Source organism: Papio anubis, chromosome 5 (assembly GCF_008728515.1).
Source record: "Papio anubis isolate 15944 chromosome 5, Panubis1.0, whole genome shotgun sequence".
Taxonomy (NCBI): Eukaryota; Metazoa; Chordata; class Mammalia; order Primates; family Cercopithecidae; genus Papio; species Papio anubis.
Genome location: NC_044980.1, coordinates 89,267,320 through 89,339,408, shown reverse-complemented (window position 1 = coordinate 89,339,408; position 72,089 = coordinate 89,267,320). Strand labels below are relative to the sequence as shown.

Sequence of the window (72,089 nt, the reverse complement as noted above, 5' to 3'; positions counted from 1 at the left end):
ATTGCCTTGATGTGTGTGGCCAAGACTGCACCCCTGCCTCTAGCAGACAGCCACAAAAGTGTTTATTTTTATTGCAAATATTAGGGCGCCATGAGATGACTGAACAGCTGGAAAATAAAATCATAGGGCTGGGACTATTGCCAGTCAATACCAGCACCTCTTTTGTGTTATAATAACATAAAAGTAGCAATGAGCATTTTAAAGGGGTTCAAATATAGGCTTAGGAACTCATTAATTTCAGACCTTGGACTGGTTATTTTATCTCTTTGGCTTCAGTTTTCTTGTCTGTAGTATGGGTCTGATGACACCTTTCAAAGGAATGTTATCAGAATTAATGAGGTAACATAGATTATATGGCTGCCACGTAGTAGGGTTCATTAATTTGGAGCTAGTTTTAAGAACAACACATAGACAGGCTACAATAGCTCTAAGATCTCGTCTTATAAAACAGTTGAAAAAGAAAAAGATATATTTGGAGAATGAGTCAAAACAAAAAATTCTTATCTATGGATATAAGTTAGAAATAAATCCTGAGGAAATTATGCAGGTCTTGCAGGTCAAAAATCCTGCACAATGGAACTAACCAAGGCCAGTTTCTATTGTTGTTTGTTTTAATCTTGATGCATGTAGATCATTTTCTAAATTCTTCTCTTTTTTTTTTCTTCCAATGTGACTAGAGCTTTAATATGGAGTGACAAATACGCTACTTTTTCTATCTTTGTCTTAAGGATGTTTTGTATATTGGAGAATTACTTTTAGATTTAGAATTACTTTTAGAATGCCAAAGCATTCATTATGACTAGATCAATATGTCAACATTTTTTATTGAGTCTAGTTACCTGAAAAAGTCAATGAATTATATTCCATGCATGCTTTGGAAACAGTTATGGCACACAGACTGAGCTGAGCTAAACATTGCCACTGAGAGTAGTGCAGCAGTCACGGTCAATTGATAGGTCAATAGGAAAACTACACTAGATTTCTTCTATCAGTGCTTGATGGTGATGCCTGACACACTGCCTGTAGCTACAGTGACATATTATTGTGATATACTCAAGACTGCACATTTCTTTTTTATATTAGTCCACTCTCGATTTTGTAAAGAAATTTTATTGCCTTAAGATTCAGTTTGCAATACTTACAGTCTTCTCTAGAAGTATTATATTAAATTTCACTACACACAGGTGAAATAAAGTTAATCTGGAAAATAATTTTGTGGACCAGTTGTAAATCTTATTGCTTACATACTTTCCTTAAATAACATTAATAACTCTGCCTAAGTCAATGCCAATAGAGTTCAAAATTCACTGCATTATACATACAGTGGTGAAAATTAACAGAAAAACAAGTATTCAATTGGCATTTTCAAGTAGCTGTTTCTGCTGTGTTTTGAGACTCAGAAACATGACTCGAGGATTTACTTTTCATCACACCTTGCAGGTCCATTTTTGTATAAACATTCTTCCTTAATTGAAATAAACAGATTTCTTTTTTCTTTTTAACTGTAGGGATCATGTTTGTTCATTAGCTGAAGTCATTCCTTAGTTACTCGGAATTTCTGTGACAGGATTTTTTCTTTTCTTTCTTCTCTTTATTATACTTTAAGCTGTTGGATACATGTGCAGAACGTGCAAGTTTGTTACCTAGGTATACACTTGCCATGGTGCTTTGCTGCACCCATCAACATGTCATCTACATTAGGTATTTCTCCTAATGCTATCCCTCCTCTAGCCTCCCACCCCCCAACAGGCCCTGGTGTGTGATATTCCCCTCCTTGTGTCTATGTGTTCTCATCGTTTAACTCCCACTTATGAGTGAGAACATGCAGTGTTTGGTTTTCTGTTCCTGTGTTAGTTTGCTGAGAATGATGGTTTCCAGCTTCATCCATGTCCGTGAAAAGGACATGAACTTATCCTCTTTAATGGCTGCATAGTATTTCATGGTGTATATGTGCCACATTTTCTTTATCCTATCTATCATTGATGGACATGTGGGTTGATTCCAAGTCTCTGCTATTGTGAACAGTGCTGCAATAAACATCCATGTGCATAATGTCATTATAGTAGAATGATTTATAATCTTTTGGGTACATACTCAGTAATGGGATTGCTGTGTCAAATGGTATTTCTGGTTCTAGATCCTTGAGGAATCACCACACTGTCTCCACAATGGTTGAACTAATTTACACTCCCACCAACAGTGTAAAAGCGTTCCTATTTCTCCACATCCTCTCCAGCATCTGTTGTTTCCTGACTTTTTGATGATCGTCATCCTAACTGGTATGAGATGGTATCTCATTATGGGTTTGATTTGTATTTCTCTAATGACCAGTGATGATGAGTCTTTTTTCGTATGTTTGTTGGCCGCATAAATGTCTTCTTTTGAGAAGTGTCTGTTTACATCCTTTGCCCACTTTTTGATGGGGTTGTTGCTTTTTTCTTGTAAATTTGTTTAAATTCTTTGTAGAATCTGGATATTAGCCCTTTGTCAAATGGATAGATTGCAATACTTTTCTCCCATTCTGTATGTTACCTGTTCACTCTGATGGTAGTTTCTTTTCCTGTGCAGAAGCTCTTTAGTTGAATTAGATCCCATTTGTCAATTTTGGCTTTTGTTGCCATTGCTTTTGGTGTTTTGGTCATGAAGTCTTTGCCCATGCCTATGTCCTGAATGGCATTGCCTAGGATTTCTTCTAGGGTTTTTATGATTTTAGGTCTTAAGTTTAAGTCTTTAATCCTTCTTGAGTTAATTTTTGTATGAGATGTAAGGAAGGGGTCCAGTTTCAGTTTTCTGCATTTGGCTAGCCAGTTTTCCCAACACCGTTTATTAAATAGTGAATCCTTTCCTCATTCCTTGTTTTTGTCAGGCTTGTGTGACAGGATTTTTTCTGAAAGGCAATAGTTTTCTAATTTCTTTTATGTATTCCTTATGTATTTATTAATTCATTCAACAGATATTTATTAAGAACTGCATAGTGCTAAGTGCTGAGTTAGATTCTTGGGGGTGGTATGGAGGTGGTAGATAGTACACAAAGATGTATAAGACTAGGTATCTGCCCTCCAGGAGTGTACAGTCTAAGATTACATAGAATTAATATAGCGATTAAGCAGATACCACAAGAGCAAATGGTAGGTGCAATTAAGTGCTGCAAGCAAAGACTGGAAGAATCGAAGAGGGCATAGGTCAGATCTTGGTGGATGGGCAGAATGTCACTTTATGAAGATGCTGTAGAAGCAGGGCATCCCAGGAGGAGGGAATTTTCTTTATATGAACTCTTACTCGGTTTAGTCTGATTCAATCATCATTTATTGAGTGACTGCTAAGATTAGCTACCTGGGACTCAGAGATAAAAATGAGCTTCTAGATTGAAAGATACCCTAAATGTCCAGCACAGAGGATGAAAATAGACCTGTGCTGAGGCTCATCATTGTGAAATTTCAGAACGCTAGGGGAGCATTTTTTAATTATTAAAAAACCTTCAGAAAGAAAATACAGTAGATAGTTATGAACTTCTCAACAACAAAAAAAAATTGTCAGCAGTAAGACATTGGAGCAATGTTTGCAATTATTCAGGGAAAATTATATTTCTCATGTGGAATTGTATATCTAGCTGAGCCCTTAAGTAACTATGAGGTTTTATATGGGTTTAGGGGGACAAGTGCAGTTGTATTACATAGATATATTGCCTAGTAGCAAAGACTGGGCTTTTAGAATATCCATCACCTGAATAACGTACATTGCACCCAATAGGTAGTACTTCAACCTTCACCTCCTTCTCACTCTCCCACCTTTTGGAGTCCCCGATGTCTGTCATTTCATTCTGTATGTCTGTGTGTACTCATCATTTAGTTCCCACTTGTGAGAACATGAGGTTTTGAACTTTCTGCTTCTGAGCCATTTCACTAAGAATAGTGATGTCCAGTTCTATGTATGTTGCTGCAAAAGACATAATTTTATTTTTTTGGCTGAGTAGTGTTCCATGATCTATATATCTATCTCCAGATACAGATATATAGATAGATAGATATCACGTTTTTAAAATTCAGTCGCCATCTCTTGATGGGCACTTAGGTGGAATCCATGACTTTGCTGTTGTAAATAGCTCTGTGATGAACAAACAAGTGCATTTGATAAAAATGATTTATTTTCCTTTGGGGAGATACCCAGTAGTGGATTACTGGATCAAAGGGTAATTCTACTTTTAGTTCTTTGAGAAATCAAATATGGGGGTATATTTCAGGCATTTTCAGACATACACTGTTTCTCAGGAATCTGCTAAAAACAGTACTGCATAAAAACAAGTGAAAATACCAAGATGGCAGGAGATATGGGGTCCAGAATATTGGCTCCATCTTAAGAGAGTGGTAAGAGAATCCATGATGATGATGAAGGGTTCTCCCACCAAGGTGCACCAGACATAAAGAGAGTCCTGTCCAGAGAGTCCAGGCCAGCAGGCTCTGGAAAATGTTCCCAGGAAGATGGCATTGATAGATTACCTAATGCATTTGAACATAGTGAGAGAAGATTGGACAAATGGGTGAGAATTTAGGGATGAATTGGTGAGAAATACATAGAAAACTAAGCAAAAATACACATGGCAAAGTATTTTAGAAGAAAAAAGCAATCATAATAGATTATATACCTCAAGAGTGAATAGGCTTTGCATACCTAATCATGTAAACCAGCGGTTCCCAACCTTTTTGGCACCAGGGACTGATTTCATGGAAGACAGTTTTTCCATGGATGGTGTGCAGGGTTGGGGGTTGGTTTCAGGATGAAATTGTTCCACCTCAGATCATCAGACATTAGATTCTCGTAGGAGCATGAAACCCAGATTCCTCGCATGTACAGTAGGAGGCAGAGTTCAGGCGGTCATGCTTGCTTACTGGCGGCTCACCTGCTGCTGTGCAGCCCGGTTCCTAACAGGTCACGGACCTTTACTGTTCCATGGCCTTGGGGTTGGGGACCCCTGATGTGAACACTGAGTATGTGTCTATACAGAGTTGTGACATAACTATGAAGTGGAAGAAGTTACTGTGTATGGCAAGATTGCATTGATGGTTAAGGAGAGAGATGATTTTAGACTACATAATGCCTAAAACTAAAAGTTATCAAGAAAAAAGAGAATGGCATTATTTAGAGATATGGAGGCAAAGTACTGAAAGCTATGAAAGTGGGAAGATTGTCTTGGAGAAGCTGGAAATGGGGCAGACGGGAGGGCAGAGGATTGTTGTTTTTCGTAATAAGCCTAGCAGAAGTAATTGATCTAACTAGGTGTATAAAGTAAATAAATAAAACACTAAGTATTTTTAAAGATACTATTTTTCTTCACAATTTATCCGGGGAGTTTAAGTCTGGGGAATGGTTGCATTTTTAAAATGGCATATGATCCAGTTAGGTAGCAAATAGAAATGCCTTTGAAGAGCTCTGCTTGACTACATTTTTTGATCAGTGATACGATATTTATGGTCCAGTATATTAGACCGGACTCCTCCCTTATGTGAATATGGTAAACCTGGGCATGCTCTAGCTATTCAGAGTTTCTGTACTGATCTTCCTGAAAGTGACTAAACCCACCAAGAACTTCAAGAGTTTGCACACTAGCGGAAATGCATTCAAGCATTCAGTTTGCTCTGTTCTGAAAAGGCAGCAAGTAGCAGAAACATTATAGTTCAAAGAATTCATGTAAAGCTATAACAGTCAATAGGGGGCAGGGAAACTGTTTCCATTGCAGCTAGCACAGTGCCTACTACTTGATAAAAGCACAATATACATTTGTTGAGTGAATAAATGAATGAAATACAGCAAGTTGGTTTTTGGATAGCTGACAGGATGGTCTTCATACGCCAGAGCAAAACATTTGGTCACTTGCTTTCACTTATCCTTTAAATCCAGCATTGCAAACACTTAGCCTCAAAACCCCAAGGGACATAATTAGAAACATTTTATGCATAGATTTCCTGTTCCATTTGGAGTCAAACCTAAGACTTTAAGATTTATAGCCCCCACACACGTTAATACGCTTTCTGGAATTCACCTAGGACAGCAATGAGTACGGCAGTAGCTTTCAAAATGCCTTTCTTTGTAAGGGCATTTCAGTGCATAAAAATATTTCAGACAGATGCCCTGAGCTGGTTCTTGTCCCTCATCTCTGCGCAGCCAGAATGGTCCTGGCTTTATCTTTTTTTTTTTTTTTTTTAAACATATGAGAGTTCCATCCAGAATGATGTCTCTAGCACTTAAAATGTTTGAAAATCACTGATGTAGGACAGAGTTATTCTAGCAGGGCAGGTTTTTACTTCTTGTTTTATGTTTTCCAGAAAGATCAGAGCGGACATGGGGTTTCAACACACAGTGGACAGCATTAGAGCCAATTTAATTAGAATGTCACTGGCAGGGCACCTCAGCTGATATCACATATATTAAAAATATTTCACACACACACAACTCCTATATGCTTGAGAAGGCATCCAAGGGGTAACGTATACTTTACTTCTCTATAAATAAATGTAATTTTTATTGTAACTCATGTTTCCTTCTAAAATCAGAACCTTTGACCAAGTGTTCCCAAGTAAACCCAGTCAAATTATTCCTCAGTCATTTTCGTTTTAAACTCAGGCAATTTTAAGGTTCTGCCGTTGTCTATTTTCTGCCCATGACTAACATTTAAATTCCACAGAGGGCTCATGCAGGCATGTATGTGGATGTGTGTGAATGTGTGGATGGGTGTGTGAGCGTGTGGATGAGTGTGTGGGTGTGTGTGCACATGTGTATGTGCTGGTATATGTAGTCAGTGGCTATTCCGTGCCTTCTGCTGGCACCAGCTGCTATTTAACTTCCTAGCCTTTGGAAATCAGTTCTTATGCCCACGACTTCTGCTACTGCCTGAGGTCCTAACATGGGTTTAAGCTTCCTCAAGTCCACTGGTGCTCTCTCAGCCACATCCAAGGCCCCAAGGGCCTGCACTTTCAGCTGTCACTATATCACTTGCAAGTCTGAGAGAAACTCAAAGCTGTGTCTCATGGCTTCTCACGCCTGGGCTCATTTTGTTTAATTCCTGCTTTGCCACCATGCTGTGCAGCACCTATCCAAGAGTGCTGCCACACTGAATTCTCCGATGGGAGCCAGGCATTCATGCCCTCTCCAGGTCTGTAATTTAACCAACATGCACCAGAATAATCATTTGGATTAATTGGGCACCTCTTCTAATTGGCCAATGCTTGTGATTTTCTGTTTGTTGAGTACTTAGGATCCTACCTTTCCTCCCAAATCCCCCAAATGACAGGAAGCTCAGTCACCCTCTTTCTTCTCTAGATGTTGGTCTGAAGAGGAGAGAAACTGAAGTGGCATGCTCATCTTCCACAGATGCTTTTTCTTCAAGGTAACTCTTTTTTTCTAGCCCAGGCAACCTTTATCTAGTCTCTAGGATACGGCAGCCTGACTCTTCATCTATTCTCTTTCCATTCCATTGTTTATGGCACAAACCTTATGCCTGACGTCCTTTGGGCTTGGCTTCTTGCTGCTCAAAAGAAACTGGATCTTGAATATCAATGACCTTGACTTTATAGATTTCCGTCTCCACAGTGAGGTTTAAATTTTATTTTTAGAGATTCAAAAGCTGAGCACTGACTGCTTATTTTCTTTTTGTGTTCTTGGCTTAAAACCCTGCATCCTCTCTGAAGCAATTCCTGCTGCTGACTGAATAGGAAAGGAGCTTGGGGAACCCTGGTTAATATCTCAAAATATCATCCTGCCACAAACATACGAGTGATGGGGCTGTCCAGTTCCTCCTTTCTGCAAACACAGAAAAAAAGGCCTAAAATTACAGAGACACAATTGGCCATGATATCCTTTAAAGCCATGTTAATGGTAGAGCAGTTTGCAATGTAATACAGGGTTATGAACAAATAGTTCTTGTACCACAGTAAAGTCAAGTTATATTAACAATAAGAATATAGGATTCTTATGTAGACCAAATGAGGGGTTTTCTCAGAAAGGTAATCTATGGAGTTCTCTGATTTTTTTTTTTTTGTACACTAAAAATTATTTTGCAGCTGTGCATGGTGGCTCATGCCTGTAATCACAGCACTTTAAAGAGAGTCACTGTATCATTTGGAAGTCTGAGCTTGAGCTGAGGAGTTTGAGACCAGCCTGGGCAACGTAGTGAGACCTTGTCTCTACAAAAAATAAACAAAATTAGCCAGGAGTGGTGGCACATGCCTGTGGTTCCAGCTACTCAGCAGGCTGAAGTGCGAGGATTGCTTGAGCCCTGGAGGTTGAGGCTGCAGTGAGCCCATATCCACCACTGCAGTCCAGCCTGGGCTCCAGAGTAAGACCCTGCCTCAAAAGAAAAAGATTATTTTGCAGTTCTAAGTAGAACACTTCACCCCCACTACCCCCAGCCTTACCTAGATTCACACATACCATAGGATGGACATTGGGCTTCTTTTTGTTCAGAACTCAGCCTCAAAAAAGGCAGAAAAGAGAATGCCAGCGATCTGCCAAAAATGCACAAGACTGAGGAAATTTACAGGACAAGACCTGACTGGGAACTTAAGAATTCCAGAGTGGCGTGCTCCCGAAATAGAAGAGTGGAACATTGAGAGAAAAGATAAGATTTTAAAAAATATATGAGGAAACTGCGTGAAGAAGAAAAGACAGGTAAAGTTAGAAAAATAGGAACCATTTCAGATGACAGCCCATGGAGGTCTAGAGTACATTCAAAAGCGACTCATTATGTGTCTGGGCAATGAATCCAGTTCTTTTCTGCATAGCAAGAAGATAAAGTCGCTACATAAAGCCTTTCTTTTACTTTCTTTCATAGCTCACTACTGCCTTGAACTCCTGGCCTTAATGCCATCCTCCCTCAGCCTGTGTAGTAGCTGGGACCACAGGTGCACACCATCATGCCCAGCTAAATTTCACATTTTGTGTAGAGATGGGATTTCACCACATTGCCTTTATTTTTTAATCTTCAACCAACCTCACTCTGCATGTTTTGAATTTACCATTGTAAGTCTGTATACATGCTCAATTTGGGGACCAACGGCCAAGGTACTTCTTTAGAAAGAAAAGGAAGAGTTTCCTTCCTTCGTGGGCATTGGTAAATGTTTTCATCGTGGATATTAGGCTGTAAAGGACAGACCTCAAGAACAGTGAAACCAATAACAGTGTCCGCTACTCTAACACACATCCTAAGGACAGCTGGAGGCACATTTTTTGAAATTTCAAAAAGAATTTTATATGGGTTACAGAAATATGTTTCCTTTTATTTTACATGAATTGAATGATATTCTTCAAACTTTGCTTATTATGTACAAAACAAACTGTGGCAGACCTGTCTGTAGAGAACCACTAAATGCATATAAATGGAAAATTCCCAAAATTCAGGTTCACAATAAAGTTAAATCACATCAGTGTGCCACAATAAGAATCTCCAGACCCAGAACCCAGACAAAGACCTGGATGTCAGAATTACTGACTAGGAGAATTATTACCTTACATGGTAGAATAAGTTATCTTTGGGCAATGAAACAGCCCGAAAAACAGGAAAGAAGGTAAGCCTGACCACTCTTATGGGCCTCTAAAACCTGTCAGATATCTCACTTGCACAAGCTGCTGACCGCCATCTCATCCCTGCGAAGAAGTAGGAGAACAACAGAGCCCGTTCTTGGTCAAATGCATCCTTGTTAATGTTGCTCTCTTACCCGTTTGATGCTTGATACAGCTTATGAACAGAATTCATTGCTACCTGTAAGTTCTATTTCTTTTATTTAGAGTCCAGTGATAGTCTTCTAAAATCTGGGCCACAACACTGTGACCTTGGGCAAATTGCTTAATCTCTAAACTCCAGTTTCCCTGTCTATAAAATGGACAACAACAGTAGCTTCTTTATAGAGTTTTTCTGTGAGATTAAGTGAAATAATCCATTTAAGGTACTTAGCAGAAGGGTGAGGACAGAGACGTTGCTTAGTTTGCTACTATTATTAATGCTATTAACCTATCACTTTCCACTTAATGCATCAATATATTTCCATGTCATTAACTATTCACTGGCATAATTTATAATGGTTGCATAATTTTCCATTAAATGGGTTAAATATACTTTAACTTACTAAATACTGGGAGTCACTTAGAGTATATCTATTTGTTTGGCTACTATACTTTCAGGTAAAGTTGGTTGGTTAAATATATGTGTCTCCTTTCATGCCCCACTAAAATCCCTCAAAAACTACAGAGAAGGGATTTTGTTAAGGACATAAACTCATGAAATGGGGAGAACAGGAGTGGAAGCAATCACAAAAATTATGAAAGCAAAAAAGCAAATAATTTAGCAGACCCAAGAAAATGAAATGTTAATCCAGCAGCAGGGAAAGCCAATAATTAACCCTTTCTATGCCTCAGAATTTCCCCTGACTTAGGAATTGGCAGGCTCACCAAATAGCTTGAAATTGGGATGAAAATAGATGGGAAAATAAAAAAGATTGCTTAAAGGTCTATTTCAGAAGCAATCTTCCCCAGCTTCTCTCATCACTTTTTATTGCCAGAAAACCATCCCTTTGTCACCCAGCAAAGAGACTGAAGGTGTTTTCCCCAAAGACCAGGCACAGTTAAGTGTGGAGGCTTCACACCGAAACATGGAACGAAGTGAGGCACAGTGAATGCGGTCTTCAGGGTTCTTGTCCTTTTCTTCTGGTGGCTGGCCCTTTTTACTGAAGATGCAGGTCAGGGAGTCTTCTCTCTGGAATCCAGCTAACCTAAGAGGAAACATGTAAAGACTCTGGCATTGAGGTTTTCTCAACTCTACCTGGCCAGGCCATTCTGCAGCAAAACTCACAGTTGCCAGTTCCCATTTAAATGATTACAGCTTTTCTTTTCTCGCTCTCAAATGCGATCTACCAACATGGATAACTGGAAATTTGAGGAATGTCTTTACCATGAGAAAAGGGACTGAACTATACAGGAAAAAACATTATAGTGGTCTCCTTATTTTTGCCAAAAAAAAGCAAAAAATAATAAAAAACAAAATAAGCAAACAAATAAAACCCCCTAGCATTAATATTATCAGACATGAGAAGATATTGTAACCATGAGAGAAGAACAGGAAGAAATTAAAAGGAACATTTCTAAAATAAAAATGATATTTTAGAAATGAACAATATGATGGAGAAAATAATTCCAATTGAGAGAAAAATTTCAGAAATTTTGGCATAAAGAAAAAATGTAAATAAGAGAAAGGATAATTTTTATCTGTTATAGACCATGATTTGGTGGTAATATTTGAAGGCAAGAGGATATTTAAAATTATAGAAACCAGCAGATTGTACAGCTTGAGATAAAAAGAGAGAATAATTCAATTTGTAAAGTTCTTTAAACACCAAAACATAGAAAACAGTAAAACTTTAAGTACCAGAACATCAAGGCAGGTAGCAAGTTCTCAAACACTAAATTAAATGAGTCTTACTTCCATCATCAATACAGTGAAAAATCTGTTACATGAGGCTTATTAGCAAGTCATGATCTCAATGCACCTATTTTCGATGAGAAGTGAAGGCATAACCTAGACTCAGAGACTAGTGCAAAGAATGCCCCTTTATGTGAATTGGTCTAGTTAGTCTTTACAAGCTCCATAAGGGACAAGGTGGGGTGGACTCTCAACCCCTGTGGCTGCTTTTATGACAACTCTGATTCAACCGAAAGAAATTGTTGACCAAACTTAATTTGCTTTTACCTTCGTTTCTTATATTGCTGTGATTCATTTGGAATGCCCTTGAGGTTCTACATGTTATTAGATGCAGGAAATATTTTGACAAGATCAAGTATACCCTAGCAACATGAAATAGAGAATTGAGATAGTTAAGAAGAAATGCTAGACTAATATTTCACTTTCCCTAAAATATGCATGTAGTTGAGACTGAAGTAATCTTAAAATTCTCTGCTTCGTTTTACTTCTAGGCTTAATCTCTGTCCATGAATTGCAGAAGGATATAGAGAGCAGACAATTGTTAAACAAATTTGATTCATGTATATCTGCCCAGTAGAATCACCCGGCGTGACCCATGCCACACCAATTAAATAACAATCTGTGGACTTAGGGCCAGGGCATCAGTGCTGTTTTCAAGACACTAAGTGCAGCAATAATTGATAACCACTGATAAAGTGACTTCAATGCCCATTCTTACTTTCTAAAGTCGGTGATTACAAAATATCTACTTTCTTTGAAGCTATACAGATATGGTATCTAAATTGGTGATCACAATTGGTTAGTTTAACTAGCTTCATAACTGGCACTTGGCTTTCTTGACTAGGTTCCCAGAATTTAGATGCAATAGGTTGGGTGTTGGGACAGGATGTAGAAACTGTTAACATTGTTCTTGGAGTGCCTGGCTGGCTTGAAACAAAAGATTGACATACATAATTTTTATTGGATTATAAGAATAATGATCCTGTATCCAGTTATACATCTTGATAAGAAAGACTTTAAAATGTACTTTCAGGGCATTATATTTGAATCCAGCATTAATAAGCTCTGGAAAGAAGAATGGGCTATTTTACTCTTGGTGAGAGGGCCAGAGCCTTACGGTGATGTGTGAGCAAACGATCACCTGAACCTAATTATTATCTTCCTAATTGGCTCCTGGGAAGTTATGTATAAACATATTTTCTTTGAGTCATTACTCTGTTTTTTTTTCCCCAGGTTCAGCAGCATTTTCTCTGAAGAGATAAAAATAGAGCTACCTTAATAGTGGAAAATAACCTCAAGTAGTCTATTTGAAATGGTTACAAAAAGGAGAAGAAAAAAGAATGAGAAGAAATTGGATGGGAACACAAAGAGAATGAAGAGAATGATGGTGATGACAATAATAAAGAAGGAAGAGGAAACGGAGAAAAAGAAGCGGGAGGTAGATCAGGAGGAAGAACAGGAGGAGAAGAAAGTGAAGCAGCAGCAACAGCAGCAGCAGTGGTAGGATAAGGGCCAATGCCAGTTAAGGCTTTTCACAGTGCTCCTTATGACCTCCAAGGGTATCTGTAGAAGTTTGTAGATTCCTGGGCCTCAGGCCATTCCAGAATCAGAATAGGAGGAGCAATGCTTAGGAAGCTGCATTTTAAACTACCTTGATACTTACTCCACGTAAGCATTATGCATAGTAAACCATTTGAAAATGATTGTCCTACAATACGTTGGGCATTAATGCCAGGGATACTGTCCATTTAACTCACTTAGTTTCCAAGTTCCTACTCTTACCAAAGCAACAAATGGTAATAATATTTTAGAATAACATAAACTTAGAAACATAGGGCTTCTGAGTGTAATCTAAAATCTTAGACAGTTCTCTTCAATGCAAAGCAAAGAAAACGGCAGAAGACAGACCAATCATAATGACAGCTAGATTTTGTTGAGTACTTACTATGGGCTAAGCCATGTTCTCAGCGCTTTACATAATTTAGTCCATTCAAATCTTATAAATTGTAAGCAGTATTATGTCTTGTTTCATGAGGAAGCTGAAAATTCAGGAGCTATTCCAGGCAACAGTACTGGTAAGGGGTAGACAGTACTCAAATACTTACCTGCTTAAAATATTAAACATCAAACTACTCCACATAAGTGGAAGGTAGAAGCACTGCAGACCTGAGTTAGCTCTGTGAGATTATCTATGCAAACTCTGGTAGCCTTATCCCTCAGTGGCACCTGCTAGAAAGCAACCCCGAGGTGACCAGATTATCTATGAAAACTCTGGTAGCTTTGCTTCCCTGTGACTCAGTTTACTTGTCTGTGAAGTGGGAATGGTAATAATGGTGTAGTGAGAAGCCAATACATGGAAATCTTTGTGAAAATTGTAAAGTACTATATGAACATCAGTTGTCATTATACCCCTACAATCATGGCTCTTGTAGGCTGGATCCAAAACTTCCCACAGGAGGTTGGGAAATGAAATGAAGTCATTGTGTTACTAATCAAACACCAATAGGCATAATCACAGGAAAAAATTGTTTCTAATATCAGGAGGCAGGCAAGGTGGAGGAGCAAGCACATTATTAAAGAGTGCCCCTTTTGACCGTTTTCTTGGTGTGCCTCGTGATCTGACCTCTACTACGTTGAATGTCAAACATACTAATGCCTGCTTTCATACTTTATACATTTCCAGCATACTTAATAAGTTTACATAGTCCCTTTTTTCCTAAGGTGCCACTTTCAAGAAACGTGTTTAGAGAGGGCAACTTTCTAGTCTTCCCAGAGCCCTTAACCCCATCGTTACTGATACTCCACCAAGAAATCAGATGCAAAGTGCTCCAAGAGGAAGGATCAGGTCCTCAAGTCAGACATGTGAAGTTCACTCTGTGAGACATGGTAAACCGCTTCACTTGTCTGCATTTTAGTGAACTGGGGTTAATAAAACCTGCTCTGGCTCTCTCAATGGGCTTATGGGAAAAGCCAATTGGGAATGTATAGAATTATGAGAGAAAGAAAAAAAGAAGAAGAAGGGTAACACACTAAAAATTAGTGAGTAGGAAAAAAGGGAGAAAGAGATGAGAATTGAGTGCCAGAGCTAGTCGGTTTTACACTTTGAAATCATGTATCTGTCCAAGATGCCTCCCCACTCCAGAATTTGACAAACTTGTGTAACAAACTAGTATGTAACTAGGGTGCTATTTAATCAATAATAATAACTATGATTTACTTGCACCAGACAATGTTGTAAGTATGTTATGCATAATAACCTCAATAGGTAAATTACTATTATACCCTCATTCTGTAAATGAGGAAACCAAAGCAAAGACATGTTCAAAATGTGTCTGGATGTTCCCAGTCAATAAGTGGCAGAGCTGAGAATCAAATCCAGGTGGTCTGTTTTGAGTCTGCTCTTATATCTGTGTTTAATGCTTTTTGAAATAGTGTTCACCTAGAGTTTGGGCACAGTTTATCAAATAGTGCCAGTTCTTCCATCGACTCTTAACTAGCCTTGCAAATAGAATTAAAGCCATTGCCTCTGCTTTTTCCAGTTGTAGAGCACTAGGAAAGTAAATGCTGGATCATCAACCATTGCACTCATGAAATACTTTCCCATACCTATTTCTTTCCTAGCTTTCTTAACTCTAAACCCTGACATTTCCCCCATGTGTATGTATGGCCCTACCCTGAATTACTGAGTAATTCTGACTGGAGAGTCAGAAGAACTCGAGTAGCCTTAAACTGACCCCCCTCACCCTGCTGCCATTTATCCTACCCACCTCCCCCACTCACAAGTCCATCACTTTCTCAAGTCCATGGGCTTAGAATAAACTTTTGCTACCTGCTCCTCGCCTTGGCATGTAACAACTCAGACCTGGCCAATACATGTTTGCTTGAGATGGGGAACCCACCAGGCTTGCTGGTCTTAGCTTCTCTCTCTTGCTGTGAGTAAACAGCTACAGCTGCAGCGTGGCCAGGTCTGAACAGCAGAGGGACAAGTCTACAGCAGGGTCTAAGGAAAGAGCTAGAGACACGGATGCTCACAGGAGGCATGCAGATACCATAACTGAATGGAATAAGGCAGGCATAAGAGAAAAGCTACAAACCCTCAATTGTCTCTGCTATTTTCCCCTTAGAGAGTTAAGGATTTCTGAACTCCATTGGAAAAAAAAAAAAGGTGGGGTAAACATAATTGCAGAAATTCATACTTTGTCTCAGTGTCTGAGAATTGTAGGGGTCACAGTTTCCAGACTAACATTTTCTAGTTTATAAAGATAAGCCAAAAAACCAGATTTTTGTCAGGCATTTCCTGAGTTTCAGTATCAGAAGCTTACTTAGAACTTTTAAAGTAACGTGCTGTGGGCCAGCTCTGCTTTAGTAGCTTTGTTTTCTCTTTCAGTTTTACTGATTGTACAAATCTTTTGCCTGTCATAATTGCCTGTCATAACTGAAATCAAGATTGGTCCCTCTTCTAACCATAATTAAAGACAATTGTTGAAGGTCTGCTTTCCTCCACTTGTTTACAACAGCTTCAAGATTATATTATTTTAAACGACAAGCAGATTAATCCTTGTGTTCACTGGAGGGAGGTGAGAAACAAAGGGGAAGTTAGGGTCAGTCCATTATTATTTATCCCTCAGTAGCACCTGCTAGCAAGCAACCCCGAGGTGACCAGTCTCTTACAGTTGGTTCGGGGGTGTGAAGCCTCCACCTTTAACTGTGTCTGATGTCTCTGGGGAAAACACCCTCAGTCTCTTTGCTGGGTGACAAAGGGATGGTTTTCAGCAATAAAGAGTGATGAGGGAAGCTGGGGAAGATTGCTTGTGAAACAGACTTTAAAGCAATCTTTTTTTTATTTTCCAACCTACTTTCATCCTAATGTCAAGCTATTTGGTGCCTGCAAATTCCTAAGTCATGGGGAATTCTGAAGCATAGAAAGGGTTAGTTCTTGACTTTCCTTGCTGCTGGATTGACATTTTATTTTCTTGGGTCTGCTAAATTATTTGCTTTTTTGTTTTCGTAATTTTTTGTGATTGCTTCCACTCCTGTTCTCCCCATTTCATGAGTTTATGTGCTTAACAAAATCCCTTCTCTGTAGCTTTCGAAGGGATTTAGTGTGAAGTAAAATAAGGCACATATATTTAATCAACCAAATTTACCTGGAAGTATAGTAGCCAAACAAGTAGACACACTCTAATTGTCCCCCGTTACTTGATAAGTTAAAGTATGCTTAACACATTTAATGGAAAATTATGCAACCATTATAAATTAGGCCAGTGAACAGTTATTGACATGGAAGTATATCAGTATATTAAGTGGAAAGTGATAGGTTAATAGCATTAATAGTAGTAGCAAACTAAGCGATTTCTCTGTCCTCACCCTTCTGCTAAGTATCTCAAATAGGTTATTTCACTTAATCTCACAGAAAAATCTCCTGACATGTGGAATGAGAAGTTATGAATATCACAAACATAAATGTCTATGAAAGTAAAATTATTTTCATTTTCTCCAAAAATATAAATTTGGAGAATATTACTACATTATGGCTGTCTGCACCATGAGTTTGTCAATCATTTTTGAACCAAAATATTATTTTTCAAATAGTGACTTTATAGTGAAGAAATCTGGTTGATGTGATACCACCTTAACCAACTGATCAGAGATAACATCACTAGTAATTAGACATATGGACACCATGTACCTCCTGATACAAGCCAATGAAAATGACATAACATCACTTATTCTTACAAATGTTTGATCCCAGCCTAATCATTAGGAAACACCAGGCAAACCAAAATTAAGGACCATAATATAAAATAACTGAATAGTACTCTTCAAAAGTTTTAAGGTTGTGAGAGACAAAGATAAAATATCCCAGTTTGGAGGAGACATAATAACCAAATGCAATAGGGAGTCTTAATTGAATACTGGACCTTAAAAAAAGATGTATTAATAGAACAATTGGAAAAATATAAAGGTCTATAAATGAGTTAAGGATATTGTATCAATGTTAATGTTTTGGTTTAACTAATAGTACTATGGTTGCACAAGATGTAAACCCCTTGGAAAGGCGCATGAAAGGTATGCACAAGCTTTGTGTACTGTTTTTTCTTAATTTTCTGTAAATATAAAGTTATCTCAAAATAAAAAGTTGGAAATATAAATTATCTTTTTTTTAGTTGGCCAACTATACTATATTCCATTCTGGGTGCCCCATTTTAAAAATTCTGTTATAAGATCCTATCTGGACAAGAGCAAGCAGAATGCCAAAGTCTTAAAAAGGTTGGGGATGTTTAACCTAGAGCAGAAAAAAGTTAGGTAAGATATAACAATCTGCCTTCAAAGTATGAATGGCTATCATGTATAAAAGAGATTGAGACTTGTCAGTGTGGTATTAGAGGGCAAAATTAGCATGTTTGACTGGAGGTAGTAATGAGGAAAGGTTTTATAGTATCATTATAAGGAAGGACTTTGTAACCATTTGCGCCAATCCAAACCAGAGAATGGGTTGCTTTGGGAGACCAGGAATTGCCTAACGACTTGATAAAAAATATCACAGAGGAGTGTCATGTATACCAGGTGTGTTAACTAGATCAGTGCTTCTCAAACTTTAATTGAGTATGAATCACTATGGACTCATTAACAATGCAGATTCTGATTCGGTAGTTCTGGGGTGGGGGCTGAGGGTCTGCATTTCCAGCAAGCTTCCAAGTGATGCCTATAATGCTGATATGTGGAGAAGACTTTGAGAAGCAAGGAGCTGTATAATATTCAAGGTCACTTTTCAACACTAAAGTCTATAATTCTCATAGAAAGACATACTTCAGGAGCAGAGAAAGGAGTTACGTGCTGAGATTTTAATACGAAAATGGCAATGTTTGAGAGCATAAAGGAAGCAAGAGCATTGCCTGCAAGCAGAAGCAGGGATGCTCTGAAACTCAGTAAATGCATATTTTAAAATAACCTGTTAAAGAAAGAACCTAAATACTTGTATATGGCAACACTTAATTATCCATTTTCATTAGAAAAGATCAATTATTTCTAGCAAGTGGAATTTATGGCACTCACTGCTTCAATTTTAATAATTCAATTCAATATTAAATTCAAGATTTTGTGTTTATCTAGTTCATTGAGCAAAAGTCCTTCATAATTATTCATCTACCTCAAAGTCTTGGCAGCGTATAGACTTTGCTTTGTTACTCTTTTACTTCCATTTCTATAGGTCAGAGCATCCCAACCAGTACAGTTAAAGATGTCCCTCAAGATATTTGGTCTTCTCATCACTTGGGAAGGCCTGGTAAGTAGCTTGTTGCTGAACTCTTGGAACTCAACCAAGCCGTGTCCACCACCTTGATGCTGTATTTACTTCAGCAACCTGCTGCAAGCATGTCTATTTCCATCATGTGAAAAGTGTCTGTGGATCTGGTGGAGGAGTTCATATTCTAAGTACTTACTTAGCATGGCACGTCCGCCAAAATTTGGTCATGGGAGGAGATATCATGAGAAAGTTATTCAGGGACTTCTGGCAGGTATATCTTTAAGTGACAACCCCAATATCAGTTTTTTGTGTATACTAAATACTTTTCTCAATTTGTGGTAAAGTTGGTAGACGATAACTTCTCTAGAAAGTGTGTGTATTTTCCAACTTATAATTTCAATATTATTTTGTCATTCTTGACCTGTAAAATTTAGATGGATTCTGAATCTATATGCATTCTCATATAAAGCTCCAATGATAAATTTGTCAAGAAAATAAAAAGAAAGACTGTTACATTATTTAAAATAGAATCTTACAAAAAAGTTTCATTGACAGCAGCTATTAAGAGTATAAAAAGATCATTTGTAATTAAAATGTTTTAATTAGAAATGATATATAGCCTTTTAAGCATAAAACTTCAAATAAAAACTTATATTGGTGAAAGCATATTCAGATTTCTCAATTTAACGTTATTAATATGCAATTTAATGTATTGCCCAAAATGTTATATTTTATTTTGTTATATAATTATAGCATATAAAGAAAATGTTATGAATTTCTTCACCCAGCTCCATACAGATGTCTTCAAATTTCCTCCAGTTTACCTCAGTGTGCCACAGAAATGTTGTTATTTTCTATGTTGGAAAACACTGCTATAGGTAGATTTGCCTGTGTAATATGTTCTGCTACCAAAAATCTAGTTTAATTACAGACTAATTCGTTACACCTTTGAGTTAATGTGCATTTACTGTTACCCACAGCAAACAGGTAAGTCTACATGACAACTGGAAAATATTAAACCTACGTTATTTCCTTATCCATTCTTTAACATCTCTTGAAAATCTAGGAATATTATTCTGTTATTCTGTGGGTCTAGAAATGCTCTTTTTCTTGTCCCAAAAGGTTACACTGTGTCCACTTTGTGATAAATATTGAGTACATTGTTTAGTATGCTCAGGGGTATATGTTTTATTTCATAATAACAAAATGTTTTAAACATTTGTTTCCTAAGACTGAAGAGATATGGTGATCTATAGATCTCCTTTGAGCATATTCTTACATCCTGCTCATAGTATCTTCTTTTACTCTCCAAGAAACCTTAATGAATGCTTAGCTGTATCATTGGGCATTTGTGAGCATCATGAAAGGCATCGCACTCACTTGATAACTTATAATGGAAACACATCCTCTTTAGTTTCTGGAGTATCCGGTTTTCTATATGAATTAATCACATGAATCAAATGCTATTAAAACCAACTTAAGGGTGATAATTGGCTCTTCCAATTTATAATATGAAGTATAATACTGATGGGCCTGGAGGTCACTACCATGATCTACAAATCAGGATAGGACTAGTCCTTGATAAAAAAGTTAAAAATGGATTCTAAATCTACTTGCACCTCTAGTCTTGGTAAAAATTTATTTCTTCTGCATGCCAGAAGTTCTGGCAAAGAGGTTCATAGGATAAAAATCAGACAATAGCAGATTAAGTTACTGATATATGTATTGTGTTGATGAGGATATTATCTTCTTTTTGTGAGAGTTTACTTTGCCCTATTAGGTATATAAACCAAATGTTTATTCCAGGCTTATATGGTGCTCCATTTAAGAGAAATGTCTCATTAATGAGAGAAACACTGACCTTATTGCCAACACTCTGCCAAACTGATTTACTTGAACAATAATAAGAAAGGGACAAAAATATGTTCCTCCTCTGACACATCTACCATTATAAAACATTTGCCCTGGGCTTCTCTTGCCTTGCTAGTGCACAGTTAGCATCTGTCTGCTGTGAGAATGAAACACCCTTGATAGCTCAAGGCCACAACTCGGGCTGAGGTGTGAAGGGAAAAGAAGACAGCTTACCCAGCCATCAACATTCACACATGTAGATTTACAGAACAGACAACAAAGCTATCAATAGGAGCCCATTCCATTTCATCTCATGTGAGTTACATTGTTGTAAAACACTTCACCATATCACATGGCTTACTAACATTGGCATTTGTTTTTGTAAAGATGCTTTATGTTTAAAGAAATTATCTAGTGCATATTTCTGCAAACGTGGAGGCTAATGAAAAATTAGCACTACGGAGCCCCATCCTCCACCAAGTCTTGTCTCATTTGCTTCTTGTAAGGAACATCTCTTACATCCTTTCCCCACTTGTTCATATGCTTTCTTTCCAACCTTCTCCCCTTTCTTCTATTTCTACAGCATAGATCGCGCCCTCAGGCGGTTAAGCTTAAAAAAAAAAAAAATCTTCCCAGGGGCAGCAGGCTCTCTCAATTTCACCGCCTGGCGATTTTACTTTTGGCCTGAGTCCAACACGTTCCCAAGAGCTGGACACAAGTTGTCACGATCATGAACCTAACCACACTCCACTCTGCGGCCAATTTCCTATTTTGCTGTTCAAAAAAGGGAAAGGCACATATCAAAAGGAAAACAGCTTGGTGCTGGCCAGCTACAGAAGAGTGGACGTCTTTGGTGCTCAGAAGACAGGACGTCTTTGGTGGTCAGAAGACAGAGCAGCTCCTGCTGCAGTCCTGCGCGTGTCGCTGTCCAGACCTCGGTGCTGAATACCAGGCACTGGTATCTCCCGCCAGGTTCAATCCCTCAGGGTTAGAATAGGCTCCACCTTGGGAGACTGAACTCACTTCCCTAGGGTGAGGGGTGGAGAATTCATTTAGATGTTTGCTTGCTCTCCTCCCACAGGAAACCATTTTTCCACAAAGAGGCATTGTGCATTTTATGGGAAAGTAATGGCACAGTTCCAGCTCAGCACCAAAGTGAAGAGCTCTACTGAGGCAAAATGGAAAGTCGAGGTAAATAAAAACTGCTCTTTCCCTCCCTGAATCAACACAACAGCTTTTGGGACCCTAGATCCCCTTGTTGACAAATTCTTAAAAATGTTTTTTTAAAAATCACATGATTAATCATTTTACTGATAAACACCGTAAAAGGTGGTAGTGGTGCTGGCTTTGCAATATGGGAGTATAATTATTGATATCGTTTTACTGAGGTTGAGAAACAAAGGGGAGGAGGAAGTAAACCTGTAAACTAAAGTGTTCGAATGGTTAAAAATTCATTTTTAAAAGTATTGCTTTAACATTGTCTTGGAGACATGCTCATTTTCTTAGACAATTTAGAACAGAATTTGGGCAGTAGTAGCTTCCCTTCTTCTCCTTACCCTCCTAGCCTCTCTCTGATTTGAAAGACCTAAGAGTCTTGTTCTTCATAGCAGGTGCTGATACCCAAAAGGCCATTATAAGAATCCTATCGCCTCCCCCCTCCCTGCCACACACATGAGATAATAAATACAGAGAAAATGGATGGAAGGGTGGGAAAGCACTCCCAGCCTTTTATTCTTGGTAGTTATATTCAAATGGGGCACTTCTTTATGAAAAGTGAAGATGTTTCTCACGGTACAAAATTTATGAGCTGACAAGGAGCAGACTTAACTGATCCCAGCAAACAGTTCCTTCCTTTTCCTAATCCCTGGCTGCTTATTTTAGCCGCTTCTCCGCCCCGCCGGGAATACCATTCAGATCTTAGTCCAGGTAGATCTGACGTCAAGAGATGGCTTTCGTCGATTTGACGTGTAAACACTCATTTCCATTCTGGCTGGGAAGGGCTGGGGCTCCACTCAGCCTGGAGACCGAAGCGCTTCACTGAGCGCTCGCAGCCGCCCAGCCTCTCCTCGCGCTCCTCCTAGCTCTTCGCAGAGCAACCAGGAGCCAGGAGTGGTCCAGAGCCCGAGGGTGGGAAGGGGGAGTCTCTCTGGCTTTTCTCCTATCTTGTTTCTTTTTCCTCTCCCTTCCCACTCGTGTTGAAGCGAGTGTGTGAGCCATGGAGCGAAGAGCCTGGACTCTGCAGTGCACTGCTTTCGCCCTCTTTTGCGCTTGGTGTGCACTGAACAGTGCAAAAGCGAAAAGACAATTTGTTAATGAATGGGCAGCGGAGATCCCCGGGGGCCCGGAAGCAGCCTCGGCCATCGCCGAGGAGCTGGGTTATGACCTTTTGGGTCAGGTAAGAGTTTCCACTTTCAAGAAACTTTCTGGGGCCCCAGGGGACTGGCGGGACTGGAGCGCGGTCTTCCAAGTGGGAGCCCCAGGTTGCACTCTCCGGAGCCCAGTGTAGCAAAGAACAAGGAGCTGCTCCCGCTCTAGCCCCTGGCGCGCTTGGAGAGAGAGAAAGCTAGCATTATTTACTGTTTGGGCTGGGCGCAGCCAAGCAGAAGGAAGCCACTGCAGCTGGGTAGGGCTTAGGCTTACTGTTGGCCGCTCTAGAATTGAAATCCATTCCCGCGCGGTTTGGAAGAAAAATCCCTCCACGCTTGTTCAGAGAACTTGAGATGCACTCAAGCTCTTACCAACCAAGCGCCCCCGGGAGAATCAGTGCGCTCCATCCCCCGGGACTGAGGCGGTCTGCGTCAGGAGCCGGCTGTTGCCTTCTTTTCAATATGGCAGCATCAGATCCAAGTCCTGATGCAAGGGGCTAAGCAGGCTTGGGGCTGTCCGCCCTGGCAGCCTGTAAGGGCACGCCCAGGGCATTTGAAGAGTGCCAGCTGCTGGGACTGGCGACCAGGAGGTTGGGAGGCCGCGGAGTAGCCTGGGAAGCTGGGGGAGAAATGGTGGGTGAGAGACACGGGACCATCTATCTCCGTACCCCTCTGGGGAGCTCCGGATTTTCACTGGGAACTTACAAAGTCCAAGCTTCATAACTTTGCCCGACCAGCCCCACTGCAGGGTCGAGATGCCGAACTGACTGTGGGAAAGGGATCTATTTATTTCTTGTTCTTCAGCTAAGTACGTAATCGTTTTCCCGGGAATTTCAGCTTATTGTTGCCTGTCCAAGTGAAGGCTTGGTCAATAGGTAGCTGGTTGGAGGTGAGTGAGCGTCAAGACATTAAGTGGGAGACTGCTAATAGCTGAGCGATTCCGAGGGGACCCTAGGGAGTGTGACTTCTAAGCTAGAGCTGTCCTTTCCTTGGCTCAGAATCAAGCCCTAGCCCCCTGCTTGGGAAGTTGGTCTGCACTGAAGCGTGGGAGGAGGGAGTTGTAAAACATTTTGGCGCGTTTTTTCTGGAGGTGGTGGTTGAGACGCCGCTGGAGTCACGGATGAGTAATCGGCGGGGGCTTTGGCGATTCTGTAGACCGAACCCGCTGGGGAATTCTCCTGCTCTTGCTGGAGGCTTCATTCTCAACTTTATAAACCAAATTGTCTTTGAAATGCCCGGCAGGAAAATCTATGCAGATTGGCTTCCTGGTGTCCCAGCAGCAGATGAGTCTTTTGATTTTGGCCAGCCCTTGCCCTCGTGCCAGGCTCCGTGTTAGGGGCTAAGGAATAAGAGGAGGGAAAAAAACGCTCTCAAGTAATCAAGAATCTAGAGGAGACTAGCTTAGAGATTAATGATTGCAACTGATTGTAATTTGTGTAATAATAAAAGTTGTTCTTGAAGTCTCAATATTCATTGGTTGAAGGAATGAAAGTAGTAGGGAATTTGAGAGGGGTGAATGAAAACTGCCCAAAGGAGGAAACATTTGCACGGGGAAGAGGAGTCAGAGATTGCCAGGAGAACATAATGAGATTGGAGAAGACAGTCTAGGCATGGAAAACAGCTTGTGGGAAAACAGTGAGACATAATACAGTTTAGTAGTAAGTCTGGGAATCGCACGCAATTATTAGGAATTTTTGAGACCCAAAGAGAGCATGAGTAGCAGATGACATTGTGCTGGTGAATACTGTGGGCATCATAAAAATTATGTATGTCCTATAGGGGTAGACACTGGGGATTTAATTGTGTATTCCTTGAGCAGCTACCAAAAGGCTAAATAGCACTGGTAACTGTGTAGGAGGAGAATGGAGAAGACAGCAAAAACGAAATCTCTCTTCTTTTTCCCACCTGTTAGCTCTAGGCATGTATCTAAACCTAGACCATTCAATGTGAAAATTGCTTTTCAAAACAAATAAACAGAAATCTTAATACTAAAAAACAATACATCATCCTTCTTGGGAGGATCTTTGGGTAAGGGATAGCATAGTCACAAAAGCATTAACAAATAGTGGGGAAAAACCATCCATATTTATATGTGATTTACAATGCTATCTTTCCTCTATCCATTTTTAGTTAAAATGGCATTACTAACAAAAGTTTTAAAACAAACTTAACAAAAATTATTTTATTAGAATAATAATTATTTGTAGAAGACTGATAGCACGTTCCTGGTTCTGCTTATTTCTCTTTTTGTTTAATATTACTAAAATTACATGAATTTAGCATTACTATATTGGGTACCTTATTGCCTCAGGATAAAGCTTGGATTAAGATAGTGACAAGAAGAAAAACTAGTTGACAGCAGAATAAACAGAGCTAAGCACTGGTGATCTTTTCCTATGGCTGCTGATTTCTCTCCCCAATTCCATCCACAGCTTACAGGAAGATTCACTGAGATTCAGGCTTGGAGCAGGGCCTAAGCTTCTCTATTTTAAAATTCTCTAGGTGATGAGAATCACCAATTTAAAGAACGTGTTTCTTCAGTAATATACTGTTGTCAATTTTTTGTTTCTTAATTTTTAAAATGTAGGGTTATCTAGAGGATTTGGTAGCTTCATATTTAGTGCTGAGTAAAGGGAGACTAGCTCAAAAGGATAATGAATATAGTTCTAAATGAACCAAAGGTGTCAATAGCTACCCAGAGAAGTATACACACTCTTAAGTGGAACACCTGCCCTAAATGTAGCATGTGCTTTTCTGAAAGCCTTGAATTAGTGGGAAATCAAATGATCACTAATAGTGGCTAATAACAATTCATCACTATGAATTCAATGACGACTTTTTATAAAAACGATAATTTATTTTAGTGGAAAGTGGCACTGACCATAGATAGTATCCCAGGTGTTTGCCTGCTTACCACAAATAATTGTTCTTTGAACAGATATATTTGATCAAATGAGCATTTTAATATGATATTGTCACACACAAAAAAACATGTATTTCCTCCAATGTGTGTAAAATAGAAGCATCACTAGTCTCCTACTGTGAGCTAGCGAGTATACTGTGAGCTCAAGCAATAATATTCTGAGGGTCATCTTAAGACCTCTACCAGCGCCTTCTTCATGAAGAATGTGGATGAGGCTGGAGGCCATTATTGTTGGCAAACTAACACAGGAACAGAAAACCAAATACTGCATGTTCTCACTCAAAGGTGAGAGCTAAATGATGAGAACACGTAAATACATAGAGGGGAACAGCACATACTGGGGCCTTTTGGCAGGTGGAGGGTGGGAGAAGGGAAGGGATCAGGAAAAATAACTAACGGGTATTAGGCTTAATACCTGGGTGATGAAATAATCTGTACAAAAACAAAAAACAAACAAAAAAAACCCATGACATAAGTTTGCCTATGTAACAAATTTGTACTTGTACCCCTGAACTTAAAATAAAAGTTAAAAAAAGAAAAGAAAAATATTAACTTCAGATACAAGGAATGGGCTTAATAAAAGTGGCCTACCTCTAAGTTAGCTGAGTTTTAAACTAGTCCATATATACTTGTTTGGGAAAGTGGATATTTATTTTATTTCTTTCCTTTTATAGATTGGTTCACTTGAAAATCACTACTTATTCAAACATAAAAACCACCCCAGAAGGTCTCGAAGGAGTGCCTTTCATATCACTAAGAGATTATCTGATGATGATCGTGTAAGTGCTGTACATTTGTCTTCAAACCAATACTCTAACTTACCTGCTTTCTTTATGTTTTCTAATAAGAACAGAAGCATTTTGCAAATGTGGTTCTTTTTTATTGTGACCAAGATTGTTTATCAGTAATGTTTCTAATTTCTTTCCATAAAATTATAATTGCACATAATAATAACAAGATTGGGTTGAATTGGTTGAGCTAAAGTTAATTTTACACATATATATGCACTTTAATTATATAATTACATATACATCTAAAGTTAATTTTATATGTACACTCACAAATTCAGTCTAAGAGCATGAAAGTGAATGTTTAAAATGAGGGGGCAGCACTAATAAAAATGTTTGACAATACAATCAATCAACAACCTTTTACTAGGTTCCTATTATGTACCAAACATTTTAATACCAATATGGGCTCAAAGAAATACATGAGCCTTACTTTCAATAACATTTCAGCATAACTGAAAAAAAAAGGTCTGTTATTTCTATTTGGTTTTGCTGTATAGGGAGCTAGTGTTTATGAGAGAACTGTAAATCCATGTCTTCATGAGACAAATGTTTCCATAAATATTCTATTGTTGGATCCAAACCATCTGATCTCTTTTCATCCTAGTTTGTATCTTGGTTCAGTGATTAGGTAACAGCAGAAAATGTACAGAATAAATACAGGTAAATAAGGTAGAGGCAATTTGAATACATAGCTAATGTACCTATTGATTTTGAAGTCTATTTTCAAGGTGAACAAATATATTAGACAATGTTGACTATGTTGGGAGTATTGTAATTTTCATACAGTGTTGCCTTTTCTTAAGGATATGCCATACTGGAAGAAATTTATCCTGATTCCAATTTACACTGATATCTTGATATCTGTGTACATGATTTTTGTTACCTAGGACACCCTGGAGAATTATGGTGAGAGATCCTCTTGGTAAGAGAATTAAAAACATCCTTTCAACTTCCCGGCCGGGCGCGGTGGCTCACGCCTGTAATCCCAGCACTTTGGGAGGCCGAGGCGGGCGGATCACAAGGTCAGGAGATCGAGACAACGGTGAAACCCCGTCTCTACTAAAAATACAAAAAATTAGCCGGGCGCGACGGCGGGCGCCTGTAGTCCCAGCTACTCCGGAGGCTGAGGCAGGACAATGGCGTGAACCCGGGAGGCGGAGCTTGCAGTGAGTGGAGATCGGGCCACTGCACTCCAGCCTGGGAGATAGAGCGAGACTTTGTCTCAAAAAAAAAAAAAAATGCTTTCAACTTCCCGGGGGGGCAAAAAATATATGTGTATATATGTGTGTATATATATACTTATATATGTATGTATATATGTATATATGTATGTGTATATACATATATGTATATATATGTATATATGTATGTGTATATACATATATGTATATATATGTATATATGTATGTGTATATACATATATGTAGATCTATGTATATATGAGGCAGAAATAAATAAATATATTTGACATATATATGACAGAAATATATATATATATATGACAGGTGATAGAACTGTTGAAAGTAGATGGAATTCATGGGCCTGTAAGATAATTTGCTGTTTTATTCATTCTGAAATGGATAGCATTTTAAAAAGGAGAAGAAAAAGGACAAATTATGAGGGTGGGGAATGGGAATGACCTGGGTCACCAGTGTTGGAATATAAAAGAAACAACCACATCCTGACAAACAATGCTGTGTAGGGACCACGGACAGTGACCCGATAGCTCATCTACACCCATTGCTAGCTCTTGTCAAGTTATTGCTTGATGTGGAAGACCAAATCAGAGGCCCTGGACCTTATTACAGAAGTTTCTTGTCCACTGAGGTCTTCCCTTACTCACTTCAAGGCAGATGGCTCATTGCGTGTGGGCTCTGAAAAGCAGAACAACTTCCAGCACTCTGGCTAGGCTTAGTCTCCCGGCTAAGCAGGAGAGAGATTTCCTTCTTTGCCTAAATGCATGCCCAAACTGCATGCCCATTAATGCACATTGAAGTCAAACTGACCTGTCTTCTCATTTTCATAGGAGAAAATTGGACAGAATAGAGCATACCTAACTGTTCTTCTTACTAAAAGTATCTCATGAAAATGAAGATGGCCCATTCTACTCTTTATACATCCCCTTGATAGCTGATTTTTTCGGGGAATCTCAAGACATTTATGGAAAAAAGCTAAGAATTTAGTCTCCAGCACAGGTATAACTTTGTAAAAAGTTAGGCCAAGAATAATTTTATTTTAGGAAGCAGTCTAGAACCATAGAAACTTGCATTGGAAGGTTGAAGTAGATGATCTTTAATGCTCTTTCCAGATCAAATTATTTATAATTAAGTACATGATATCTATTATGCATAATAGAAAGACAGTACCAATTTTCCTCTATTCCATTCAGCCTGCTCTTCTAGAGATTAATATGTGATTCTGAGTTAATGACATTAATCATAACACTGTTTTCTACAATTGGATGTTTATCTGATCAGATGGCAGAGTGCCTCCTCTTGTATCCCATTTCTAAAAAATTGCTCTTGGTTTTCATTTTATTGCTCTTTTTTGATGGAAGATAATATTCTTTCAAATCAGCTCTGTGAAATGCAGCAATAGTCTATCTTTACAAGTCTATTAATAAAATCTCCAAGTGTAAGTGACCCTCTACCTCAAAGATTAGTACTTATGCCCTAGAAGTCAGCTTCCAGAGATCAACTCAGATGATGGGCAGCATTCCAAGCATTGAGGTATTTTAAGCCAAAACAATCAAGCTTGAAAATACAAGCACTTTAAAAATAAATCATAGTGACTAATTTCTAGCTTTCAAGTTCTTCCCATTATTTTTAATAGGTTTGCAGTACATTTTTAATTGAAAATTCAGGGCAGTCTTAGTGGATGGTTTTATCCTTCAGTTGCAAATTATTTTTCAGTTTTTATTTTTGGAGCTGATTCATGAGTACTCTCACATTAACAATATTCCACCACACACTGAATTGTCATCATGCACTGAGCAGAAAAGATGTGTTTGGGGTATGAAATAGTCATGTTGCCAAGAAAAATAAGAGTATAGAATTATCTTATAATGAATATAACTACAAGGCAGTCCCTCACTCTCTTAGGGCTTCAAGTATAATAGGATTATGCTGTAAATATGGGCCAGGTAATTTTCATATTGTCAGATCTCTTTGCATAATACATGAGACTGAATTAATGGTAAGTGTGCGTGGTCAGTAGTGCTATTCATCACCCAGGATATGTTTCTCATATTAAGTACTTTTAAGCAGAGGTCGAAGCACAGGGGAGGGATAGTTGCACATTTGCATGGATACAACGCCATTCTTACTTTATAAAATATTTGCAATTTCTACCTTTTGTACGTAAAGAAAGAGAAATTAATCTATAAGAGCATTATAACAGCAGTCTCTTGGCTTGTTGACTTAATCCATAAAAGCAGACAAATTTTCAGCCATGGAGCCCTGAAACCTCAATATAAAAATGAGTATTATGGTCCATTTGCTGATGAAAGCAGACTGAACTTTTGCTTCCACTGAAACCACAATGTAAATAATTTGAGGGAATTATCATTTCACTGACTGCTTCTCCTCCCCCTAAAGGTGCACTTTACTGTAATAGAGGAAATGTTCATCTCCCTAGTGGGCAATCCCTTCTTCTCTCTGAGGTGCCAGTTTGATCTGTAGTCAAATGAAAATATTGCAGAGCTGCCTGAACTCTGCTAGGAAGGGTACTGGAGATAGTTAGAGGAAAGATACAGAGGTAGATATTTGACTTTTTATTTTCTTGCTATAAAAATCCTTGTAGGTGATATGGGCTGAACAACAGTATGAAAAAGAAAGAACCAAACGTTCAGCTATAAAGGACTCAGCACAAAATCTCTTCAATGATCCCATGTGGAATCAGCAATGGTACTTGGTAAGTACATACAGAAGGACTGTGTGGGTGGCATCTGGGACCTGACTTCTTTATATTGTTACATTTGCAACAAGAATTTTTTTTTTTTTTTTTATTTTATTTTATGATGGAGGATTTCATAGGAAGCTATCTTATCTGGAGATTAGGGCTGATGGGACCTCCTTGATCTGTCTCTTCTGTTTTACTGAGTAAGGATGTCGGAAACAGTTACCTTTAGCTGCTGTGAAAAAATAGGTTGTATTTTTTGTCTTCTTAAGTTTATTTGGGGTAAGTGCAGAAAAATCATGTCTTGCAGGTTAGGGGTTCCAAAAACAGTACTTATGGCAAAAATCTCATTTGGTTAAAGTTATTCTTTAGAACTATTTAAAGCACTCACAGAGTGTAGTGAACATAATTTGGCATATACAACCCTGAATGACAATTCTTATATGACACAGATGAGAATCTCTGAAAGAGGCGAAAAGAAGGAACACAAGAAAAGTCTATTGCAAATGTCTGAACTTGCAAACCATTCTACCTTTAAGATAGTTACCAAATCCTTGAGTGGAGAAATTGTTAAGTGTTGCTGTCTACCTGCAGGGTGTCCTCTCTTCTGTTTAATGTTATGTCTGTATGGTAGTAATATAGGCTAGTAGAAGGATTTGTTGTGAGAATGTTATAAAAGATTATTTCTCTTGAAAAACACAAGCTAAGACTTAGATACTTTTGTTGCATAATGGATGGAAAAGGGGATCAGTTTCTTATGACACTATCTTCTCTCTTTCTCTTTCTTTCTTTCTTTCTTTCTTTCTTTCTTTCTTTCTTTCTTTCTTTCTTTCTTTCCTTCCTTCCTTCCTTCCTTCCTTCCTTCTCTTCCTTCCTTCCTTCCTTCCTTCCTTCCTCCCTTTCTTTCTTTCTTTTTCTTTTTTTTTGGACAGAGCTTTGCTCTTGTTGCCCAGGCTGGAGTGCAATGGCGTGATTTCAGTTCACTGCAACCTCTGCCTCCCGGCTTCAAGCGATTCTCCTACTTCAGCCTCTGGAGTAGCTTGGATTACAGATGCCCGCCACCATGCCCAGCTAATTTTTGTATTTTAAATAGAGACAGGGTTTTGTCACATTGGTCAGGCTGGTCTCAAACTCCTGACCTCGGGTGATCCACCCGCCTCGGCCTCCCACAGTGCTGGTATTACAGGCATGAGCCACCGCACCCGGCCTCTTGCCACTATCTTAAGTATTTGCTCATTGCAGCAGAAGAGACTTATCAGTTAACACTTGTTGTGCATTTCCTGTGTGACGAACACTATTCTAAAATGTTTGATATGAATTAATTCATTTTGTTCTCATGATTATCTGTGTTGTAGAAATAGTACTTATGCTCATTTAACAGACGGAAAAACAGAGATATTGGAAAGTAGAATAATTTGCCAAAATCCATGGCTGCTAGTGGTGGGACCATAATTCATGACTCCAGAGTCTATACTCTTAACAACTACAGTCTAAAATTGCTCCTACAACTGACATAAAGGCCTTCTTCTCTGACTTTGGCCAACAGTCTGTTGGCCAAACAGTTCCAGCCTCCTGTGATTCAGCTTCATACCAGCCTGATAAATACTTGTCACCCCACTCCCCCAACCTCTTTATGGGGAGGAGGGCACAACAGCAAGAGGGCAGTTCCTTCACTGACACTTTTGATTGTGGTTATTTATAGATTTCTTATTGACCCTTTCACCAGGTACCTGGCATTCTTTTACTGTCTCTCTCTCACAGGCTTAGAAATGTGCTTGTATCTGTGTTCTCTTGCTACCCAACTTATCTCCTGTACAGTCCCACACACTGACTATCAGAAAATGTATTTGAAAAGGAAAACCCTGAATCTCCTCTCACAGATACTTACCCCCTGAATCACTCATACTTAAAAATAGGCAATTACATTGCAATTCCTGAGGCAATCAAGTCTCCTGAGCATTCCAGGTTCTGCTTTTTCTTTTAGATGAAAAATTCTAAAACATTCATGAATGGCTATGCACTAGGCAATATAATGAGAGCTCAATGTGGCAATGGAGAATCAGGATTTGGGGGGAGATGAAAACATCGACTATCAAATAGACCTTCCGTAGATGAAAGGGTTGAGCATGTTATTATAAATGAAAGACATTTAGGGATAAAATTCTTCAAAGCCACGTAGTTCAAAGAGAAGGAGCACAGGTGATTCATCTTTTCAAGTGATGTCCATTTGGGACAATTGGGAGAAGAGCAGCACTCTGGGGGTTCATTTGGCCCTACTCTCAACTTTGTTTTTTCATTTCACCGAATTGGCTTCTTCTAAAGAGTAGAGTGACCCAAGGAAAAAGAAAGATGGGTCTCCAGGCTGGAACTTAAGTGCTCATTTTGTAGCAAGCTAATTATGACTTTACAAATGCTTCTTTGTTTTTCTTTACCAGCAAGATACCAGGATGACGGCAGCCCTGCCCAAGCTGGACCTTCATGTGATACCTGTTTGGCAAAAAGGCATTACAGGCAAAGGAGTTGTTATCACCGTACTGGATGATGGTTTGGAGTGGAATCACACGGACATTTATGCCAACTATGTAAGTGTGTGCCTTCTCATGACTGACTTAGGGAGCTGTCTGTGCAGACGCACAGTTAGGGCTTTCCTTCTTTTCAAGGGGATGCTGCTGTGGTGTCAGTCCCTGGGATTATGGGCCAAGGTTTTGTCCCTTCTCCTACTTCCCACTAGCTTATATGAATTTATTTTGTACCAGTAGGCACTGAAATAATTCAGTGGGATCAAAAATTGCTCAAAAGTATATGTGTTGGGAGAAGGAGGGGCAGTGCCTATACCAATTAAGTTACCAAAATCCAATGACTTTGAGTTGCTCAGTGTTTGGGGGCATTAAAGTAATCAAATTAAGCCCCTTGCCTGAGATCATTTCCACAGTTTCCCTTCTCACCTCTTTTATGAGTCTATATCCCTGACATTGTAAAATTATATAAATGTGATTTCTTCCATGCAAATCCAAAGTGAATAATACACAATGCACCTATGCCAAGCTGAGAAAGGAAAAGTTTTCTAGAAATGGGAAAATAAATAAAAAAACAATTTGTTTCATTGTTTACGAAGTTTATAATATAATATGAACACCATCATATATCTTAGGTCTTTAGATCAGGAGGCTGGTGTTTCATCTTTAAGATTATCCCTTGTTTTTCTCTCATCCTTTCCACCTATCAAACATTCCCCGGCTATAATGCCAAGCTAACGAGCTAAGGAAAAGAGAAGGACAAATAGTAGCACAGAGTAGAAATTAGGAATGATTGAAATATACGGAAAGCATTGAAAAGTAACAGTAATGGTATGTGGAAGGCGTTTAAGTGTAGCTATGGGGTTGGAAAAAGGAGTGGAACCTGGAAGCTTGTCTTGAATTTCGAACACCCTCTCTCGAATTAAATTATGTTTATTTAGTGTGCCTGGGAGGCTGAAGGAGAACACCATGGACCTGAGTCCCATCTCCAGCCACCTCTTTGCACCTATATTCATGAGAGAGATGAGTGTCAAAGTATCACTAACTAGCTTTATGGCCTTAGGGAAGTCATTTAACTTCTCTGGGCCTCAATTTTCTCATCTGAAAACTGAGGTGACTGAACTAAGTAAACTAATTCCTTCCAGCTCCAATATCCTATGAGTGTCTGTAAACCATAGGCTTGGTAACATTCACTGAGAATTGAATGCTGGTTGTGTTCATCATGTCTGCCTGGTTTGTGGGTATAATAAATATTCAGTGACTCGGTCAGAAACACTAAAATGCAGGCTTTTGAGCTATCAGCCAGGATGGGAAGGTATAGGATACCTTCGGAAGTGATGCTTTTTTTTTTATGATGTCACAGTGTTGTTTTTTGTTGTTTCTTTAGGATCCAGAGGCTAGCTATGATTTTAATGATAATGACCATGATCCATTTCCCCGATATGATCCCACAAATGAGAACAAGTGAGTAAATGTGCAATTGGGTGAAATAAAGTACTTTACAATGCTTTTATCTTGTTTGAGAAAATTATGCCATACATTTCATCCACATTTCAGCGCTCAGAAAATGTTAATGCACAACATCCATACGACAATATTTTGTTGCTTTTAAAACAGAAACCAAAGTTTCTATTTTTATATTCCCTTTAGTTTATAGAACCATATTTTCATTAAACTTCTTACATTATGAAATTCTCCTCTCAAATGTTACTGAATTGTTGTAGCTTTAGAAAGAATGTTTGAGACATAAAGAGTACACACTTTAAGCCCATCCCTCCCATCAATTCCTCTATGAATCTTTTACTCTTAGCAACATGCTTTATGTTAGTCATGAAAATAAATATATGTAAAGAAATGGATATGAACAATGCCCACAACTTCCGACGGTGGCTACAGTCACCCTCACCAGTTCTCTCAGAAGAGCATGGCCAGACTTCAGACAAGAGAAATGCCTCTGAGTTCTGACCACTGAATCCAACACAGTCTCCAGAGCATTGAGCCAGCGGGAAGTCTCCTCCAGAGTTCCTGCTGCTATAAGGCCATAGGAAAGAGAGGAGACAGCACCCGACTCCCAGATTAACTCTCTCTCCCTTGAAGCCACACTGTGGTGAGAGAGGCCAAGAGCCACAGAGGCCAAGAGCACGATCTTCTAAAGTGAGAGGTGAAAGAAAGACCCAGAGGCAAGAGAATTTCAACTTCTCTCCTAGTCCCAAAGAAACTTCACCCTCTAGGCATGTGGACCCTCAAAGTGTCCATGCCCATGGGAGAAACCATCTTTGTTCATACCGATGTTCTCACAGACATTAAGGAGACATTCAAACTTTCCTCTTCATTTTCTCTACACAGAAGAGACTTGCACCAAAATGATCAAAGCCAAGGTCAAAATTAGGGTTTGCTACTACAAGTGAGGATGGAAAAAGCCAAGCATCTAATAGCTCTTGGTATATGTCACATGAATGCTTCTCGCTTCTCTCTGGATGGCTCTGTCTCTTGGACTGTTACCCAACTTGAGTCAGACAAGTCTGTCTCTGTCTCTCTCTCTGCCTCTCTCTCACTCTCTCCCTTCCTCCCTCCCTTATTCTCCCTCAGAACTCCAAAGCGGCTGGTGCAGTAATATGGATCTAAAGTTATTTCTTTCTTTGGATAGTCCTCCCTCCAGAAAGCCAACAAAGCCCAGGATGGGAGGCTGGGGCACATGGACTTGGCCTCAACTTCTGGGTGTTTATTTCTTCCTTGGGGAGAATGGGAAGCTTGTGGATAGTTCAGGGATACGACTTCTTTCAGTACCATTTATTTCTTTGAGGTTGAGTAAAGGGGTTAACTGCAAATACCCCTTAGAGGTGAAAACATTCCGGTAAAAATACAATAGGAACCTCTGGCAGGGGTACCTTTGGAGGAAAGTGAGAGTGTCTCGAGAGCTTACAGCAGACCCTCAGACAAACTTTTCACTGTATGTCTGAAGCAGGATAATGCAGGACCAGTAGGGATTTCTACTGTTTTGGGGCACAGCCTTGTAATGTAGTTATGGCTTTGCCAATTCCCAGAGGAGAGGGTGACCTGGGGAAATCACTACTTCTCTCTGCCTCTACTCCATTTTCTTCCCCTAAAATGGGTGACGACGTAGCTTCTCCCTATGTTTCTTAAATGAACTTCCTGAGGAAATGGGTAATAAGTACTTGGAAGAAAATACTTGGGAAATCTGTTCCCAGACACTTGAGTGCAGCTGAGGTGACTTAGATGGAGGCACTGGCTCCTTCCTAGGCAGTATACGGTCCTTCCAGGCAGAGCCTGAGTCTGGCCTCAGGATCCAGTGTGGGTGATAACTTGTGTGATGGCTGCATAGTGGGTGAATTCTTGATGAACTGATATTCTCTGGAGTTTCTCCAGTCAGGAGATGGAACACTCAGACCTTCCTCAAAACAAAGGGGATCTCACAGCACAGCATTTATAATAGTTGTTATATATATATGAATGTAACAATTATAATAAAATAAAATTTCCCTGACTCAGGGAGCTGCCAAGGCCCCAGGGAAGAAGTTCATATAATGCTATTTGTTTTGTGCCTGAAAGCTCTGAGCTTCCAGATCATAGCCTGCTGTGAACCTTCCACATAGCATTGAGAAAGCATGGCATAGCCCAACAGTTAAGAGCAGACTTGGGAGCCAAGTTTAGGTCAAATTTTAGATCTGCCACTTAGTAGTTGGGTGATCTTGAGCAAATTATTTAACTTCTTTGTGCTTAAGTTTTATCATCTTTTGAAAAAGAATCTAATTCCTTGAGTTAGAGGTATTAACTGATTTTATATATATATATGTGTAGAGAGAGAGAGTGAGGTATTAAGTGAGTTTATACATAATAAGTATTACATAATATATATAATACTTCATTGAGTTAGAGGTTTTAAGTGAGTTTATATGTATATATATTAAATGATATATATGTATATCTATTAAATGATATATATGTATATCTATTAAATGATATATATGTATATATATTAAATGAGATATATATAAACTCACTTAAAACCTCTAACTCAATGAGGTAGATTATTTATCTCTATATCTGTCTATCTAGCATTTAAACAAATTGATTTGTTTAAAAATTATTCCACAAGATAGTTTAAATACTACCCTTATTCTGGTTAAAATATTCTTGTCACACATGCTATTTAAGCCATATATGTGTATGTGTGTGTGTATATCTATCTATCTGTCTATCTATCTATCTATCTATCTATCTATCTATCTATCTATCTATGGCTTAAATAACATGTGCGACAAGGATATTTGGCTTGGGCATACATACATATATGGCTTGGACACTGGTACATAAAAAAGTTAAATAAGTGTTTGCTGTGGTGATGATAATGATGATAATGATCACAGCTATTCATTTAGTAACTGAGGTAGACCTCCTTTCAGTGAGAAATCAACATGACAAGAATAATATCATCTGATGGGAGCAGCAGAGACAAGTCAATTTTCTGAGCCAATTCAGAATCTGCTATTTGGAAATGACATAATGAGCAATTCTCTCTCAGGATCCTCTTGACTATCTACCGAAAAGGTGGCGTCCTTATCATTTATCAGAAGGTATAATAAAAAGTAGAGTTGCCTCCTAGCATGTTGTCAGACATAAATCCCTTAGGTTTGGAAAATGGATGGCCCCATTTTGTCTTGGCCTTTACAGCAATTGGAGAGGTATTATATCCCAATTCCAAGAGTATTATCTCTTTAAACTATCTGTATTGCTGTTGTTCTTCATTACCATGTAAATGAGATTAATAGAAGCTGCATTTGAATGCTACTCTGAAAGTCAAAAGAGGAATCACTAAATAATAAAAACTTAACAGTGCAGGTAATGCTTACTATTAAGCTGGCATAAATCTGTATTCAGTATTTCAACACCAATTACAGACTGTTTTTCTAGTTAAATAACAAGTGTGACAAGGATATTTTAACCAAAATAAGGGTAGTATTTAAACTATCTCGTGGAATAATTTTTAAACAAATCATTTTGTTTAAATGCCAGTTACTACCATTGTTCTAAGATAATGGAGAGTTCTTTTACTGCAGCACCTCACTTAGAAAAGAAAGAGAGCTGCAGCCTATAAAGAATGACATAGGAACACTTCTCTTTCTCTCAATGTTTGGAGGTGGAATGTGAGGGTAAGAGGAGGAAAACATGTCAACACATATTTGTACCATGATCCTCCTGCAGCTTTCACTAGAGAATAGTCCTCCATCTACAAGGAGAGATAAATAATAGGTGCTGTCACACTGCATCATTTTTTAGGACAAAGGCACAATCCTGGGGATGTCTGTCAGCAGGTTGATTCTGTTGGCTCAGGCTGAAGACTTGAGCTGGATTCTTTTGCTGACCTGAGCCCTGTCTCCCATCCTGTATACATGGAAATATATAAGAAGGCAGTGGTAACTTCTGGAAGTACATTTCTCGGAGATGACAACTGAATTACTCCTTCTACTAAGACAAAGAGCGTTAATCCATCCACAAAGCATAAGGTGCCTTCTGTGTGTTCAGATGTGCACACTTTTCTCAGAGAATGGGTGTGGTCAGGACGGCTTCAGTTGCAAATGAAAGAATCCTAACTCAAACATTAAGTAACAAAGGGATTTAAAAAATATTCACCCAAGTGATGTTCTAGTTTCTGATGTTGCAAGATCCAAGAGCTCAAACAATATGTTCTCAGGACATCAAGAACTCTGTTTCCATCTCTAGTGCTGCTCGCCTCCGCTTGGCGTCACTTTCAATAGAATCCTGCCTGGCAGAGCAAGACCCATATGACTCACATGGAACTTAAAGCTCATGATTCCCAAGAAAGAGTAGGGTTTCTTCCCTATAATCTGCATCAGTCCTTGAAAGCTGTCTGAGAGGAGGAGCCCCAAGATTGAAAAAAAATCACAAAAAGTCAGGAGGGTAAGTTTCCCAAAAAGGAAAATTCTAGCATACATAAAAGAAGCAGGTGTTTGCTGCATCGGGGAAGATCTTGAATTAAAGATAATTATATTGTCCTGACTTAGAATTCCTAGCCAGGATTAACATGAAGGAGCAGGAATTTTATTTTGTGGAAGAAGACCAGAAAATAATCTTTGTTACTTTAGGAAAAAGAGAAGTCAAACAACTCTTCTTGAGGGCCCAGTCAATTTAGGAATTTTATATTCCATGCTATGCTGAATTAATAGATGGCCAGTATAGTAGAACTGAAATGGAACTGGTCAAAATTATTGCTCAGAGCTAACCCTTCCTCTCTTTCACTCTATGTTGGTATATCTGGTAGACTCCTCCAAGCCACCAACAGCCTTCACACTGTCACAGGTTGTTTCCACAACAGAACAAAATCATGAAATAAACGAATTCACATTAATGTGCTTTTGGCTTACTGACCCTCCTGAGTCAGGACGGTGGTGGGAAAAGACAATTATCATCCTCAGAATTTCAGAACTGATGCTTTAATGGTGGAATTTGGTGTTTTGAAGATGCATTTTTCTTCCAAATACTCTGAAATCATAAATTACTCTCTTTGCTTAACTGCAAAACCAATCATGTTCAGGCTTCTGGCCCCAGTTAGGATTTCAGGAGCATCTTGGCTTTCCAATTAGCTGAGAATGTCTTGCAAATATCTCAAGCTCCTCTTGGTACCAGATAATCTTCAGATATTTTAGTGTGCATATATTTAGAGGAGAGGAGAAGGGCTTAATAGGGACTTGTTCTATCATATCCTACTAAGGCTGATCAGGGATAATCTAATCCAAGTCAGTCACTAGGGAGAGAAGTGAGGAGCCACTTTGCTACCAAAAAGTACAAAGCAGAAGTCATTTCTTTGAAATTGTTTCTGAATGTCAGAGTTCTTATAATTGTATCAATAGTTAACACTTACTGGGTTCTTACTATCTGCCATCCACTGTTCTAAGTGCTTTACATATAATTTGTCATGTGACCAAGTCTTTGAGGACAAGTAACTTACCCAAGGTCACACCCTTAGTGAATGGCAGAAGCCAGAATTTGAAACCACATACTTTGGTTCTAGTACTTGTGCCCTTCATTTGAACATAAGTTTTATCTCATAGTGATCTAAAACAAAAACAAAAGCAGTAACAGGTTGACAAAAAGTTAATATATCTATGCCCCATTAATTCATTCATATGCAAAACAAATGTTTGTTCTTCTGTATGTTTTATAATTCTTATTTTTCAATCCTCAGACATGGGACCAGATGTGCAGGAGAAATTGCCATGCAAGCAAATAATCACAAGTGCGGGGTTGGAGTTGCATACAATTCCAAAGTTGGAGGTAAAACAGAGGATTGTCCCTATCTTATGTCACCCATTGTGAATGGGGGAGGGGAGCTTTTCTTTTTAACAACTGGAGGAAGAAATTAGCCCCATGCAAAAGTTGCTACAGGACCTGAATATGATTTGCAAGCAAGTCAATAGATATGGATTCCTAGAAAATGGATAGTTGAATATAGCCTATACATCTTTGCAGGAAAAAAAATGTGGAAATGCTGAATAGCATTTGAACCAAATCTAATTTTCTCTATGTTCTGATTTAGAATGGTTTGTTATTGAGTGCTTGCTGAGGAAACAGAAGGAGGAGGTAAATTTAGGCAAAGACTTTTCCTGCCTCTAAATTCTGTAGAAGTTCTTCACTTTATAGAAAAGAACAGCTTCAAAGTTTTAAAAAATACATACTTATTATATTAAGTAGCCAAATTTTATCTTTTATAGCAAGGATGTAGAATCTCTAATTGTTTTCATCAGTGTCCTTATGGGGAAACACATGGTAAATTGCATTAGGGCAACTGTGGACATTTTAATAAAGAAACTATTTACAAGAATTAGAGAAAACCAACAAGGGGCTAAGAAGTGGTAGGCAGATGTTACCACCTTTAGCCTTAAGAAGCAAAGGGAAGGAGAAGCCTGTAGGAAATAGAGAGGAAAAGCTGTGGTCACAGGAGAGAGCCACTGGATAGGCCTTGAGTACAACAACAGAGCTACTTGTAGGCAAAGGGGATTCAGGCAAAGGAGAGCTACTTCTAGGCAAAGGGGACCCAGGGGTATAGGCACCTCATTCTCCTCTTGATTCCCACCCTCTTGCTGGTGTCTTCAGTTGGCTGAACCCATTAGAAAGAGAGAGCCCATTGATGCAGTCCATGTTCTAATGGAGAAGAGTGGAAAGTGAATCTGCAGGGGCCAACAGAAAAGATAAAAATTGTCTCTCCTCTTTATGCTATCCCTACCTCAGGCTTTCGGGTTATGTTATAAGCTTCAAGTTTAGTTCGGTTTTCAAAAACTATAATCACAAAAAGAATCTATTGTAGAACATGTCAATTACAATAAAACCCCATAAACTCTACATGAGTATACCTTGCATTTGGTTGTGCATTCCTTTTTAGAAATCAAATAAATATACATCCTGACATGTAATGCATCTTTCATGAATACAGGGCACTCTTAGAATTTTAAGTGTCATTCCTGATTCCTTTGATACTAACATCTTCAAAGTGTTCTGTTAATTTTTTTAAACAGTGAAGGGAGAAGCACAAATTATGTAATCAGCTAGTAAAAGAATTCACTCTTTAAGTCATAACGAACTAAACAGCTATTGTTTGTGAAAGAATCATCTGATCCCTTCATTTGGTAGAGAAAGAATCAGAAGCAAGCTTCTCAAGGTAATGAAAGCTAGTTTGTGGCAGTGTAGAACTGAAACACAAGATTCCAAGCCTACTGATGTTTTCCATTACTCCATCCTTTGATGGTCTGGCCCCAAATGCATTTTTTACCAATAATCTTCATTTATTAGGCACCTATTGTATGTCAGTGAATTACTCTACAACATACTATAGACAGTGCATCCTGGTGGTTAACAGATTTAGGGGCTAGATTTGTAGGGTTCAAATTTTGGCTCCCCAATTTCAAGCTGTGTGGCCTTGAGCAAGTCACTATCCCTCCTGGGCCTGAATCTCTCCATTTATAAAGTGAGGAGAATTACAGCACTCACCTCAAATGGTGGTTGCAAGGTTTAGATGAGTTTATACATGTAAAGCCTGTGGTTTGGTGGCTGCCCATAATGAATGCACATGAGCTGTTTTTATCATCCCTATTTTATAGTTGAAGAAACTGAGGTACAGAGGGTTAAGTGGCTTGCCCAAAAGTCCCCAGCTAGTAAGAAGCAGAGCTGGGATATTTTTCCTACATGCTTTTTCTTAGCTCACTGCAACCTCTGCTTCCTGGGTTCAAGCATTTCTTGTGCCTTAGCTTCCTGAGTAGCTGGGATTATAGGTGTACACCACCATGCCTGGTTAATTTTTGTATTTTTAGTAAAGATGGGGTTTCTTCATGTTCGCCAGGCTGGTCTTGAACTCCTGGCCCCAAGTGATCCACGCACCTCGGCCTCCCAAAGTGTTGGGATTATAGGCATGAGCCACTGCACCTGGCCCTAAATGCATTTTTAAGCAATTTCTGTTTCACAAATACAACTTTCACTGATCATATCAATTACTTATCATTTTACCTTTGCTCCATAGTAAATAAGTGTGAAAATCTAAGGCTGTGCACTTTATTGCATTATGAGCCTGAAGCCAGAAATAACCAGGTAGCTGCCTGTAATCTGTCCAGATTGCTTTTGCCTTCCTGGCTCTTGAATTCATAAGTCTGATGACTGGTGACAGCTTGTTGGAAAGCACGAAGAGCTACCGCACCTACGTTGTCCTGATGAAAAATGATTCCCCCTTGGGAGTGAAATCCATGGCAATGATTTCATCCTTGAGATCATTTAGAAGAAAAGGAAGCATGTTCCTTGAAAATGTTTCTTAGCAAACGCATGAAAGGATGGCCTCTGGGTTATTTTTAATCAGGGCTTAGAAACAAAAGTGCTTCTTTCCCTATTTGTTAGTTTCCTGTTGTGGCTAGATCTTTTGAAGCTACATGTTTCCTGTCCAGAGTCTTTGTGTGGCACAGACTGGGCCACAGCCATTTGTGGGACAGCCATGAGCAGGTGCATCACGGGAGGGCTGCTTGGAGGGTCTTTCTAAAAGCTGGCCTGTCATTTAGTTGGGGTGGGAGGGAGGGCAAACATTTTGTAATTGGCAACAATCACTGCCATTTCCTCTCATCCAAGGATGCTGCTCCACTTCAGACTCAATGCCCAGAGGTATCGCTGGGAACAGAGCCTTGAGTGGGACTCCCCCCTCCCCCCAAAAAAAATCACAGCTGCCTAAACAGTGCATAGTATTATCTCCAAAGTGTGACAAAAAAGCTTACGGGGGCAGCGACATGTTCCTTCCTTCTGTGGTGTCAGTAGCTGAGTTACAGAAATTGGGGACATCTAGTAGTTACCTGGTTCTTGACTCTTAAAGTCCCTTAAAAATACAAATAGTAAGAGTATTGGGCTTTTGTCCATGTACATACTGACATCAACCTTTGTGCGTGTTTGTTTATTTTATTTCTCAGGCATAAGAATGCTGGATGGCATTGTGACGGATGCTATTGAGGCCAGTTCAATTGGATTCAATCCTGGACACGTAGATATTTATAGTGCAAGCTGGGGCCCTAATGATGATGGGAAAACTGTGGAGGGGCCTGGCCGGCTAGCCCAGAAGGCTTTTGAATATGGTGTCAAACAGGTAAGACACTTAACATAGACTCACATGAAATGAAACCTGACCATCTGGATATGGGGAGAAGGAAAGAACACTTAGGTTACATGGAAAAACATTGTTGTAGATATCTTAACAAAGTCTTTTACAATTTTAAATGCAGTTAGAGAGCCAAATCATTCTTCAGAGGGATGAGAGTTAAGGCTTAAGAAAGTTTTCCCTATTTGTGGCCAGGCACGGTCACTCACGCCTATAATCCCAGCAGTTTGGGAGGCGAAGGGAGGCAGATCACTTGAGGCCAGGCATTTGAGACCAGCCTGGCCAACATGGAGAAACCCCACCTCTACTAAAAACACAAAGATTAGCCAGGTGTAACTAGGTTGCACTCTTCTGCAACCTAGTTTAGACAGTAAAACCATGGTCTCAACTTAGATGCTTATAGCACCAGCTACTCGGGAGGCTGAGACACAAGAATTGCTTGAACCCCAGAAGGCGGAGGTTGCAATGAGCTGAGATTGCACCGCTGCACTCCAGCCTGGGTGACAGAGTGAGACCCTTCCTCAAAAATAAAAATAAATAAGTAAAATGAGTTTTCCCTATTTGGGTCTGAGGTTGAATGGAAATGTATTACTTTTAGCATATTTATTTTAAAAGTACTTCTGCACATTTCTTTCTCCTTACTCATTTTCCTACTGCTTTTGGGTTTTTACACTAGTAAAAAAAAAATACCGAGACTTCTTCCAAGTGCTCTGGAAATGCTTTTCAAATATAGAAGCGTGCTGCCTTCTGCTCTGCACGTGCCTGTTGAATACCCGTGCCTTGGTTGGGTTGCTCTGTCACTTGGGTTTACTGTATTCTTGCACAGATTCTAAAGCCTTGTGCTCCACAAGATGAAACAAAAGTAGAAACTCTGGAGAGCACAAATTGAAAAATCATAGAAAGGGCGGCTTTGACGAGTTCCATTCAATTGAAGAGTCCCTTTTAATGCAGCTGCAAGGCAGATCTGAATAATTCCTAATTTTGTCATTCTATCAGTCAGCCAGAAGATTGAAGCAGAAAGAAAGAGAGGAAGTTCAAAGATTCAAGTGCAGTGACACAAACCAAGAGAAAGGTGGAAAAATATGAGCAAGTGCAAAATGCTAGATTATGAATCTGCATAAGAATGAAAAGCGTGTGCTCAGCCCTACCCCAGGAGGGCCCAGAGACTGGCAGGGCCAGGGTCCAGTGGCTTATAATATACAGCCTTGTGAGATTTCCAACATTGAAGCCAAAAGATCTGGAATTGAAAATAGATCCCAAAAGGCTGCCTCTGAGAATTTCACACACGTAGTTGTTGGGGGTTTTATTGGGATATAACAGTGACCCCAATAGATGATAACAGATGATATGCATTCTGGCTTTTCCTTTAGGGGAGACAGGGGAAGGGGTCCATCTTCGTCTGGGCTTCGGGAAACGGGGGGCGTCAGGGAGATAATTGTGACTGTGATGGCTACACAGACAGCATCTACACCATCTCCATCAGCAGTGCCTCCCAGCAAGGCCTATCCCCCTGGTACGCTGAGAAGTGCTCCTCCACACTGGCCACCTCTTACAGCAGCGGGGATTACACCGACCAGAGAATCGTATGTTGCTTTTGTCTAATTCTCTCTGCTTAGGTAGGAGAGCGTGGCATGCATGCAAAATGATTCCCCTAACTGACCTTTGGTACAATTGATTTGCTTAAGCTTGATGTCTCAGTTGGGGAGACTCACACTTACTCGCTTGAAAGGCTGGCATCCATCAGAAAGTTTTCTCTCCAGGGATAATGACACTTCTGCCAAGATGATCTTCCCCTCTGTCATTTTTAAACCCAGCCTTGAGAAGCCACCAAACCTGTCATTACACAGCCGAGACTCCAAATGTCTTTTCTGCTTGTCTGATGCCTCCCTGGAAACAGTCTTAAAGGAGATTTCACCGTTGCAGGGGCCTTATCACCCTTGTACTTGCTGATCCTTTAACAGCAGGGATATAGTCTGACTTGGCCTGTAGCAGATGATAAAAATACAGAGTCTACACCACCTATGTCTCCTAAGAATGGATGACCCGCAGGAAAATAGCAGTTTCAGTGTCCCCTGAGGTGAACTGCTCAGCATCTTGGTAAGCAGCTCAGGGAGGTTGTATGCTCAGAGAGCTCCTCCAGCCCACGCTTGCCTGTGCCTTTGCTTCCATGAGTCAGATGGCCAAGGGCAATTATTGGATTTCCCTTCAAGGGCATGATGATGGAGGGGCATTTAGGGGCTTTGAGAACAAAGGGAGGCACTTTTAATTTAAAAATGTGAAGCCCCCAATTTAACTCCTGACACAGAAAGCACCGACTAGCTAAAGCGTATAGATCCTATCTCAATGAAATAGCAGGTCATGATCTAATTAGGGGGTGGGTGAACCCTATAATAATGACCTTGGAATGCATGCAAGATTCCTATTAACGGCATCTCAACAAAATTGTCAGCATGAATATCTTCTTCATACAGGATCACTTCTGCAACCTAGTTTAGACAGTAAAGCTGTGGTCTCAACTTAGAAGTGTGGGCCTGCTTCTCATGCGCATCTCTTCAGCTACTCAAGTAATAGACAGTGACATTCCACCCAGGGGTTTTTATGGCAGGCATATCTTACAGGTTTTGAAAGGGGCATATCAGACATCTGCCCCACTTGTCTTCAGAGTCCCTGGTTGTTGTCATTTCCCCGGGTGTCCAGAGCTCCCTTTAGAAAACGGCCTGTTAGGCATTTCAGAATCACCATTTCGTAGACTGTTCCTTATCTGGAGTACCCTGCACTGAAGCAGAAGAAAGATTTTCTATCTTTGTAAAACTCCCTCCGTAAGAAAGCCAGCCTTAGGAGAGACAGCTGGTGGATTCTATTTGAGACAGCCTCAGTAACATAACCTTTTTCTTACGCAAACCTTTTCCTCAGCATAGTCATCTCTGGGGGCTTGCTTGCGTCAACAGGTAAAAAGGGCAACCTTGCTTCCGCAGCCCTCTGAGGAGCGGAGCCATCATAACTTGAGAAATTCAGCAACTCCAAGCAGGAAGCCAATGGAGGTGATAATAGAACAAATTATTTTTTTACACCTCCCTCCCACACATCGAAATATCGAGCTAGAACTTCAGTGCTGGAGCCTGGGTGGGTGTCTTGTTAGTAATCCCTTGGCCCAACCAGCAGCGCCGTGGTCCTTATGGCAGACAGGAAGTCTTTTTAGTCTCTTCCGTTCATCTCAGCAATCTCTTCATAACCCTAAAGTTAGCTGGGGTAATTCCTTACTTGCAAGAAAATTATGTAAAACTATTTTCACAGAGAACATTTCGGTTAAGTCTCAGCCTATGAGTCAGAAAATATAAATCACATTTTACAAATGGGGAGCCAAATGACTTGCCCGAGGACAAATCTATTAAGTAGCAGTTAGAGAATTTGAACCCAGAACTAAGTCCAGCACACTTTTCATTTTAAAGACCCACCATTTTCCTCAAAGTGCAAATGTGGACACCAATTCACAGGTATCAAATCTAGTTCAACAGTGAGTGCAAACTACATACTAAGCATTTTTTGTGCAAGTAGTTCAAATGGCTAAGACCAGGATGGCTTCATATCCTTGTGCTGAAGAGGCAGCCAAACGTCAATCTGAAGGCAAAAGGGAATTTTGTATGAGACAGAATTTCTAAATATGCCAGACCAAACACAATGGACCTGATGATTAATGGGCCAGCATGATTCACAGTGATTTTTGAAACTTTGTTTTTTATAGACAGCATTTCGTTTGGGAATCTCAGAAAAGAAAATATTCATAGTGGGAGTACTTCATCCCCAGAAAAGGCATCTTGCTGCCAGAATTATAGAGGAGTTGCATATAGAGGAGAGTGAACTGAAATATCAGCAGATGGCAAACATCCGCCTGTGGTATAGAGGAGAAAGTAGGCAATCGAATCAGCTGAGTTTCCTGGTCATAGCAGATGCAGCCTTTGGTACAGTTAACCCCCAAGACAGGCTCACACTCCTCACGTGTTCTCCCTGTCTTTCTCTCCTTCCTGACGTCATCCAGACGAGCGCTGACCTGCACAATGACTGCACGGAGACGCACACGGGCACCTCTGCCTCTGCACCTCTGGCTGCTGGCATCTTCGCTTTGGCCCTGGAAGCAAAGTAAGGCCTGGAAAGCTTCTAATCACCTTTACAAACGCTGATTCTCCTTTTTAATAACACTTTTTTTTTTTTTTTTTCTGAATACATGGTTACAGAAGAAATTTTGGAATACTGCAAATGAAGACAAGCTCTTTCCTGCCACTTTGAGGTCACTAACCATAATTAACATCTCAATGTAGATTTAACACACACACATCTTACAAAATTGGGATCTTAATATAGACATTATCTTGTAATCTGTTTTTAAAACCCATTCTACAATATATTAAATGTACTTTCTCCTGTCTAAGTCAATATTCTTTGACCTTTAGAACTTATGCTGTCCCTCAAATCTTCTTCCCACTCAGCTACAATGCCTTTTGTTTATTCTCTTCCAGCAGGATTTTGTTTAAATAGTTTCCAGTGGGCAGTATTACAAACAAGTTTAAAAAACTCCTTTCTTTGAATATATAAGCCTAGTCCTGGAGCTGATATAACCACATCAGGAGACATGAGATTTAAAGGCAGGATTTTTATGTTTTCATAGTGTTCCATTGTATAAATGTAAATTTTGTTAAAGTCATCTAATCATGCTTAAACACCATTGTCAGTAAATATTAGTTGTCATCTCTGATAATTTCCTCAGGATAAACACTCAGAATTGGAATTTCTGGGTCAAAGGGCAAGCATGTTTTAATGATTTTGATACATATTGACAAGATGCTGCCTTGAAAGACTGTACCATTTTATATTCCCTCCAAGAATATATGTGTGAAAGTGCCAGTTTCCAAAACCCTTGTTAAAACTACTTTTATTGTCTTTTAAAATATTTGCTATTTTGATAGGCGAAAACAGTATCTCATTTTAATATGCTTGTATTTAATTACTAATGAAGCTCAATATTTCATACCCTTCAGCTCTTTGTCTTCTGGGGTTGCTTCTTTATGGCCTTAGTTTTGTTTTATGGCCTTCGTTCACAAAAGTTAGATGCTTTATAAGTTTGACATTTACCTTTTAATTTGTTTCTGTGTAATTTTTAATGAAATGTAGTTAATATACATGTAGTTATGTTTGTCAGTCTGTTTCTTCAAGGCTTCTTCCTTTGCTTTTATGTTCAGAAAAAGTTTCACAACCCCAAATTAGATAAACATTTATTTATATATCTTTTGTTATGCTTTCTTTACCATATTTAAATTCTAAACCCCTCTGGAATTTATTTTAGTGTATGATGTTAAAAAAAAAGATTTAACTTTTTTTTTCTCATAATTACCCAATAGTCCGACACTTAACACAAAGGAAAAAATTGAACTGTCTCACACTGCACATCACAGCTTTTTATGTGTCCTCATTCCTGCTTTCTGATGCGTGGTGACAGTGAATCTTGAAATGTCAAGTCAGGTGCTATGGCTGCATATTAGAAGAAGTGATTAAACTTGTAAATTACTATTATCCTTCCTAATAAGGAGATTATCCTGGAATAAATTACATAGTCTCTAGAGAGAGAACAAAGCAGAGTCCTTATGTCATGTTCAGTAGACTCAGTTCGTAATAACAGAAGGGAGGAACATCTTGGTCTTTGCCACGACTGGCAAGGCCCTGAGGTTGTTGAGTCTTTGTCCAGGAGAGTCCGTTTATCTCTCGGATCCCTGGGGCTTCCTATGGAGATGGGGTATATTCCTGGGTATTTCGGCTATGAGATGGCCACAGTGGCTAAGCAAGAGAAGTCTAGCAAGGCTCTTACCAAGAGTCCACCTACCTGGAGGGGCTGGCAAGATGTTTGGTAAGGGAAGAAGTACATTCAGGTGCTCAATTAGAAATAGATATTGGGCTTTCCAGGAAAGCTATGTTCAGAATCTAAGTTCACTTATAATAGGAAGTAGATGGACAAAAGCCAAAAATCTATTAATACAAGCTGAGATTGGAATCAGCAGATCCAAATTAACTTCGAGAAATAATTGTCCAAGCAGTGAAAATTGCAAGGAATACCTGGCTTCGAGTTCTAGTTCTACCACTAGCTATGTGGCCTTAGGCAAGTTAATTTACTTGTGGGGTTCAGTCTTTCCATCTATAAAATGAAGGGGTCAAACCAGACCATTTTTTACAAACTTCTAATCTTCCTAAGATTCTCAGAATTGAGACAGAAAATGTCAGCCTGTATAGGTAATCCAATGTGAATTGTTGGGGTATGATGAGGGGTCTGGACTGGAAGAAAATAGGTTCCTGTGGATTATAGGATCCTGCGCAACAGACTTATTATATTTAAGATTTCAAAATATAGACTACAATCCCTGGGAGCTGTTAAAAGAAAGCAATCTTAAAATTTTACGTCTAGAGCCTTTTTTCTCTATCCAACCCCTGTCAGATGTATGTAAATATAACTAGCCATGCCTGGCCCATCCTTGTATAGTGACCAATATAGTAGAAATATCCATCTGCTGAACAGATGTAATGTCAATAATGTCAATTTAATATAAGAGCTGAAGTTATAAAAGTGCAATCCTTGGTTTCTAAAATCTCGAGTCTTCTTTTTCTGTATAGTAGAAAATGATCCTATACAGAAAATAATCCTTCCCTTTCTTTTTCTTTTGGAGACAGAGTCTCACTCCATCACCCAGGCTGGAGTGAAGTGGCGTGATCTCGGCTCACTGCAACCTCCACCTCTCAGTTTCAAGAAATTCTCATGCCTCAGCCTCCCAAGTAGCTGGGTTTACAGGCATGTGCCCCCACGCCTGGCTAATTTGATCCTTCTTTTTTCTATATAGGAGAAAATGATCTAGGAATGATATAGCCTCATTAATCTCAGTCTCTGATGGACAGTCTCTAAAGCAGGGGTTTCATTTCTGTGAAACACTCAGATGGGTTCCAAGGGGTCCATGAATTTCTTTGCAACTAAATGCAGAATTGCTTATAAATGTGTATATGCCATATTTCTGGGGAATGGCTTATAGGTTTCACCAGATCCTCAGTGTTCATGATTTAAGAGATATTAAGAGTCTATGGTCTCCCAGGTGCATATCATAAGAATTTAATTCCCTTCATTTTGATTCAATTCATCAGTAAGATAGATATGACTGATCTATCTTAACATTTATATCCTTACTGCCAAGGTACATAGAGATTATTAAGATTTCTGTTCTCAGTTGAACATTTTTTTGAACTCTATTCAATTGTCTATACCGAAGCTGAATGCCAGAATTTCTAGACATGTGACCCAGCTTTATCCCAAGGCACTCAAGAATGAGAAAATCATTTAATCATGTGCCATCCCATAGGAACAACCATGGAGACTGAAAAGCCCTTGCCTAAACTTATCAAAAATAATGGCATCCAATATTAATTAGGTTCTTACTATAGACCAGATACAGCTGGCCTCTTTGTATACAGTATTAACTATAACCCTGACAACATTCTTATGACATAGAAATTACTAATTTCACCTAAGGTTTAGAGAGGTTGAGATATATAACCAAGATCCCACAAAGAAATTCAAACTCAAATCTCTCTGATTGCAAAGCCTGTGCTATCAGCAACCACACCTTGTAGCCTCCCACAGCCCTTGGAGGGAGAGGCAATGTTGAATGGCAGCCTATCATCCCCTCAAATAAAGGAGGGTTCAGAAGATTGAGGCTGATAAATGAACACGCATTTATGAGTTTCTCATAAGTTTTCTGTCACAAGCAGACTACTCAATATGCTGTGTTCAATGTTATATAGCCAGAGTGCTGGGGAATGGGAGGAGAAAAGGAAAGGAGAAGGAATGGTTGCTGGCTGAAATATGCACAAAGAAATACTTTCCTTCCCAAAGCAACGTTTCTCAAGCACCAGCACACAGAATCACTACCTGGGGAGTTTATTCAACATGCAGGTTCCCAGGTCCTTTTGCTGGCAACTATTCAGACTTTGTATCTGCCTAGAAGTTTCTGGTATGCAACCTAGGAATTCCTTTTTTAACAAATCTCCCAGGCACTTTTTAATGCTAGTAATACCTTAACCAAGTTTTGAGAAATAAATGCTATAAAGAGTTACTTTTACCACTATGTTTTCCTACAACCTCATCCACCTGTGTTTGTGTAGAAACCCATTAGGGTAGTTAGTAGGTGTATCTTGGAGATAAATATACTAAGAAAGAAAGGAATTATTTGTGTAAATGTTGTGGCACTATTATTATTATGTAGTGAGTGTACCTAAGAAAGCTGATAGAAAATAGCCTCAGACTCTTGAGGAGAGATCAAAAGAACCAGAATAATTTTTAATAGGTGAGGAAAATTCTGAAGTGAACCATTGAATCCCTTCACACCTTTGGAAATATTAAATGAACAAATGAGCCAAACTTCTGGTTTTATTAAAGCCTGGAGAAAGAGAAATGGACTTTCAATGCTACGTGAAGACTTTTCACTCTGAAATTTTGTCTCCAAATTACATTATCTACATCTCTTCTAATGAGAAGGAATGCTTAATTCGGTGTTTAATTCCATACCCTTATTTTCTGTAAACATATCTTTGATTAGCAACTTAATGCAGTGTTTAAAAATTTAATTATTGTGGATGTCATTGAGCACAAATTAACAAGGGAAGGCTGTCAGGAATGAGTTGCACTGTTGTTAGCAGCTCCTTTCCATTCATGAAATACAAGCACACGAATGAAGAATAACTTTGTTAGAAAAATAGGTTTTTCTAATTGCATGACAATGAAGCTCCTTAATATTTTGCAAAGACTAGATAAAGGAAAATTTTAAAACAATAAAACCTGCAACTACATATAAAATAAATGCTAAGCTACAGAAATCTAGGACGTGTGTTCTATATGTGATAATCATGATCATTAGCACCTTGTCTTAAGCCTCCTCAATATGCTTCCTCCTTCCTGCCTCCACACACGCACCTGCACACACTGATGATCCAAATGGAAAACTGGTGTGCTGTCCATTGACTGCCTTGATAAGAGGTTTTACCTAAAACTCCTTTTAAAAGACTGGAAGGAAGCAAGCATTTCAATAAAATGCCCTATTCTATTTACAAGTGTACCAGATGATTATAAGGCAAGCATTCTGGGACTCACTGAGGATCCTTAAAACTGGTGTCCTTCCAAGGCCTCTGTCAGTCACTCTCTGGGGTAAAGTGGTATGTTTGTCGAGAGCTCAGCTCAGGTGAGCTGAGCTGTCAGGTATGGAGTAGCCTATTAATGCAACAAGCCAAAAATGAAAGCATTGAGCCTTTAGTCACTTACTGCTATGATATAAGCAAGAGTCTGAAACCGGAGAAAACACTGACTCGCCCTGTTCCTGGCATACTGGTTGAGTGGCTCAGCACGGACATGAGGGTCATCTCACTGTTGAGGGAGTCCTGAACAAAAGGCTCTGGCAATTTTATGGACTCTGAGATGTGAGCCAGAGAGGGACCAAGAGAGTACGAGAGTGGAGAAGCACCAGGCACTGAGTCCGAGTGAAGAAAGTGTCTGGATGTTTCCCCTCCTCTCTCCATGAGGAGGCCTGACCGAGGGACCTAGAAAGACTCTCACCAGCTAGGAATATCAATATGGAAAGAACATGAGGGGCCAGGGGGCCTGTGGCCTTCATGGGAACTCCTCTCAGAGGCTGTGAGCCACCAGCTGTGCACTGTGTCTGCGTGGGGAGGGCAGCTTCCCCATGTGTTGTGCCAGGTAAAACCTTTGAAATCACCTATGGTCAGGCCTGAAAAATCACACACAATTTTTAACTAGCAGCCAGACTCTTCGGTGTTTAGGAATGTCCACTGCCTCTTTCTTATCAAAGGGGATTACTAAGCCAGTACATGATGGGCTTTGGGGAGAAGGCAGCAAAGTGAGCCAGACTTCCCTGATGATTGTTCTCCAACCAAGTGCTGAGACAGGAACCTTGAGGAGTAAAAACTGGGGCATCTACTTATTACATAATGCTTGATTGGCTTCAGGGAACAATACAGGTCTCAAAGTCAAGGAAAAGTTTCAGAATCTGACTGATGACTGGGAGCAATATGTTTTAAAATTATATTTGGGGCTAGTTAGCACTTAGGCATGTTCGGTCTCTGAACCAACCATATCTTCTTAGTATATACCCTGTGCCCAGCATTCTTCTGGGTGTTACACATCAGAGAACAAGATAGATAAAGATCTTACCACTTCTCATGGTTAAATTAGAACCAGGGAGACAGATACTAATAAAACACAATACAAATGAGTTTCCCACATGTTAGAAGCCTATAACTGCAATGGAAGGAGAACATGCACATATAGCAGAATAAGAGAGCTTGGGAGCATGTAGGAGAGTGGAAATTTTAAATACGTTGATCAAGGAAGGCCTCCTTATAGTATAATAGATCCAACAATCCCTTATATCTCTGATTTATCTTTAGAGTGTTCTAAATTAATCTTACTAAGACTTATGATTTTACTATTTCCTTGCTCAAAAATTCTCCCTGATTCCCATTGCCCAAAGGATAAAGTATAAGCTCCCTTTCTGGAATGCAAGGTTCTCATCGCTCTGGCTCAGTACTCCTCACTGCCTCTCCCCTGCCCCAGCAAACCAGGCTGTCATCTGGCCACACCTGTACTGTCCCATTTTGGTGCCTTTGCTCTAGTGGCCTTCTTCTCTATCTCCACTGCTCAACACCCTACCCGCTGTCAAAGTCCACCTCAAATATTTCTCCCCCATATAGTTTTCCTAGATCTTTCTATTCCATGGAAATTCTTTCTACTGTATACTCCCGCAATGCATTAAGCCATGGATATAGCACTCACCAGATAGAATTATAAAAAGACTTAATTATTTTTACTGGATTGTAAACTTCTTAAAGACAAGAACCACATCCTTGAATATCCCCACAGTATTAGCACAGTGCCGTGCAAGAGTGAGCGCAAATAGCTAAGAGTCTCTTGACACTTTTGATAAGAAAAAGGCAATACATGTTTACAGCAGGTAGCCAGTCTCTGTCTTTAACATCTCACTGTTCCTAAGAAGGAAGTCAAGGCCTCATCTGTGGGTTCATAATGTTGAAAGTGCTAAGGCTTTTAATGGACAGAATGAGGCTGGAGGGCATAAAGAAAGTGTTACAATTATAAAATGTTTGCTCAGTTAAATGGAAGTAATTAGAAATTAAGGACAAAGTTTTATACTTCTATATTGCTGAGGACTGAATTTTACTCATAGTAAAAGCTTATATGCTATGGAGAGAAGTCATAACTTACATGTTACAGGGAGAAGTTTTCAGCACTGTATTTTGTATTCTGAATGAAAAGATATATGAACAGTAATAGACCCTAGAATAATATAACTACAATAGCAAAATGCACTTCATAATCCCTGAATGGAGATGCTTATTGTTAGCACTTGCTTTTGTAAGGAAACTTCATTTTTCTCTGAAAGACACTTTGGGTCACTTCCCCTCCAGCCCAAATCTCACCTGGCGAGATATGCAGCACCTGGTTGTCTGGACCTCTGAGTATGACCCGCTGGCCAATAACCCTGGATGGAAAAAGAATGGAGCAGGCTTGATGGTGAATAGTCGATTTGGATTTGGCTTGCTAAATGCCAAAGCTCTGGTGGATTTAGCTGATCCCAGGACTTGGAGGAGTGTGCCTGAGAAGAAAGAGTGTGTTGTAAAGGACAATGACTTTGAGCCCAGGTAAGTGTCTCCTGGAATTTTAAACACATGTGTGCTCGTGGCACAATTTCATTACTGTGTTTGCCATTCTGCCTGTTTTTTTTTTGTACCTACCCTTCTGAAGTAGATGGAGGTGGAGTTTTCTAGTATTCTCTGTGGGTCTCCATGGGGATTCACTGAGAGACCAAAGCTGTAGAAACCATGTTAACACATTTGCATGTTCCTCTTGTAGTCCACCTACCACACAGCACCCAGTCTAAGATGCATCATTGTTTCATTGTCAATTAAACTGTGATCAACCAACCATCAGCTTTAAGATTCATTCCAAATTCAATGTTTAACTATTTTTTAAAATGCATCTTAGGGTTGATGAAATGCAGTACTTGCCAACCAGTTTTACCCAAAATCTGCTTGCAAAATCACCTTGCTTCATGCCACAGTACTGTGTGATTCATGGGTTTTCTTCCATGAAGGATTCTTTATCATACACTTACATAGACTCCCTCTGGCACACCACATCTTGTCACAGAAGAAATTTCTGCTATGAGTGTTTTGTAATTTCTATCAAGGCAATCAAAATAATACTGAAGACCCGCTCACACAAAATATCCAAGGATGGGAGACTTGGGGCATACTTCAGAAAGCTTTCTAGATAAAATTTTTTTCTTAAGAGGGTCTCTTTGACGGGTCTGCAATAAATCTGCCTGAATTTGACTCCACAGCAAATAGCATTGTATTTAAGTATTAGTGTCCCTTACCATTTTCTTTGCATTAAAATTCATGTATACCTAATTCTGAATTGGGTTCTACACATCACAGGGAATGACAAAAAGCTTAGTTGATCTAGTCAAGATTGACGTGTACAGATATGCATAAAATGCAAGGAAGTTTGGATATACTTTATTCAATGCTCGTTCTTTAATGTATTTAGAGCCCTGAAAGCTAATGGAGAAGTTATCATTGAAATTCCAACAAAAGCTTGTGAAGGACAAGAAAATGCCATCAAGTCCCTGGAGCATGTGCAATTTGAAGCAACAATTGAATATTCCCGAAGAGGAGACCTTCATGTCACACTTACTTCTGCTGCTGGTAAATTAAAAGAAAAATGTTCTAAGCCATTTAAATTTTTAAGTGTAAGTTGAATAATTCAAATAACTGATTGCTTTTGTTTGTTCTTCGAACAAAGTCTCCTAATAGATATTTTCAGGTCTTAAAAAACATGCTTATTTTTTCCTTTTTCTTGGTGTTAGATCTCCCTCTGCCCTGCCCATTCCCACTGATCCTTTGATAAGCAGAGAATGAGGCCCATTCAGATAAAGCCAATTATTATAGTTTGCTGACGTCATGCATCTTCAAACTGTGTTTACTTTTCCATTTTACTGACCTATCACTTTTCTCTTAGATAACAAATTAGTGAAAGTTACTCTGATAATTAATCAAACTCACAGATATATCCGAAACATACAAGGAGTCCATTGAAAACTGGGAATTCAGATCCATTGGAGGAGATTCAGAAGATTAACAAATTTACCATAGTACAATGAATAAGGCCATTTTATATGCTATACGAACGCTTGCTTTTTCCTGCAAGGGCACTAATTCAGATAAGATAGTGGATGGGAAAGGGCTCATGAACCATAAGCCATAATCTAACCAGGAGGAGCAGTCCCAATACTCCTTTATGTTTTAGTAGGACTCAACTGACTAAATTTGGTTTCTGTGGGTGATATGTGAGGAAAGATGAGCTATCTTTACGATCTTCCTCCTGAATGTTAACTGCTAGAGGTTTGGAATAGGCTCTGTTAATTTTGAAGTTATGCTTTCTAGATGTATTGGAATTAACCTGAAATATTGGTGGTATACTTTTTAAATTGATAGACCTACAGTTATTTAACCCTTCCACATAAAACTATTATTAATTGATCTAGAGAGGATTTGGACTTGAAAATTTACAGGTAATCTTGTGTTTTAATATAAGAGATTGTTAAATTAATATATCTTTAAGGAATTAATTAATATATTAATTAAATAATTATGATTATTAATGATTGTATAATTAATTAAATAATAATTTTTACGTCTAAATCATTATGGAGTCAGGCACCTACTAAATTTTCAAGATTTCCTCTCACACTTCAGAAACGATAGTTTCATTAAAATATTTTTAGACTTTTTACTCTCTTCTTTAATTCAATGTGTAAATGTAGTTTGCTGAGTTTTCCTTATTTAAATAAACCTTAGTCAACGTATTCATTCATTCATTATTTTTCCACAATATTTATTGAGGCAAATAATATTATTCATTATTATATATGCCAGGCAATGTGCAAAGTACTATAAATAAAAACATCATATTTTTTCCTTGTGAGTGTCTCTATCCTGGTCTTATACTGAAAGAAAAGCAGGAGAACTCATCTTTTTCAGCTTTTATTTTCAGTTATCAAATGCTAGAGTGTATCCTACTGTCAGAACTATTAGGACATTCATTAAACTTGTATTTGTTTCATAGGAACTAGCACTGTGCTGTTGGCTGAAAGAGAACGGGATACATCTCCTAATGGCTTTAAGAATTGGGACTTCATGTCTGTTCACACATGGGGAGAGAACCCTATAGGTACTTGGACTTTGCGAATTACAGATATGGTAAGTGTGAATGAGAGGATGAAAAAACATAAGCTTACTTTTAAACACTTTGAAGCACTTTTAAGGGTGATTTCATCATTAATTAGGCCCCTGAAGAATTATACCCCTTCTTAGTAGAAGTAAGGGAAAAGTAGATGTTTCAAGCCCTGACCGCTTGGTTGTGTAGATAATATTCAAAAAGGAAGATTAGGCACCAGCCATACTATAAGAGGGGAAAAAACACTTATATAAACAATGTGACAGACTGTGGGACAAAGCCAGGGGTTCCCATGTCTGTATGCAGCCAGCCATCTGACCTATTCAGCCAACAAAACCAACCATATTCACAAAGATGCTTAAACGTTCAGACCAACTTTGGTGTGACATTCTGCCAGGGTCACATCTTAAAGGCACGCTTACAATTATTCTGCAGTAGCTATTTAGACGTAGCTTAATGTTTGAGAGATATCTTATTTAATGTGACTTTTTAAAACAGTTTTAGTCATGAAACAAACCGAAAAGCATTTCTCATTTCTTTTTCATTCTGTTTACTAACATTCTTTGACATCCTTCTGTAATTTTAACACACAGTCACAAAAATTAAAGGACAGAGCAAAAGTTAGAAAAAAGCCAAATATAGCTTAATTATTTATTTTTGCATCATTTCTCCAACATTCTCTGTAGGCGAGCATATAAATGAATAATGTTTTGGCTCTGAGTTATTCTGAGACAAAGGTGTAATAAATATCAGCAGTGTGGAATTATATGCCTAAATAACGTTTTTTTTTTTTCTTTTTTTTTTTTGAGACCGAGTCTTGCTCTGTCACCCAGGCTGGAGTGCTGTGGTTCAATCTCAGCTCACTGCAACCTCCGCCTGCTGGGTTCAAGTGATTCTCCTGCCTCAGCCTCCTGACTAGCTGGAATTATAGGCACCCACCACCATACTTGGCTAATTTTTGTATTTTTACTAGAGATGGGGTTTCACCATGTTGGCCAGGCTGGTCTCAAGCTCCTCACCTCAGGCGATTTACCTGCCTTGGCCTCCCAAAGTGCTGGGATTACAGGAGTGAGTCACCACACCCAGCCTAGATAACTTTTTGAAAAGAAATTATTTAAAGTTCCTGGAGATGTCAATTAAATTAATACAAATTCTATAGTCGTTTGTTACATTTTTTCTCTGAGGATAGCTTTCTCCTAAAGACTGCTAAAATTTTGATTTAGAAATGGAAGTTGTAAAATGTCCTGCTCTCACAGAGCAAAAAAAAAAATATTCTTAGTATATGGGCCTGTTCTTGAAATTGGCCTCTATTCTTCAACTCAATTTCACCATCAGAAAACCAAGAAAATCTACTTACCAATGTGGGATTTATTTCATGTCAAGTCTGCAAAATCTGACCTTATACTTCTAGATTTTTAAAGATATTTTAGATTTTAACACATTATTTATAATTGTTGAACCTCTGAAAATTATGACTATTCCCACAAATATACATTTTTTTGTAACTGAATTTATATACCTCTTTTATTTATTGTATATTTTGTCATTGAACTTTATAGACCTCATGTGTATACACACACACACACACACACACACACACACACACACACTTTAAGTTCTGGGATACATGTGCAGACTGTGCAGGTTTGTTACATAGGTATATGTGTGCCATGGTCGTTTGCTGCACCCATTAACCAGTCATCTACATTAGATATTTCTCCTAATGCTATCCCTCCCTTTGCCCCCTACCCTCTGACAGGCCTCGTTGTGTGATGTTCCCCTCCCTGTGCCCATGTGTTCTCATTGTTCAACTCCCACTTATGAGTGAAAACATGCAGTGTTTGGTTTTCTGTTCCTGTGTTGTTTTGCTGAGAATGATGGTTTCCAGCTTTATCCATGTCCCTGCAAAGGACATGAACTCACTCTTTTTTATAGCTGCATAGAATTCCACGGTGCATATGTGCCACACAATTTTTAAGGGCTTATTAATGCTGGAGGTTGTTTATAATACTCCATAGAGGCTGAATTTTTCCCCAGTGGAATGTTTCTATAAGTTGATAATTGGGAAATATAATTATATTTATAGAAGGTACAGTCAGCTTTTCAAGAAAACATCCAACATGGAAAAGAAGATTTACATAGAGAGTTCTGATTTTTAAATTAAATGTTTGATTGTGAAGCAATCAGTTTTTAAATTGTTGAACCTACAAATTGTCAGTTTTTATAGTAAGAGTGAATCCAACGATTTCTTTCACATGAAATGCACAGAATCTTAAAATTAGATTTTTACAATGAAATCCTTTTTAGCTATTTTGAATGAGTTCGTTTTATATTATCCAAAACACATACTAAATATAGGTATGCTTATTTGTTAGTCTGGAAGAATTCAAAATGAAGGAAGAATTGTGAACTGGAAGCTGATTTTGCATGGGACCTCTTCTCAGCCAGAGCATATGAAGCAGCCTCGTGTGTACACGTCTTACAACACCGTTCAGAATGACAGAAGAGGGGTGGAGAAGATGGTGGATCCAGGGGAGGTCTGTCTGACTCTGTTCTTGGCATGTTCTCTTTTAAACTGGTGCAGACAATGTAGTCAGTGAAGCTGTACCCAACTTCCAAGCAGGAATAAGTCAAACATGGATGGGGAGGAAAAGAAGTGACAGTGGTAAACTATTTTTTTCCATAGGATAAAACTGTATTTTTTTCATTTGGTATTTTATCCAGAACTTAGAAATCACAGTTAATGAATTCAAAATTATTAAATTTCCTAACATGAATTTTCCCCGCTTATGACAGATATCAAATGGAAAAAAAAAGTTGTCTTTATGCACAATCACTATATCTAACATCTGTATTGCACTTTGTTTTTAAGCATTTTCCACATTGTCTCATTACCTTATAATCCCTATAACCTAGGAAGGATGAACATTCGTGTATCCATTCTGCAGAAAGAAAAACAAGGCTCAAATGGCCAAATCATGTAGGCTTATTTTTATTAATTCATTAACTGACACTTCTTGGCAACACCAAGGGGAGCGATAGATCACACTTTTTCTCAAAAAATTGCAGAGGATAGCTAAAGTAAGTCGTTCACATTCCTGGGTCTCAGCCTGCTGTGGCTCCTGGCTTCCTTCTCTCAGATGGTGGGAAAACCCCACATTTTCTTTGTCTCTGTATCCCAGCATCTAGCACAGTGCCTCAGGTGTAACAGGTAGGTTTTCAGAATTTTCAGAACGCCCTGCTCTGAATAGGTCCAGCTCTGAGCTGGGTGTTTTGGAAGATACAGAGACAAAGTACATATTCAAGAAACTTATACATGAACTGTGAAGGCCTCAGCTTGAATTCTAGTCCCATCTATATTCTTCAAAGCAGCTTCCCTTCAGGACCTGCGTCCTGAGTACTTTTCTTCACAGTCTCGAAGCAAGTTAACCTTGAGAGTGTTTCTCCCTCTGAGATTCCTTAAGGAACATTAACAGGACCCTTCTGTTCTGTTGTTATAATATTGAAACCATTCCACAGCAGTTGACCAAGGGTTGCTTCTCTGAGCTCTCAGGCTTCCTGCTCCCCAGCCAAGCACCTCAGTCTCTCCCCTGACCACTTCTTACAACTCAGTGACTAAAAGGGTAGTTTTGAAAGCAGGTGCCTCCAGGAAGGCACTCCCATGGTACCGCAACTGGTGGGTGCCTCCTATATGACTTGTTAGGTATTTTGATATCCTCTGCTTCCCAAAATGGATTCCATGACATCAGGCTGACAAGTGAAGAAAACCAGTATGTACTGAGTACTTAACCTATACTCTCTCATCCAGTCTTCAAAACCACCACAAATTGAGGTACTCTTATTCCACCTGACAGGTGAAGTGGAGGGAGATTTAAAAGGTTGCTAAAGGTACTCCAGAGGGTAGGCAAAGGAGGGTTGAAGCCCAAGTCCATCTGGCTCCCAGTCTTGAACTCTCTCCCCTCCCCTCATTGTCTCTCAAGCAGCAGGCGGTGGTCCTGTGCTAGGGTTGCACCTAGCTTGCCTGGCCATAAATAATGAACCTTCTTCCCTTTGTGGATGGCATTCTGTGTTTTAGGAGCAGCCCACACAAGAGAACACCCTGGTGTCCAAAAGCCCTAGCAGCAGCAGCATAGGGGGCCACAGGGATGAGTTGAAGGAGGGAGCCCGTTCCGAGGCCATGCTGCGACTCCTACAAAGTGCTTTCAGTAAAAACTCGCCGCCAAAGCAATCACCAAAGAAGTCCCCAAGTGCAAAGCTCAACATCCCTTATGAAAACTTCTATGAAGCCCTGGAAAAGCTGAACAAACCTTCCCAGCTTAAAGACTCTGAAGACAGTCTCTATAATGACTATGTTGATGTTTTTTATAACACTAAACCTTACAAGCACAGAGATGACCGGCTGCTTCAAGCTCTGGTGGACATTCTGAATGAGGAAAATTAAAACAAGTGTGTGGTCCCAATTCGGAAATATTCATGCTTCTTCCTTACCCTGAAATTTTGCCTGTGTCTGAAGTGGTTGTTTTGTCATGAATTCTTATGCTTATAATATCCTTTGTGGTACCTTTTCTTTTTCTCCCTAAACTGTACATGTGAAGGGGATGAGCTCAAGCAGGAAGTTCAACTTCCAGAATTGATCACAGGTATTTCAAAACACATCTTTCCTGTCTGCACAAGTGAAGTGTTTTGTTCTTTCTGGAGTCACAGTTGACAAAAAGCTCTTACACTACATTAGAACACTGCATTAGAGCCCATTTCAATTCTCAAAAGAAAAGGCAAAACCTGGGATGTCAATTAATTTGAAAATAATCTGCAAAGAAGGAGAAGGAGACAGAAACTGTTTCTGTTGCTTGTTCCCTGTCTTGTCCATGTGGTTCTTCAAATTTTGATGCCAAGACAGTATTTGGTAAGTCTAATGAAGGAGTTCACTGTAAGACTCATTCCCTAGATCTTTCTATTCCAAACTGTCACTCATTCCTGTAGTCAAAATCTGGTCATGTTGGGCAAAAGCTGGATTATTTAGATCTAGAAACAGACCTTGAAATCTGAATGCTCTGGTCTGAGCAATTTTGGAACATTCTTCTTTGCCTGGTGCACCGTGTCCGTGGTGCCAGAGGCGTCTGTGGACCCAGAGGCGGCTATGACTTGTGCTGCATGCCTGGTCTTTCCTCTTTCTCCTTCTTCTGAAAGTTTTCTATACCTGTCTCCTTTCTCAGCCACAAAATAAATGTTGGGAGAAATGATTTATACCACTTTCCTAGAAAAAAATCTTACACTTGGGACTTGGCAAATTCCTAGTCACAATTTTTTCAACAATAACAGGAAACCACTCATCACGTGGAGACCTAATGTAATAACAGAAAAATACTTATGATAGGGAGAAACCATGAGAAGTTTTGTTTTTGTTTTTATTCTTTTCCAACTGTGTTCATTAGAACAGGGTGTCCTAGGTCATTGAAACTGAATGTTTATTCCTTGATACTAAAAGATCTTCTCCAATCCTATCACTGATAGTGTCCAAATTCTCATCAAATTGCTCCTAAGCTTCAAATCAGAAGACAGAAACTGGCAGCCTATGGACCTTAAATGTCCCTCAGGTAGATTTTGTTTGGTATGCAGAATGTTTTTAAAATGTGAGTGGTTATTGAAAATATGATGTTTCACATAAAACCTGATTCTCGGACCCATCTTTGCTCATGGCAACAGTTAGCCGGAGCTGAGTAGCAGCTGCCTGATTAGATGAGCTCTGGGTCTCCATGGCATCCTGCTCCATGCTACCTAGAACAGGCACTTGATTCCTTGCTGGGCAGTATCCAATAGGCATTTGATTTTGCCCACTACTACACTAAGCGAATGTGTACAAAGTGTAAATGCATTAGGAAAAAACAAACTACCCGCATCTTCTGTTAGGCAGGATCTGTACAATAATAATTATGAGTTTGCTTGTGTAATCTCACCTCACCTGGATGCTCACTAATACTAATTCATTTATTACTAACCTTCTAGCTTCCTTCTTTCAATATGCTCACAAAGTCTCCAGTCACCTACAATGCTGGCTTTCTCCCACTGAGTTTGCTGTGTGCAATTCTTCCGTGGAAGTTTGAACTTCATAAGGCCATTCATGGCATTGAACTGCTTCATGAAAAGAACACTAGAGTCTGTCATTTGCTTTGGTTTGAAGTATGGTTGGTAACACAAACTTTCACCTGCTCTTCTACCATTTGAATTTGTGTAGAACAAGGGTGTTTCCAGAGCAATGCCCATAATGCTTAGAGAATGTTCTCCTAAAAGACTTGCAGAATCACTCTGTCCTTGGAAGTTTCATATATTGTTTGATATAAAGTGTTAGATATGATTTCCAATATTGGAGCATATCAAAAAGTATTAAAACCAAAAAGGACCAGAAGATTCTTAGATTGGCCCGGAGAGACCAATAAATGAAAGAGTTAGTATTAAAACTCATCACTTTTCCATTCCCAATCTAGTGCTAGATGTATAAATCTTTCTTTTTGATTCTTCCTAACAAAATATTTTCTGGGTTAAAACCCCAACCAATTCATTGGGTTGTAGCCAAAGGTTCACTCTGAAGAAGCTTTAATATTTAAATAAAATCATATTGACTGTTTCCAACCTGGAGTATAATATTCAGATATAAAACAGTTTTGTCAGTCTTTCTTAGTGCCTGTGTGGATTTTTGTGAAAATGTAAAAGAGAAAACTTATATACTATTTCCCTTGAAATTTTAAACTATATTTTCTTTACAGGTATTTATAATATGCCAATGCTTTTATCAAACAGAATTTTAAAGAGCATAATAAATTATATTAAAGAACCGAAAGTTTTCCTGATAATAAGAAAGTTTCATCCAATAAAATATTTTTGAAAGGCATGTTCCTCTGTCAATGAAAAAAAGTACATGTATGTGTTGTGATATTGAAAGTGACATTTGTCTAATAGCCTAATACAACGTGTAGCTGAGTTTAACATGTGCGGTCTTGGTATTCTTAAGGGAACTTCCGCATTATACATTTGATGTATTGACCAGAATATGTAAAATATGCTTATAAATCAGAAAAATAAATTGTTTCTCACTAAGTCAAAAGAAAAAAGCTCATGTTTCCACCACAAACAAGATCTCCCTCTTTTATTGTTTCCCAAATGGACTATACAAAAGAAAAGCTGAAAGTTTACATTAAGGAGTTAGTTCCTTTTTAGGAAATTGGGCTTTCTAGGAGTCAATTTAAGAATCTACCTGAACAAGGTGTGTTTTATTTTCCTCTCTAGCCCATCCTTCACTTTCTTGGCAACATGCAGAGCTGTATGAATGAGCCTTAATTGGAATGTTGAGAAATGAACAAACTATCTAAACTAAACTAATGGGACTTACTACCTGTAAGAGAAATGATTTCCAATAGTTCACCAAATACGACTTAGTTTACAGGCCAGAGGAAAGCAGCTAAATGTGAAATTCTTCCCAGAGGTTCTCTCATTAGAACCCTCAAAGCCCTAACTTTTTTTTTTCTACAGAGTCTCACTCTTTTGCCCAGACTAGAGGGCAATGGTATGATCATGGCTCACTGCAGCCTCCACATCCCAGGCTCAAACAATCCTTCCACCTCAGTCTCCCTAGTAACTGGGACTACAGGTGTGCACCACCACGTCCAGCTAATTTTCGTGTTTTTTGTAGGGACAGGTTTCATCATGTTGCCCAGGCTGGTCTCAAACTTTTGGGCTCAGGTGAGCCACGTGCCTCAACCTCCCAAAGTGCTGGGATTACAGGCATCAGCTGCTGTGCCAGGCCCCAATTCCCCACTTCGATTTCTGAACTTCAGGCCCACGTCTCTCTCTTGCTTCAAACTTCCATTCCCAGAATTTCGACCCACCATCTCAGAATCTGACCTTTCTCCCCTTGGGGACTGGTTTTTCCCCAGAATCCATTCATTTGTCCTAAGTCATAACCACTCAGTCAAACTAGAATGATCTTTCAGAAATTCCAGAAGGACTTCTTTCCATCAGGATTAGTTGAAGATGTATCTCTATTTTCATTTCATTGATTAATCGATTAATTGATTGATTGTATATATTTAAGGTGTACAATGTGATGTTGTGATATATAAATACATAGTGAAAGGATGATTACAGTCAAGCGAATTAACATATCCATTCTCTCAGTTACCTTTTTTTCTTTTTTCTTTTGTGGTAAAAGCACCTAAATGCTAAGAAAACTCTTTAAGCAAATTTCCAGTATGTAATACATTTTTTATTAACTATAGTCCTCATGCTGTACATCACATCTCTAGACTTTTATCCTACATAACTACAACATTATACTATTTCACCTATATCTCCCCATTTCCCCCTACCTCTCCCACCCCACTGCAACCACCATTCTACTCTATGTTTCTATCTATTTGACTTTTTAAAAATTCCACATATAAGTGACATTATGCAGCATTTTTCTTTCTGTGTCTGGCTTATTTCTCTTAGCATAATATATTCTAGGTTCATCCATTTATTGCAAGTGGCAAGATCTCCTTTTAAAGGCTGAATTTCATATATGTGTGTGTGTGTGTATATATACACACACACACGTATACTTATATATACACAGAAATATATATATATATAGAAATAGTCGTGTGTGTGTGTGTTTGTGTGTATATAAAACAATTTCCATAGATGGTCTCTACTTTCTTTTGAATGTCCATCTGGTAACTGTTGGATTAACCATGTACATGCTGTGAGTACAAACACAAATACATGCACGTGTACAAAGGATACACATTAATTCTTAAAAACAAGTTTAAACTCATGAGGAGGAAGAGAAATGCTTTCCAACTGCCTTGTAATTTGCAAGGCTATAGTATTCATATAAATGATTGTTTGAATTATCCACTCTGTTCCCTCCGCCCCTGTGGACAGAGTATACTTTCCTGGACCACTGATGTTGACCATGCAATCTACTTTGGCCAATGGAATATTAATGAATGTGAAGCAAGCAGAAGCCTCAAATGTGCTTGCACAGTTTGGCTTGGCTCTTGCTTTTCAGTGACCAGCGCTGTGAGGAGAGTGTGCCCCAGGAGCTACTGCCCCTTAAGCCTGGTTTCCAGAACAGATGTATATGAACCAGATGCAAATCAAAACCACATTCTGGAACCAAGCCCAGCCAACTCATAGCACGAAGCAGAGCCATCCTGAGGAGAACAGTCTAACTAGCCTGTATGTTGTTGCTATATGTACATATTTTATAAGCATTACTCTATCTTTAATGTGTCAGTAAAAGGAGGTGACTGAAATCATTATGTGCCCTTCATTCTCATGGCATGTGCCAGGGAGGCAGACACCACTTTCCTGGTTTCTATACTGGTTCTCTCTACCGTGCATGCCACTTTCAGTCAATTTGCCTAGAATGCCATAAAGCACTTTCTATCTCCTCCAGATCCATATGCACCCCATCTCTATACACCCCCATATTGAGAGTATCTTCATTAAATATGTGTCTGAACAGGGACCCCAATCTTAAAAGGAATTCTTGTTCTTAGAAGAGGATAGAGGAAAATATCCTCAAATTTCTTCCTGCAGGGTTGTCATGATTGATACCTTCATTTCCCATATCCCTGTCCCTAGTAGCCCCAGTGGCAGGTGATTTATAAACCTAGATGATGTCTCAGTGAGAGGAGAGTAGCCTTCGGCCTTAGTTCCGTCTTACATACTTTACAATACTTCTTGCATCATCACGTCTCCTATTCCAGGCACCACCAGGGCTTAGCCCCAAACTCATCCTTGGGGAGGGTCCAGTGCTCCCCACATATCATGCATAATTTTCAGTTCATAGTCACATTCATAGAAAAGAGTGTCATTTGAGTGTTCCATGGTAGGGTGCCTAATGCCAGTCTGTTTTGGATAAGAAAATGCTTATTGAATAGTATAAGTTTTGAGCCCAAAATGTTAAGAGAGATTTGTAATAATAAAGAAATTTATGGGCTGTTTCAATTCTCTTGCCAGAGAGAATTAGAAGGAAGAAAGCCCACCTTCGAGATCCTATCCATCCCATCAGGCCTCTCAGGGGTGGATCAAATCCATCTTGTTTATCTGAGCATCTAGGCCCTTGGCTCTGGTCATTCTTTACTAGCATTTACTAAACTTTCGTGACATGAGTGAATGGCCATGAACCTGCTGATATTATTTTTACTTACAGAAACCAAAAAGGCACAAGCCTTAGCTTTTCTCAATCAGTTGATGTAAATGATACCATTCTAATCATTAAAGGGCCAAAAATGTCTGAAAATGTATTAACAAGTTAAAGGCTAGAGGTGTGGAATCCAGGCTCACCACCTTCTAACTATGTGCCATTGAGTGGGTTACCTCACCTCTCTGGGCCTTATTTACTCATCTACAATAATTAAGTCTACCTCTTATGCATTTGCTGTTAGGATTAAATAAGATAGTGCAGAGAAGTAATTTAGTTTTTTGTTTGTTTGTTTGTTTTTTGAGATGGAGTTTTGCTCTGTTGCCCAGGCTGGAGTGCAGCGGTGTGATCTCGGCTCACTGCAGCCTCTGTTTCCTGGGTTCAACTGATTCTCCTGTCTCAGCCTCCTGAGTAGCTGGGATTACAGGTGCCCACCTCCATGCTCAGCTAATTTTTGTATTTTTAGTTGAGACGAGGTTTCGCCATGTTGGCTAGCCTGGTCTCAAACTCCTGGCCTCAAGTGATCTGCTCGCCTTGGCCTCACAAAGTGCTGGGATTACAGGTGTGAGCCACCGTGCCTGGCAAAGTATGGTTTCTGTAGAAAGTAAATATTCAGTAAATGTTAGTTTTTATTATTTGTGAGATTGTTGTTTTTATTGTGGTGTCATGAAAACAAAATGGACTTTAGAACCAAACAGATTTGAAATTGTAGCACTTATCTGCAAATCTAATAAAGGAGAAAATGTAAGAATTTATGAAGAAGATGAAAATACTGTTAAATGTCTCTGGTTAAGATCATGTGGCCTCGTGAATTGTCATTCCAATGTGAACCTTCCTTTCCTAAAGCCACATTGGAAATGGGTTAATCATCACCAGTGTAGACTGAACTGCAACGAGGAGTCCTTGAAGTGACAGTGAGACTCAAAAGACAGTTCCCCAGGACTAAGGAAAGCCAGAGGCAACAAGTGAGGGAAAAGAAGATATTGAATAAAGAAGATCATTGTTTAATTTTGTCTTACATCCAGTTGGTAAGGATTTCTCCTAACATCCAGAAAGAAATTGGAGTAACAATTTTCAAACAAAAAAAAATTCTAAAGCATAGAGATGCCAATAATAACAATATAAAACAGCTTCTTGCTTAACTATATTCACAGCACAGTGCATTGTTTAATTAAATTCTCACAAGAATTGTAAAACAAATCTGAGATAAATAATATTACTGTCCTTATTTTGAGGATGGGAAAAGTGAGGCACTGAGGGATAATGTGTTTCATTTGCTTGCTTAAGGTCATACAGATAGCAAGGAGTAGAGCTGAGATTTCAACCTGGCAGTAATTCCAGCATCCAAGCTATGCCTCATATTAGCAAGACAAAAAAGGTGACATGACACTTTAGAAGATATTTATAGCACGGAATAAATGTTTGTTCTTAAATACAAATTTAAACTCATGAGAAGGACGATGAAGTTGTCCTAACTGCCTTGTAATTTGCAAGGCAATAGCATTAATATACATGTCACTTTGAATTATCCACTCTGCCCCTTCTGCTCCATGAACAGAGTATGCTTTCCTGAACCATAGGAATCTACTGTAGATTCTTTTCTGTTATTTGAAATAATAGGAATAGCTTTTGTTAACTGAACATTTTCTTTGCATTAAGCACACATTTTCTATATTTTCACAATGATAATTCATGAATAAGACATGTTATTTCTAATGCTTGCATTATCCTACAAGTGAAGTATTTTTACATATATGGAAACTGAGATTTGGAAAGGTTAAATCATTTGCCAAAGGTTGTACAGTGAAGCCACAATTTTAAAACTGGTTTATCCAACCCCATCTTTTTGCTCTTTTACTCTGTTTCACTTTTTAGCTTTACTTCCAAATTTTGCAAACTGGTGCCTTAATAAGCAATCTCCTGCTTCCAGGAACACTTAGATAGAGTTTATACCACTTCTTTACTTCAAATTTTGGAAACCTCAATAAATTTAAATGTGAGAGAAGTTGTCCTTGTCAATCATCACTCCTTGACCTATTTTGAAATGAACCGAAATTCTTAGGAGGCAACAGACCAATCCAATAACTCAAGCAACATTTGGATGAAGAATTAATCCCATGAACTCATGTGTAGCTCAGCCCCAGGGATGCTAAGATATATTAATAACCAGCACATTGACTCTAGGAGTATTCTAGTATGTTGGGCCATTCTATTTGTCTCTCCATTTCTTGGCCTTCCTGCCTTGATGTTAATGTGTCTTCTTTTTAACAAGTTTCTTCAAGTCTATTCTTCAGGATATTTATCAGTGGTGTGGGGTGTGTATGTTTAGAAAGGATGCCCTGGTCTTGCATAGTTGTGGACAAAATCTGATTTTTGCATTTTTTTCACTGTAGGACTTCTCAATAGTCTTTTAAATATACTAATGTGCACTAAGACTCTTTAGGAGTGCATTTTTCAGCATTTGTCCACACAGAATCTGTTTCTCCTGGAGCATATTCAGGGACCAGTGTTCTCTCGGCTCACTTGGAAAGACACTATCTCCCAGCCAACTACATCCCGTCAATAATTTCCTAGCTTGAGTCTGGGTTCCGTCAGAAGCAAGGCTAACAATCCCCATACTCCTGATTATTTCTGAGAGCTTACAGCTCATGCCTTCTCCTTGCCCCAGTGGAAAATGCTGCAGTGCCAGTCAGCTGACAGAAAACAGGTGCCAACTGTGGTCAGTGAGGAAGATGAGTCATAGCCCAGCAGCAGGGACACACAGGCAGGGAAGACTGCTCAGAGGTGGGAAGAAGAGAGGGAGCTCACCCAGTCACGTATGTCCATAACAGATAGAGTGGTCATTGTTCCAGTTTGTCAAGGACAGCTTTCGCTTATCCCTGTTGTCCCAGCATAATTATATCAAAAGTATCTTATTGAACAATAATTATATCTTGTCGCTAGAGCACATATGTGAATTGTCTTCTCAGCTTGCTGATGAGAAATTGTACTTCCTAAAATGTTTTGTTCCCACCACAATCACTGAGTCTCAGAATTGGAAAGAATTACCTATTTTTCTACCCAATTTCCTACGTGTGAAAGGAATGCTGGAGAGGATTCTGAGAAAAGTGCTGCTTCTTAATAAAAAGAGATGCAGAGAAGAGAAACCTCCTCTTCTTTGTACATATCTCACTGTACCCGTATGAAATGCCTAGGACCTTGATGGTCATCCTAGGACCTTCCCATATACAGTATCCATTTCTGAAAGAGCTCTCCAGTTCCATGAGCTTCAGACCCCATAAAGCTCAGATCTGCCTCCTGCTTATCTCCCTCATCTAAGTCACAAGTCTATGAACTCAACATCTTGAGTATCTCTCAAGCCTGCCCACTTGTCCTCAGTGTTACCACCCTGGTCCACAATGCCATCTTCTTTCACATCGCTAGTGCAACAGAGTGCTCCCTGGTCTCCATTCATACTGTGATGTTTCTAAATTGTGTATCTTATCACATCACTCTTCTTGAAAACTCACTGAAGAGTACTTAGGATAAAACCAAAATGCACACCTGTAATCCCAGCACTTTGGGAGGCCAAGGCAGGCAGATCACGAGGTCAGGAGATCAAGACCATCCTGGCCAACATGGTGAAATCTCGTCTCTACTAAAAATACAAAAAAAATTAGCTGGGCGTGGTGGCCTGTGCCTGTAGTCCCAACTACTCAGGAGGCTGAGGCAGAGAATTGCTTGAACCCGGGAGGTGAAAGTTGCAGGCAACCGAGATTGTGCCATTGCACTCCAGCCTGGCGACAGAGTGAGACTCCATCTTAAAAACAAAACAAAACAAAATCAAAATGCTTAGC

General features: G+C 39.2%; 1 protein-coding gene across 1 annotated transcript; it reads left to right on the top strand.

Moving 5' to 3' along the window:
* Positions 1–22,003: 22,003 nt before the first annotated feature.
* Positions 22,004–65,166, top strand: PCSK1 (proprotein convertase subtilisin/kexin type 1). Its single transcript, XM_003899941.5, has 14 exons — positions 22,004–22,956; positions 26,525–26,629; positions 30,443–30,553; positions 32,974–33,120; positions 34,442–34,518; positions 40,280–40,368; positions 43,530–43,702; positions 45,085–45,297; positions 47,751–47,851; positions 55,235–55,468; positions 56,379–56,536; positions 57,957–58,090; positions 60,443–60,604; positions 62,143–65,166. The coding sequence occupies exons 1-14, from the start codon at positions 22,777–22,779 to the stop codon at positions 62,506–62,508; spliced, it is 2,250 nt and encodes a 749-aa protein (XP_003899990.2). The 5' UTR covers positions 22,004–22,776; the 3' UTR covers positions 62,509–65,166.
* The last annotated feature ends 6,923 nt before the right edge of the window (positions 65,167–72,089 follow it).

Excerpts from the sequence above, each read along its gene's own strand:
- PCSK1 (XM_003899941.5), top strand. The coding sequence starts at position 22,777 with ATGGAGCGAAGAGCCTGGACTCTGCAGTGCACTGCTTTCGCCCTCTTT. Across the intron at positions 33,121-34,441 it reads CGGACATTTATGCCAACTAT|GATCCAGAGGCTAGCTATGA; the intron begins GTAAGTGTGTGC and ends TTGTTTCTTTAG. Across the intron at positions 43,703-45,084 it reads TTGAATATGGTGTCAAACAG|GGGAGACAGGGGAAGGGGTC; the intron begins GTAAGACACTTA and ends CTTTTCCTTTAG.